At 39.4% G+C, this 62,960-nt stretch overlaps 2 protein-coding genes across 2 annotated transcripts; both read left to right on the top strand.

The window, feature by feature from the left end:
* Positions 1-2,582: 2,582 nt before the first annotated feature.
* LOC129691521 (zinc finger protein 160-like) lies at positions 2,583-33,418 on the top strand. The gene is given in 3 exon segments (XM_055627687.1): positions 2,583-2,751; positions 31,910-33,026; positions 33,028-33,418. Coding segments are annotated over 3 exon segments (1,677 nt in total).
* Positions 33,419-49,374: 15,956 nt separating this feature from the next.
* LOC129691487 (vomeronasal type-1 receptor 4-like) lies at positions 49,375-50,340 on the top strand. The gene has a single exon (XM_055627645.1). It carries the CDS (start codon positions 49,396-49,398, stop codon positions 50,338-50,340), a length of 945 nt encoding a protein of 314 aa, XP_055483620.1. The 5' UTR covers positions 49,375-49,395.
* Positions 50,341-62,960: the final 12,620 nt, after the last annotated feature.

The raw sequence follows: 62,960 nt of genomic DNA, 5'->3' as shown, positions 1-62,960 counted from the left end.
CTCCTTGGATACCATATGCAATGTGAGCATATACATGAATGCAGCCCATTGCCAAGAACAGCACCCATACAACTCATTCAACCTGGAGAAGCATCTACATGGAGTTTTCTCCCTTAACACAACAGTATTTGGTGCAGAAATGTGCTCTGTAGGCTACCAAAAGAGAAATGCCTTAGCACTTAGTAGGCTGAACAGGCAGACAAGTTCCCATGTGTTTTCAACTAGCTCCTCTATTCCAAAACTCCCAGGGCATCCTGTACTACAGAGTGAGACTTTTTCCCCCAAACCATGAATGCATGAATGAACATACAAACTAATTATTAAGTACATTTTAATATAAGTTTTGAAAAGGCCTGTGGGGATTATATTCTACAGCGGTCATTTCAAACTCAGTCAAAAGTAACAGCTCATATCATGTAACACAGCAGGTAGAAGCAAGAGGATTGCTTATAGTTGGAACTCACTATGGGCAACATATAAATTCTAGGAAAGTTAAGGTAAACTGTGGAACACCATCTCAACAACAACAACAACAACAACAACAACAACACAAACCCCAAAACTAATAGCTTAGAGTCTGAGCTTTGATCAGTGCATTCATCCCTGACCATTATTCTAAATCCTTATCCTGGGTACAGATCTGATCCTACCCACACAGACACCATCTAAATTCCTAAAGACCTAAGGGAGTAGAGTCTCAGTCATTCAGTCAGCCTGCAGGTTTTGACTGGGAGGTGTGTGACTACAAAGGGAGTGTACTGTGGAAAGGCATTTAAAGAGTCAGAGCAGTCCAAGACCCTCAGAGGCTTGGAGCTTGGGGTCACTATCTGCTTCTGTTGGGACCCGGAGACCCGTCACTAGTGTCCCTATTATATAAGTCTCTCAGCTTCCTCAGGTACCCTATTTAACCCAGTCTAGCCTTTCTTTTTTTTCAATCATCAGTGTGTGTGTATATATATATATATATTTTTTTTTCTTCGCTAATTTTTTTTTTTTGATGCAAGCTCTTCCAATCTAATACTGCCTCACCTGAAAGTTACAAGTTATCCTACTTCAGCCACCTGAGGGCTGGGTAACTAGAATGTTTTGTTTACATTAGATAATTATTTGAATCTGTTTGTGGTTTCTGTGCTTATTTTTCGATACAAAGTCTCACTCAAAATGTCATGGAGACCTTGAACTCAAGGCAATTCTGGTTGAATGACAGATGAGAGTCACTCAAATGTTCCAACTCTGCTGATTTTAATCTTTATTTGAGCAAGGTGTGGTTGTGAAATTCTTTAAGCCTGTACTCAGGAAGTAATGGCAGGCCCATCTCTGTGAGTTCTGGGCAAAATGGTTTATATATTGAGTTCCAATACAGCCAGAGCTGAAACCCTGCCTCTAAAAAAACCTTATTTTTTTTTCTCCTAATTGATACATAGTCTCTTCATGGAAACCATGATGTCCTCAAACTTGAAGAAAGCGGCCTGTTTCTTTTTGTTCAGCATTCAAATTAAAATATGAATTATTGTCAAAGACAATTTGAAATTTCATGTACTTTTTTCCCATTATGTCTTAGAGACTTCAAGTAGTTGTTCTACAACCCTAGAAGTAACCAAGGATATTACTGATCTAGTGAGATTGTGCTTCTAACATGTGAATTTCTTCTCTGTGTTATAGTGTGTCTTTTCCAGGGCTTTATAAACAGTTTATGGACTTTGGTAATTGCTATTGAAGGTTTCCTGAAGCTATTTAATGGTTGATTCCCAACCAGGCCATCTCTGCATCATAGACTGTGTTCTTTTTGTCCTCCTACTTCCTTTCCCTAAACACCTGTACAGGCAACAACCAATGTTCAAAGTCAGCAACTTACAGCGCTCATTTCACCGACTCCCTCAGATTGGAGACAGTGGGAAGCTTGGGAACAGGGTCTGCTCTTTGCTTTATTTGAGAGCCTGGAGAGCTGGCCAACTTCATTCAGCATCAAATATGGACCTCTTGTTAACCTCTTTCAGTGAGAATGGATACGCTAGGGCCTTGGTTGCAGTGTATTTGCAAATAATGTTGCTTTTGTGAAGCTTCACACACCAGAGAGGAAAATTTTGACGTCAAATGCAACAGTGGAAAGTTTAAGTGGGTGAACTGAGGTTTCAGTCATCGCCAAAGCAGTGATCTTGCTCTTCAAACTTCTTGAGAGTGAAGAAGAAAGGCTTCCTAAATTTTCTAGTAATTAATGGTGTATTTGTTTCTATGCTTCGCCAGGGTCATTCTCCCCAAAAACCAATCACAATCATATCCTGGCCCCACTGCCACACCTGCAGCTGGCAAGACAAGCTCCTGAAGAGGAGGAACTGACCATTTGTGCAACGGAGGATCTGCAATGGAGCTCTTCTTCACAGTGTCACCAAAAGACATACCAAGATCCTGAGGTTGCCTGCCTGGCCCTTGCCTTCCTGTATGAGTCCTGATAGATTTTCTGCACCTGGAGACACTGAAGGATCTGCTTGGTGGAATGGATGTGCTGATTAGACAGAAGGTTCAACCCAGGTAAAAAAGATCATTAGGGTGAAGGAAGGCTTTGAGAGTGCAGAAAAGGAACAATGGTGATCAGGGATTATTTGCTCAAAGGTGTATCAAAGGCTTCTGATAGCACCAGCTTAGATTTTCGTAGATTGTGCCCTATGACAGCCATCTGTGAAAATAATGCCAAATGTAGAGGACACAGCAGAGTACCCACATTCTACTGGTATAAGTGGAATGAGCCTACAAGTAAGGGAAATGGAATAGAGGAAAGAGAGATAGGGATGCAAGTATTTCACTGCATAGATGTCTTTTTACTGGGCATGTGAACCTGGGCTTGATCATTGGCTTAAGAAAAAAGCAAAGATTTTTGAAAAGAAGGGTGATATGTAAGATGTGGATGAGAAGCAGACTTCAAGATGTGTCTTATTTATCTTCTGAGCATTGTAGTCATTTCAACTGCAGGAGGCTGAAGCTCTGCATGTCTGATTTGAAGCATTTGTACCATGACTTTTGGAACCTATGGGCTGAAATCCATGAAGGAGACTGATTACCACTGGTCATGAGGCAGTGAAGTTTTGTCTACACTGTGGAGTGAAGAAATGTTTGAAGGTGTTAGCTGATATCAAACTAACTGAGGGCAAGTTCAATGCATGTGCCACATACTTGTTGCAGTGGGCCCAGCAGAGAAAATATTTCACTTATTTTGCTGTAAGAAGCTGCAGATTTGGGCATCATCTGTCCTCCTATCTCTATGAAGATGTCATTGACATCTTCAAATTGTGAGATCTAGGCTATTTTCTGGGTACAGCTGAAATGGTGGTGGCTGGAAGATATGGCACTCCTTGGACCTTATCTGTGGCAGATGATAAATCTTTATACATCCATGTTTGAGGGAGTCAGGAAGCTCTTCAGTTTTGCTGTTTCTGCAGAGCTGGAAGAGAAGATGATAAACACATTGTTATCTCAGTTCCCCAAACTCCACTGTCTCTGGCATCTCTCTGTAAATAATATCTACTTTCTAAAAGGACATCTGAAAATATGGCTGAGGTAAGGAAGGATGGAGAAGGTCTGCCAGACCATAGAAAACCCATATCTTGCATTGAAGGTTAGGAGTCCTTGATGGTCTGGCTACTGCGACCCTAGCAGTGGTAGACGAAGAGCATATCTAAGAAGTTGACATCTGTGCTTAGATATGTGTGAACAGGAACTAGTATGCCTCTAATTACTCACATAAGAAAGGTTGTTTTGAGTCCAGAAAGGAGCTGATTAGATGGGGAATGTGTGACACACTGGGTTGAAGTTGGGCAAATGGGGCATGAAAGTGTTGAGTAACAGAGGTCAGGGAACTCTCCAAGGACAGCCCTGAAAGGTTACAGAATCTAGTTTGGGGTAAGTAATTAGTTCTTACATGCACCATGATGGCCTGATATGACAATAGCTATGATTTTCTGCCATTCACTGGGTCAGGCCCATAGTGATACTGACAATCCTCAGACTAGAATGCCATGAATTGTGTAAGCAGATCACAAAAGTCATTTTCCTGGGGGTTAATCCTAATCATATGAATAGAGTAAATTTGGCATGAGTGTCATCTGCCTAGCTGTCATTTCCAGCAATCCTCTTCAACACCATTTTAATGAACTAATATCTTGGTCTCTCCCTAGGTGCCTAAAGAACTTTTTGAAGAACCTGTTCAGCACTCATTGCCAGCCCTCACTGTCAGAATTATCTGTATCATTGCCGGAATATTTGATCTGTACCTTATTTTTATGTGATCTGTACCTCAAGCCTATTGGGGTTCTTCTTGAGAGAGTCACAGGTACTCGGCAAACCCTGGAATTGGAGTAGTGTTGCACGCACGATTCTCAGTTCATTGCCCTGCTACTTGTCCAGAGCTATGCTCTCAGCTCATCAAGGTCAGTTTAAATGATGATGAACTCCCTTATCTCTGCAAGTCCTAAAGCAACCTCTGCACCACAAAGCCAACCTGAGCCGCAGAAGGTATACTTTATCCCTCTGGAGCGCTATGAACAACATGGACAGCACACTTATAGACAGATTTGACCCACTTTCTCTGGAGCTTCTGGATATTCTCATGGCCAAAAGTAGCCCAAGAAAAAAATCTTTTGCTACAGGCATCTGCTATAATTGCCAGTGCTGTGTCTTTGGCCTGGAGAAAAAGCTTTGCCTTTGCTGGTAGTAATTTGGGAAATGTTGCTTCTTGATACTGAGAAATGGAAGCCTTGTGTGGAGAGTGTGCAGTCTTGACATTTCTGATAGGAGGATGGACATATCAAGTACCTCAATCTATGAGACTCACAGGAAAGGCCAGGTGTTAGAGGTTGGTCTGATGCGTGTTACTGGCCCTCAAGGTCTGGGTTAAACCTATCCTTGTTGTATAAAACTGCCTAAGTCATTATATCTGACTGGTTGATTAAACAGCCTGTACCTGGGCAGGGCAGAATGGAGTAGGTGTGGCTAAGGTTCCTGGGCTTTTGAGGACAGGGGAATCAGAGGAGACAGATGGATGGAAAGTGAAGAGTAAGGAGGACACCATGATGGGTTAGTGTGGAGAAGGAACCACATGGGCCAGGAGAAAGGACTCCAATAATGGCATGAGAAGGCCCAGATGAAGAATAGAAACAAGTATATTGGCATTGTGGATGGAAGGTAGTCCAGATGAGGATGATTAAGGTGCATGGCATTGGATTGGGGCTGGGAGATGGATGGTGAGGTTATTGAGACAGGTAATAAGGCAATTATAAAATCTAACAGGTGTCTGTGTCTTATTATTTGTGATAGTAGGTTAGGTAATATCACTGAAATAATCATAGGGCTAATAATAAACTTTATATAGCCCAACACACTTTTTAAAATTTACTACAATAGCCAGATCTCTAACTAGTCCAAGGACGGATATTGACTCTGTGCAAATGTTTCAACCATTGCTTTTTTCTCTAGGGTGATTGTAGCTTGAGACTATTCTCCACAGAAACACCCTACCATGCTTAACTATATCCTCTATCCTGAGTGAAGCTTCAAAATGTTTCCCATAGAGACACACTACCTCCGATCCTGAGCCTGGGGGTGACTGGCTCTGGAGGAGTAGAAGGAGAGTTGTGGAACTTCTGTCAGCCTACTTGTTTTCCTGGGAGGACTGGCCCTTGGATTAGGAGGGACTGCCTGCTTGGTTTGGTGGCTGGGACAAAGCAAAGAATGGAGAAAAGGAGGTTAGAAGGAAATATCTGTTCGGTCCACACAGGATGGGAAGAGTTGTGCATGGAAGTCTGTCACATGTGTTCTGTTACAGAGCTGGGGCTGAGACTGGGGGATTGGATCTCGGGGAATGGATAGAGAATCCCATGTCTTCTGGTTCCACCACCATTTTCCATTACTAATCCCAACTCCCCTTTATTAATGCCAGCACATGCCCACATACCCACACTATGAACATAGTCTTTTTTTTTGCTGATAAATTTCGTCAGATTGCAGTTAGATAATCCATACACAGTCTTGAAGAAGGATGGTGACCTAGCTTCTCTATGGTTACTGGAGGAGGCAGCCAGCTACTGAGATACGGTCTGTGACCTCACCTCCCTTGAGACCTCCAATTACATTTTCACTTGCTGTAACAATGGTCTTGCAGGTGACAATTATTAAAAAAAAACAATTAGAAGTTTCATGCTAGTGTCTTATGAGAATACTAGACCATTTAAGAGACTCTCACAAATGGATTATTTCTGGACGTGAGTATATCTCACAGGGTGGGAACATGAAATACAGAGGTCTGACTGGCAGTGAACCATGTACTTTCCATCACATTTCATGAAGTAATATGTACTCCCCATTGTGTGTGTAATTATTATTTATTTCTAATGAATTTCATCTTCACCAAGGCTGTTAGAAACACAATGAAAAGGGACAAAACACGTTGGAAGGGTGTTCAAAGATAAATAACAGAAGGGAGAGCGTTGTGTTAAACCTCAACACTGGAAATTATTCAGTTCTTCTGCATGAATGCAAACCGGTTTACCTGGTCCTACCTGAATAATTTGGTGGGCCAATTCATAGCGAAATTCTGTAGTTGATGAGGTGGCTAAATGTTTGAAGAAGCTTGTCACCAAGCCCAGGTGAGTTCCATTCACATTCCATTGCAGTAGAAGGAGAGAATTTAATCCTCCACATTGTGATTTAACCACCTCAACATAATCATGCACAAACTAACCAAGCTCTAGTTTTTTTTTAAATAATAAAAATTAGTGTACAAATATACTTTACCAATATTGGTTTTTCCATAGTGACCAGAGTCATACAAATATGTCCATAGGAGAAATAGAAGATTCCTGGAGTCGCTCACAAAAATCACAGAATCCTATGGTTTACAGGTGAACCCTTGCACTTTGGGATGCATCAGATAATCTATTACCAGCCCTTAAGAGTAGCATGTGTTTGCTGCAGGTCTTTGGATCAGTTTTATAGATTTATATTTTTGACAGGGCAGGTGATGATCCTTATATTTGCAGTGATTATTTATTATTTATTTTTCTTTTAGTAATGAGTTTCATTATGGCTTCCGTCATGATTTTGTACTCTCTTTTCTAATCACCTTGTTTCTGACCTCTCTCCATTCCTCCCCCTCTCTCTCCCCCAAGGCTTGCTCTGAATTCACTGCGTACAATAGCTCAACTTGAACTACTGAGTCCCCTGCATTCACTGCCTTAGTGCTCAGAGCAAAATCATCTACTAATATACCTGATTTATGTAGTGAGGGAGATCAGAGTTCAACCACATTACAGTTAGGCAAGCATTTTACATCCCTAGATCCTTTTTATAATATTTTCATTAATATATATCATTTTATTCTATCATATTTGATCTCAGCTGTTTTTCTCACCCTTCTGTGGGTCTCTTCCTCTCCCTAAATAGTCTAAAACTAAAAATAATGAAAAATATGAAAAAAAAACCTACCACAAGACTCACACCTGTGCATATGCCAAAAAGATTTTCTGCTTTACAGCAGAGACAACTGTTTACTAAGTCATTGCTATTCTATTCACAATAGTTATAAAATAAAATAAAAGTAAGTGGGGATGGGGTCAGGGAGATAAGGCTGAAACGTTAGTCAGAAAGAGGGAATTATGAAAAAGCTATATTCAAGACTATCTCTTTAATGAAAACCACAATTGTATCATTGTGCTGGCAATTCCAGAAGCCATAGGTAACTAAACAAAACACTAGTCCTGGGCATGAGCTATGTTTCTAGCAATGTTGGTAACAGAGTACCCAACAGCTCTCTCAATATGGTTGATTGCCACAGCTGTTGCTGTCCACCAAATTTACATGGAAAGACATTCTTCAAGAAACCTCATGCCTTTACTACAGGATAAAAAATAAATTAACCTAGAATCGAGATGACATTGCTCACTGCTGGGTGTTTTCATATGACAAAAGGTGCTATGGAGGCTTCTGAGGGAGAAAATCTTCAACAATCATATCCAGCTGAGTAGGCTGAAAGCTATAATACTGACCTACCAACCAATTTGTTCCCATTGGTTCCATAGTTGCATGCCCCTTTGGGGATTAGCCAGCCATTTTCTCATAGGATTTATGAGAAATTAAATCTCATAGGATTTATGAGAAAATAAATCCGCTCAGATCTATAGTATGGAACTCATGCCTTTCACAGTAAACCTGCTTATAAGTTTATGTTTGAGCAGCACACAGCAAGTAACAGATTGATGGGAGGTGCAAGTAGATACAAAAATACTGTTTTGGAGAGAACATAGAGAAGTCACATCATCAAATCAGGTGCTTATAGCATCCAGCAGAAGGTACTGTAGAAGCCTTTCTTTTTTTTTTGAATTTTATTTTTTTCTTATCAGTTACATTTTATTAACTCTGTATCCCAGCCGTGTCCCGATCCCTCATTCTCTCCCAGTCCCTCCCTCCCTCCCTCATCTTCACCGTGCCCCTTTCCAAGTCCACTGATAGGGGGGACCTCCTCCCCATTCATCTGATCCTGTTTTATCAGGTATCTTCAGGACTGGCTGCAAAGCTCTCCTCTGTGGCCTAACAGGACTGCTCCTCCCTTGGGGGGGGGGAGGCCAAAGAGCCAGTCATTGAGTTCCTGTTAGAAATAGTCCTTGTTCCCCTCACTATGGGAAACCAATTGGTTACTGAGATACCACAGGCTACACTGAGCAGAGGTTCTAGGTTATATCCATACATGGTCCTTGGTTGAATGTCAGTCTCAGAAAAGACCCTGTGCCCAGATATATTTGGTCCTTGTGGAGCTCCTATCCTTTCCCCATCAGACTAACTCCCCTTCTTTCTTATGATTCCCTGTACTCTGCCAAAGGTTTGGTCATGAGTCTTTGCTTTGAAAACACTGCTAGTTAGAGTCTTTCAAATGCGCTCAGTAGACTCCTGTCATATGTTCAATGCACATCCCATCTGTCTTTCTAAACGAGGATTGATAATCTTACCCCATGTCCGCTCTCTTGATTATCTTTTTTAGGTGTACAGATTTCATTATGTTTATCTCATCTTATAGGTCTATATAAGTGAGTATATACCGTGTTTGTCTTTCTCCTTCTGGGATATTTCACTCAGGATGATCTTTTCTAGATCCCACCATTTGCCTGCAAATTTCATGATTTCCTCCTTTTGATTGCTGAGTAGTATTCCATTCTGTAAAAATACCACAATTTCTGTACCCATTCCTCCGTTGATGGACATCTGGGTTGTTTCCAGGTTCTGGCTATTACAAATAAAGCTGCTATAAACATGGTTGAGCAAATATCCCTTTTGTGTACTTGAGCAAACTTTGGGTATATACCTAGCAGTGGTATAGCTGGGTCTTGAGGAAGCACTATTCCTAATTGTCTTAGAAAGCGCCAGATAGATTTCCAGAGTGGTTGTACCAGTTTACATTCCCACCAGCAGTGGAGGAGGGTTCCCCTTTCTCCACAACCTCTCCAGCATGTGTTGTCCCTTGAGGTTTTCATCTTGGCCATTCTGATGGGTGTAAGGTGATATCTCAGGGTCGTTTTGATTTGCATTTCCCTGATGGCTAATGAGGATGAGCATTTCTTTAAGTGTTTCTCTGCCATTCGATATTCCTCTGTCGAGAATTCTCTGTTTAGCTCTGTTCCCCATTTTTTAATTGGATTACTTGGTTTGCTGCTTTTCAGCTTCTTTAGTTCTTTGTATATACTCGATATTTTTTGATTTATTTTTTTTATAATCAATTGAGCTATTAAATCAGCATAAGATGTTAAAATTTTTGTTTGAGTATGGGGTAAATGTAACCATTTTAATATCTCAGACTGTCATAAACATCTTGTTGGAGTATAAGATGTTTTAATAATGAGAAGAGACCAAGGCAAGGTATAAGTTATTTGGTGTAATCTTGTTTTATTTAATTTTTTTTTATTAATTGTAAAGCCTCTATAGCTTTTTTATTTAGGACTCTTTTTGATTTAGGATGTGAGTCACCATGTAATAAATTAAAGAGAGGACTTAACTCTCTTGTGGTAATTTTTAAGTATGGCCTAATCTAATTAATATTTTTTAGCAGTTTTTGAAAATCATTTAATGTATATAAATTATCTCTCTTAATCTGTATATGTTGGGATGTTAAATGTTGATCATGAATTTTATGTCTTAAATATCTAATTGGCCTTTCTTTTTGAATCTTATCAGGGGCAATGATCAGTCTAAAGTCTTTTAAAGACTTTATCAAGTCTATAAGTATTTTTTTTATTATTTTTTATCTTTATGTCTCATTAGTATATCATCTATATAATGAATAATATATGTATTTATATATATTTTTTTAATAGGGCTTATTGTCATATTTATAAATTTTTGGCATAAAGTAGGGCTATTTTTTATTTCTTGTGGAAGTATTTGTCATTTATAGCGTTTGTAGGGTTTTTTGTGATTAATAGAAGGGATAGTAAAAGCAAATTTTTTGTAATCTTTAGGATGTAGTTTTATTGTAAAGAAGCAATCTTGTAAGTCAATTATTATAAGATGACATTTTTTTTGAGATTGTTATCGGAGATGGTAATCCTAATTGTAATGTTCTCATGTCTTTTATGGCCGCATTAACCGCCCTTAGGTCTTGTAATAATCTCTATTTTTTAGATTTTTTTTTTTAACCACAAAGATTGGAGTATTTTATGGACTATTGTTTTTTTTTAAATGTCTTTTATTTAATTGTTTTTTAACTATTTTCTGAATGGCCTTAATTTTTTCTTCAGTAAGGGGCCATTGATTTTGTCAAACAGGATTTTTATCTTTTTAAGGTGTTTTGTTTGTATATAAATTTTTATCAATGGCCCCTAAGAAAAATATTGTTCATCAATAGGAACAGTAGTTAGGCTTAAATTTAAATTTTGTATCAAATCTCTTCCCCATAAAGTAAAAGGTAGAGAAGGTATCACATAAGGCTGAATATATCCCTGATTATTTTTAAATGTCTAAGGAATAAATTTTGTGTTTTTTGTCACATTGGAAGCCATTTTTAGTCTTATTAAGGTAGACTCTGTTTTAATGACAGGCCACGTAGATGGCCAGTCTTTGTCTGTTATGTAAGTTTTGTCAGCACCAGTATCTAGGAGTCCCTTAATAGCTTTTTTTTGTATTAATACGGTCAGGAAAGGCCTATCAGAAGTAATTTTCTGAGTTTAAGCTATCACATCTGAGGATCCCAATTGTCTAGTCTTTTTTTTTATTAAAATTGGATTAGGAGTATAATAATAAGGTATCAGGATTATTTGAGCTATTTTTTGACCTTTTTTTATTATAATTGTTTTTTTTATTAGCTTTGTAAAGTATCTTAATGGTCTCTTTAGTATCAGAGTCTATAATTTTAGGGATTATTTTTATTTCCTTGTTAAAATTAGAACTTTTTTCTATTATAAGTCTAAAGATTCCCATAGGAAGCTTTTTTTTAACACTTGTATCTAAAACATTTACCCCATCTAAGGATGAGATCACATAGTCTTTTTGAGCTATTAAGTCTAGCCCTGTACTTTTCGGTGTCGCACGGGGTAAATTTTTTATATTAAAACAAGGAGCATCTGGATTAAGTAAACTCTTATCTGTTAAAGAGTTTTTTTTTTTTTTTTTTCTTGGAGTGGGGCTAAGAGGTTGCCCCTCTCCTAGTTTTTTGATTTCTTTTTAGTCAGAGGAGTTTTATCTTTGTGGAACTTGGATTTACATTTGTTTTTTTAATGTTTCCCTTTTTCACATCTAGGACATATTTCTGGGGCTGTAGTTTCTTTTTTTGTTCTCTTATTTTGGTCATCTTTAGGGCAAGCGTTTTTTTTATGACCTGGTTTTTTGTAATTATAGCAGGTAAAACTCTTTTTATTTTTTCTACCCCCATAGGTGGCCTTGATAAATTTAGAAATAGGGGTTTGATGTATGGCAGCTGTATATGTCATTTCTTGTATTACTGTTGGTGTGGCATCAGCACAAGCCTTGATATAATCCTGAAGGTTCCCCGTTTTCCTAATGGGCCTAATCAAGTCTTTACACAGAGCATTTGCATTTTCCCATGTCAGTTGTTTTAAAAGGAGGGAAGTCCCTTCGCTAGGAGGCAACATCCTATTAATAGCTTCTTTAAGCCTAGCTATAAAGGCCTGATATGGTTCTTCCAACGTTTGTTTAATTTTTGTCAGCACAGTACCTGATCCTTCAGCAGGAGGAATAGCTCTCCATGCCGAAACAGCATTGGCCATAACCTCCTTAAGAACTTCCTTGGATAGTTTAGTCTGGCTTTTGGGAGTAATATATATTTCAGTTTCTAATAACATATCTAGGTTAGCTGTTTTTTTTTTTTTTCCCTAATGGTGTCAAGGTAGTAGCCATAGATCTTCTGTATCTATCCTCATAATCCGTTCTCCACAATACATAATCTCTGGGAGACAGTACTGACTAAGCCGTCTGATGTCAGTCACTAGGAGTTAACCATTGACTTGCAATCAGGTCCAATACCTGAAGAGTAAAAGGAGCCGATGGTCCAGCAGTCTTAACTGCCGCTTGTAATTCTTTCAAAGTTTTTAGAGATAAAGGCTCCCATTTTGGTTTATCATCATCTTGCCCTGTATTAATAACTGGGAAGCCAAATGTTATATCTCTAGTTTGTTTAGCTTCTTGTAATACGGCTTGAAAACCAATTGGAGGAAGAGGCTTTCTCCTTGGTTTAGGAACAGGAGGAGCAAATGGAGATGCTTTAGGCGAAGCAGCCATGGCTGTAGAAAAGTCATGATCTCTGTCCTCTGGATACATCTCATCCTTATAAGCTTGCTCTTCATCAAACAAATCATCAGAATCTCCCAATTTTAGACCTAGAGGCTCTTTAATAGGCAGCTTTATTGTAGCTCCATATTTATAATCTTTCTCAGTCAAAATTAAAGGTTGTTCTTCAGAATTAGAGCATATTTCCTCTGCTAATAATTTTAAATCAGATTTTTTTGTTAATGCATCTCTGATCTGTAACCAGATAGGAAACATTTGCCTAGGTATTGGTTCCTCAGGATGATCAACAGCATACTTTTTCAAATCTTTACCTAACCTTTTTCAATCTGGTAGAGTCAGGGAACCTTCCAGGGGATACCAAGGTGCTGCCTTCAACATATACTCATAAAACTGAGAAGCAGTTTCATCTGAAATTTGTAACCCCTTTTCTGAGAGCATATGCCTCAGAATGGACAGGAACATACGCTTGCCCTTTGAGCCAGAAATCCCCATGATATTCTTGATTCCCTGCCCTTAACCACAAGCTTATCTGTGGCGGGTCTGCAGCACCCTGAGGCAGGATCCGATCCTTCCCTGATTGCCTTTTTGTGCTTACCTGTCTTCAAGTCCCTGTTCGGGCGCCACCTGTCACCGACCGGCCCGGGAGGTCAGGGCAAAGTCCGATTTAGGGTCCTTGGAAGATCTCAGGAGGGAAGGATTTGGCGCGACAGACAACATAGACTCAGTGAGTTTTTATGTTGTTGTAAAACTTTATTGTTTTAGTAGTTAATTTATATAGTCAGAAAAAACCATTAAGAGGAATTTGTAAGAGTGCCAAGATAGGTGGCCACGTAGTACAGATAGTCATCAAACATAACTTTTAAGAAAAGACCATAAGAAGGTTAAAGGTTCAACTAAAAAAGGCTGATATTATCATAACAAGCGTAATCAATTAATCTTGCTTAACCCCTGATCAAGACCATAGCGGGACAAGTTTTAGATCGTTAGGCTCAGTATAGACATTTTTATGTTAATCTTGTCTTTGATTTTAAACGTTTTTAAAATGTTCTTTTTAGGCTTTATAACTTTTATAGACATCTGTCTCTGTTTTCTATCCCCTGTTTTTTTTACGCCATGTACTATCATAAGGTTTACTAACTGTATCAGCTATTTGGAACAGAATATGTTCCTATCTTGGGAAGATAAAGTAAAGCTAAATTTAGTGGTAAACTAGAATTATTTTGTAACTGATTATTTGAAAATATTATCAGAATTGTTATATATAGCATTTTTAAGAGTTGATTCAAGCCCAGTCTCAATGAATTGAATTTCCTCTATTGAGACATAATTTCTGGGAAAACAGGGCTTTCAAAGATGCCCCCATTTCTTTCCAAGAAGGGTGTGTAATCGCTATGAGACAAAGCAGAAATTTAAAAGTGAAACCAAGCCATCCGAGTTACCCCAGCCATTTCCTCATCCCAGGAGGCCCGAGTCTTCGCCTAAACAAATGTCCAGGCTTCAGAGCCTTATCCATCCCCTTGGAGAACTTCATGCTCCTACAGGTTTCACCAAGCTTGTCACAGGGCTGTTGCAGCCTGCGCAGCTGGCGAAACGGACGTGGCAATTAGTCCTCTGTCAGATAAAGGGTTAGTGAAGATTCTTTCCCAATCTGTAGGCAGTCGTTTTGTTTTGATGACAGTGTCCTTTGCTTTACAGAAGCTTTTCAGTTTCATGAGGTCCCATTTATTGATTGTTGCTCTTAGAGCCTGTGCTGTTGGTGTTCTGTTCAGGAAGTTGTCTCCTGTGCCAATGAGTTCTAGGCTGTTCCCCACTTTTTCTTCTAACAGATTTAGAGTATCTGGTTTTATGTTGAGGTCTTTGATCCACTTGGACTTTAGTTTTGTGCAGGGTGATAAATATGGATCTATTTTCATTTTTCTGCATGTGGACATCCAGTTGGACCAGCACCATTTGTTGAAGATGCTGTCTTTTTTCCATTGAATGGTTTTGGCTTCTTTGTCAAAAATCGAGTATTCATAGGTGTGTGGGTTTATTTCTGGGTCTTCTATGCTGTTCCATTGATTCTCCTTTCTCTTTTTATGCCAATACCATGCAGTTTTTATTATTATTGCTCTGTAGTACAACTTGAGATCGGGGATGGAGATACCTCCAGATGATCTGTTGTTGTACAGGATCGTTTTGGAGATTCTGGGTTTTTTGTTTCTCCATATGAAGCTGAGAATCTTTTTTTTTTAAGGTCTGTAAAGAATTGAGTTGGTATTTTGATGGGAATTGCATTGAATCTGTAGACTGCTTTTGGCAGGATGGCCATTTTCACAATGTTAATCTTACCAATCCATGAGCACAGGAGATCTTTCCATCTTCTGAGATCTTCTTCAATTTCTTTCTTCAGAGACTTGAAGTTTTTCTCAAACAGGTCTTTCACTTGCTTGGTTAGTGTCACCCCAAGGTACTTTATGTTATTAGTGGCTATTGTGAAGGGTGTTGTTTCTCTAATTTCTTTCTCGGCCCTTTTGTCTTTGGTATACAGGAGGGCTTCTGATTTTTTTGAGTTGATTTTGTATCCTGCCACTTTGCTGAAGGTGTTTATCAACTGGAGGAGTTCTCTGGTTGAATTTTTGGGGTCGCTCATATATACTATCATATCATCTGCAAATAGTGACACTTTGACCTCTTCCTTTTTGTATCCCCTTGATCGCCTTTAGTTGTCTTATTGCTCTGGCTAGGACTTCAAGTACTATGTTGAAGAGATATGGAGACAGTGGGCAGCTTTGTCTTGTCCCTGATTTCAGTGGGATTGATTTAAGTTTCTCTCCATTGAGTTTGATGTTGGCTATAGGCTTGCTGTATATTGCCTTTACTATGTTTATATATGTACCCTGTATTCCTGATCTCTCCAAGACTTTAAACATAAATGGGTGTTGGACTTTGTCAAATGCTTTTTCAGCATCTAAGGAGATGATCATGTGGTTTTTCTCCTTCAGTTTGTTTATGTGGCGGATTACATTGATGGATTTCCGTATGTTGAACTACCCTTGCATGCTTGGGATGAAGCCTACTTGGTCGTGGTGGATGATATCTTTGATGTGTTCTTGGATTCGGTTTGCAAGTATTTTATTGAGTATTTTTGCGTCAATGTTCATAAGAGAGATAGGTCTGAAGTTCTCTTTTTTTTGTTGGGTCTTTGTGTGGTTTACGTACCAGGGTGACTGTTGCTTCATAGAATGAGTTTGGTAATGTTCCTTCTGTTTCTATTTTGTGGAATAGTTTGAGGAGAATTGGTGTGAGCACTTCTTTGAAGGTCTGGTAGAATTCCGCGCTGAAACCATCTGGCCCAGGGCTTTTTTTGGAGGGGAGACTGTGAATGACTGCTTCAATTTCCTTGGGGCATATAGGGCTGTTCAGTCTTTCTACCTGATCTCGACTTAATGTTGCAAGATGGAATCTATCAAGAAAATTGTCCATTTCATTTAGGTTTTCAAATTTTGTGGCATATAGGCTTTTGTAGTATGACCTAATGATTGTTTGAATTTCCTCAGTGTCTGTAGTTATATCACCCTTTTCATCTCTGATTTTGTTGATTTGGATAGATTCTCTCTGCTTTTTAGTTAGTTTGGCTAAGGGTTTGTCTATTTTGTTGATTTTTCTCAAAGAACCAGCTTTCTGTTTCATTGATTCTTTGAATAGTTTTATTTGTTTCTAATTGATTGATTTCAGCCCTGAGTTTGATTCTTTCCAGCCATCTGCTCCTCTTGGGTATATCTGCTTCTTTTTTTTTTCTAGGGTTTTCAGTTGGGCCATTAAGTTGTTTGTATGTGCTGTTACGAATTTCTTCTTGCAGGCACTTAGTGCTATAAATTTTCCCCTGAGCACTGCTTTCAATGTGTCCCATAAATTTGGGTATGTTGTGCCTTCATTTTCATTGAATTCTAGGAAGTCTTTAATTTCTTTATTTCTTCCTTAACCCAGCTGTCATTGAGTAACAAGTTGTTCAGTTTCCATGTGCGTGTAGGCTGTTTGTTATTTCTGTTGTTGTTGAGGTCCAGCTTAAGTCCATGGTGGTCAGATAGAATACAAGGGATTATTTCAATCTTTTTGTATCTGTTGAGGCTTGCTTTATGACCAACTATGTGGTCTATTTTGGAGAAGGTTCCATGCGGTGCTGAAAAGAAGGTATACTCTTTTGAGTTTGGATGAAAAGATCTGTAGATGTCTATTAGGTCCATTTGATTTAGGGTCTCTGTAAGTGTTTTTATTTCCCTATTTGTTTTCTGTCTAGTTGATCTGTCCCTTGGTGAGAGTGGAGTGTTGAAGTCTCCCACTATTAGGGTTTTAGGATCAATGTGTGATTTAAGCTTTAATATTGTTTCATTTACGAATGTAGGTGCTCTTGTATTTGGGGCATAGATATTCAAAATTGTGATGTCCTCTTGGTGGATTTTTCCTTTGATGAGAATATAGTGGCCGTCCTTATCTTTTTTGATTAACTTGGGTTGAAAGTCTATTTTATTAGATATTAGGATGGCTACTCTCGCTTGTTTTCTGGAACCATTTGCTTGAAAGACATTTTTCCAGCCTTTTACTCTGAGGTAGTGTTTATCTTTGTTGCATAGGTGTGTTTCTTGGATGCAACAGAATGATGGATCCTGTTTCTGCAACCATTCTGTTAGTCTGTGTCATTTAATTGGGGAGTTGAGTCCATTGATGTTGATAGAAACTAGTGACCAACAATTGTTACTTATTTTAGATGTGGGGTTGGTGGTGTCACTGAGTTTCATTGCTTGTATTCTTTTGCATTTTTTTTGTTGTGTAGTTATCTATTTCCTCTGTTTCCTTAGATGTAGTTGTTTTCTTTGGTTTGGAGTTTCCCTTCTAGTAACTTCTGTAGAGCTGGGTTACTATGTAGATATTGTTTAAATTTGGTTTTGTCTTGGAATATCTTGAATTCTCTGTCTATGTTGATTGAAAGTTTTGCTGGGTATAGTAGTCTGGGTTGGAATCTGTGGTCCCTTAAGGACGGTATGATTTCTGTCCAGGTCCTTCTGGCTTTCATAGTTTCTGTTGAGAAATCTGGTGTGATTCTGGTAGGTCTACCTTCATATGTTACTTGGCCTTTTTCCCTTGCTGCTTTTAGGATTTTTTCTTTGTTTTGTAGGTTCAGTGTTTTGACTATGATGTGACGTGAAGAATTTCTTTTCTGGTCTAGTCTACTTGGTGTTCTGTAGGCCTCTTGTATGTTTATGGCCATCTCCTTCTTTAAGTTGGGAAATTTTTCTTCTATAATTTTCTTGAAAATATTTTCTGGACCTTTGAGCCCGATGTCTTCTTTTTCTTCTACTCCTGTTATTCTTAGGTTTTGTCTTTTCATGGTGTCCTTGATTTCTTGGATGTTTTGTGTTTGGAACTTTTCTGATTTTATTTTTTCTTTGAGAGACGCGTCAATTTCCGCAAGTGTATCTTCGGCTCCTGAGATTCTTTCTTCCATCTCTTGTATTCTGTTGGTGATGCTTACCTTTGTAGTTCCTGATCTTTTCTCTATGTTCTCCAGCTCCTGGTTTTTCTCTATTTGTGTTTTCTTTATTGATTCTAATTCTGTTTTCATGTCTTGCACCATTTCCTTCATCTGTTTGAATGTGGACTCCTGCTTTTCAATGATAGCTTCTATTTTTTTGTCCATTTCCTCTCTATGTATCACTAATTGTGCCTCTACTTCTTTGGGTATAATTGCCTGTATTTCTATGAGAGCTTTGTTTATTTCTTCTTTATTTGCCTTCATTTGGGTGGACATTTCTTTGAGAGCTTTGTGCATTTCTTTGTTTGCCTCAATTTTCGTGGTCATTTCTCTGAGAGCACGATTTGTTTCCTCTTGGTTAGTCTCAATTTCTCTGAGGGCTTTGTTCATTTCATCTTTATGGGCCTCTACTAGCTGGAGAAACATAGTTTTGAGGTCGTTTTCTTGTATATCTAGTGAATTGAAGTGTCCATTGTTTTGTGGGGTTGCTGGTGAGGTCATTATGTCCTGATTTTTGTTGGGAGTGTTCTTACATCTGCCTCTAGCCATCTGGTTATTTATAATCCTCACTGTTTGTTCCTCGAGATTGTAGTTCAGGCTATGATCCTCTCTTTCTGTTTTCTGGACTGTTTTTTCAGGAAGATGAGAGAGGTTCACTGGTTTGGGAGTGTACACTGTGGTTTCAGTTTTGCCTAAGTAAGGAATGTGACGCTGGCGCTATTCACATGCGCTTTTAGCGGGCGCAGTGTGCATGCACGGATTCTCTGACTATTGCAGTGGCCTGCAAGCCACTATTACAAGGTTCTGACTGAGATCCAGGGATTGTTTGCCTGGATTACACTGGTGGACCCGCAAGGCAGAGACTTCAATGTTGGGGTCGCTATCCCAAGAATCCCTATGATGCCCACACTAGGGGTATGGGTGGCAGGGATCTCGTCTGGTTGCTTCTGTGGAGAGGCCCTGGGTCTGGGGCAAACTCTGCCTAGAAGGCTCACTCACTCTCTTGCAGGACCCGTTGGAATGCACAGGGGTTCCCCTTGCTCACTACTCTCTGATTTGGTCCTGCTGCGAAAGTGCACGGGTAGGCTAACAGTCAGCTCTGTGACACTGTGGCCGCAGGACTTGGTGTCCACCTTTCCTGTGTGCTGCCTCTTTGTCCTTTCCCTCTGCCGGGATGGGTTATGTTGACTGGTCCCTGGGTGGCGCGGGAAAGAGTTAGGTTGAGTGTACTCAATCCCAGATCCCAGGCCCAGATCTCTCTGCCAGAAGCAGCCTGGCAGTAGAATCTATGTTTGCTGATCCCGAGAGAGTACCAGGTAGGGTCGAGTGTCCTCAGATCCAGAGCTTGGGTTTCTCTGCTAGGGGCTGCTGGGTGAGCTGGAGAGAGGGTGCTGTGTCCTTGGCAGGCTGCCTCTCTGTCCTTCCCCTCTGACCTTCCCCTCTGCTAGGGCAAGCTTATGGAGGTGCTCTCAGGGGAGTGCTAGCAGGGGTTGGGGCTTCTCAGTCGGATCCTGAGCCGGCGATTCTCTGCCAGGGGTCGGGGGGTGGGGCGCCGGTGATAGAACTTGCTGCTAGACCTTATTGCGCTGGACCCAGGAGAATCTCAGGACGTGTAGAATGACCACAGTCCCAGATCTCAAGCTGTAGTTTGTTTGCTAGGAGCAGCCGGCAGCACTGGAGTTCTGGCACTGTGAAGCCGCTGTGTGCCTCTTTATCCTTCTGCTCAGCTGCAGCAGGGTTATGGCGGCGTTTGGGAGAGTGCCCGAAAGGATTGGATTTTCTCAGCCCCGATCTCGGGTTGGGGTACAGACAATGTGGTATGTGGCAGATTCTGCTGGCCGCCTCCTGCCTCCTCCCAAGAGGGAGTAGGGATTTTGAGCTGGGTGCGCAGCTGCTCTCCGTGCACGGCAGGAGCTCAGTTGTGAATGCGGCGGGTACCCGAGGTCAGCGAGACCTTCCAGGGAAAGAGTGGGTGACCCGTGAGCAGTCTGGCAACTTTCCTTCCCTGTGGGTTTTTTTGCGACTGGAACTCCCAGCCTCAGGCCCCCTTGTGCCCACCGATCAGCCTGGGAAAGTGATTGGGACACACAGGCTTGCGGCACCAGCCCGGAGACCCAAAGTCCGCGTTAGCCGGGTTCTCTTCCTGGTTCTGGCTGGGCAGCCGAGAGTGGACCCGACCGATTCCCACGCCGTGGGAGCCTCCCCTCACCTGGGAAACATGATAGCTGTTGTTTTAGGGCCCAGAGTTCAGTCTCCTGGTCGCTGCACAAAGTGTGTTGTCCCGCTTCTCAGACATGGTGTTCTCCCGGCGCCGCCATCTTGGCCCCTCCTCGTAGAAGTCTTTCTAAAAGCGTCACTGGAGTTCACAAACAAGAAGGTGCCAAGTCAAGCAGATCTGCTCTACGGATGTGCTTCGAGTTTCGGGTTCCGACCACCCCAGGCACTTAAATACCATAACAGTAGCCTTGTGGGAAGAGTTCACCTTCTAGGTGTTCTCAAGAACATTACAGTGTTTTCAGTATCCTTGGCTGTCTGCTATCCTTTTTCCTCAGCTTCAGAGTGAGGGGGTCAGCCTACCCTTAGACATGTTTTGAAGGTCACTTGAGATAAATCTCTTTTATTTTATATGAGGGAGGGTGTACAGGCTATCAGAGACTGCTTTCAACAGGATGAACGGAAAGAAGACTGTCTACCAACATATGCATATATTCAAAGGTTCAGCAGGAGGAGGTGGGGTACAAGGGACAGCAGCAGAGGGTGAAAAGGACCACGTTTATCATATACTTAAAAGTGAATTATGCATCTGGAAATAATTTGAAATTGTGAAACACCAGGAAAGCTTAGTGCATTTCATTATTCTGTACAGGCGACAGCTTGTTGTTAGTCTTTGGCCCCAACTAGTTTCCTGAAACTGACCCAGATAGCAGAGCATGCACTTCCGCAGCGACCCGGAAATAGTTCTGCGCAGCTTAAATCGCGTAGCTGGAAGAGTCTTCCCAGAGCTTGTAGACCCGTTACCTGTCTAAAGCTGCAGTGGCAGCACGTTCCTCTGCCTTGGAACGCTCCTCCTGCACGCACAGCTCCACCTAGGGAGATGTGGAGAGCTGAGAGACTGAGGAAGTAGGAACGTGGGAGAGAGAAGGCAGCGGAGCCAGGCTAGGGGCGTCCAGAGAGGAAGCAGCCAGGAAAGAGCAGAGACAGGGATTCAGATGCTTCTGCGAGGGGGAGGAGACATGACTGGCGTTTGTGCGGGCCTTGCTAGGTGATGTAGTGGCAGAGGAGCAGCGTGCGGCGGGATAACCGGCCAAATTCGAAGGAAAAGAGAAAGCAGGGTTTGGAAATGCGGGCTGCAAGAGGGGAGCAGAAAGGAGCCTGGCTGAAAGAATGTTGAGGGGAGTGGGAGAAAGAGAAAAGCTGGAGATGGAAGGCCACAGGAAAAGCCTCCGCTCAGGACCCCTGAAACCAAGTTCTCAGCACAGAGATTTATTTGCCCCAGAGGTCAGAAGGCAGAGATAAGGGATCAAGACCTGAGATAGAGGAAGAAGCAAAAGGAAAAGGGAACAAAGGAGATGGGAGAAAGGGGGCAAAGGAGAGAGGTAAGGGTTATTTGTTGTAGAGTGGGACAAGGGATTGCCAGTGGATACAGAGGAGACGCGTGGCCCATAGGCAAATGGTGGCTTATAAAGATAAAATGAAAACCCACGTGTTAGGACAAGGCATTTAATTTTAATTAGGCATGTTAGATAGTCAGAGGAGGCTTTTGACTACTGGACTTCAATACTTTGGTAGCTGGACCTTGCTAGTCAGCCTCAGGAGGAGGAATTGTCTAAATAAGGGATTAGACTTTGGAGGCTAGCTTTAGCAATGTAATCCAACAGTTTTTAGTCAGGCAGAGGGAATCCGGGAGAAGGGCAGGCCTACCCAAGCCATGGTCACCACGAGCTGGCAGAGCTCCTTCAGAAGGTATGAATGAGATGGTACAGAATGAGGGAGGGGCAGGCTGGATAAGGGAGGAGTTGATGGGATACAAAGGTTATTACTACTGAGCTTGTCTTTGATAGTCAAGAAACTTAACTTTTGTTTAAGAGAATTGCAAATACCCTGTGTATTTGAAGGGCACACAGGGTTCAAAGTTAACTGGGATTGTGTTGGGCATAGAGGCACAGCGGTAATCCCAGCACGTGGGAAGAAAGCTGAGGATGGAAGATGGAACTTTGAAGGCAGGCTGGAACAGATAACTAAGACGCTTTCTAAATGAGTAAATACTGTGGAGGTTAGAGGTTTACTGGATAGTTCTTATACAGCCAGAACACGGTGGGGTGATGCCTTTAGACAGAGTCGTCTTTCTGTGACGGGTGTGGTGTGGAGGAGTTGTGGGATTGTTTTCCCCTAACACTTAACATTTAGCACAGAATGAATTGGCCCTGGCCATCCTAAATGGGTTGTGTTTTTCTTCTTCAGGCAGCTCTTTGTCAGACACCAAATTAGTGTCGTGTGATTTAACTCATAACTGTTTCACTACCTGAAGATAGTATCAGATGCCACAATCCCACACCACTGTCCCCTTTTCATTCCAAGTCTCTTGTCCTGGATAGAACCTGCTATCACAGGTGCCACTAATCTGCTTGCTGGGCTCTAGATTCTCAGGGAAACTCTTTGGTTAGTTTTACCCATTATACAGAACAGGAAACGAGAGAACATTCCGGAAGAACCTCCTGTAAACTTCAGCATGTCAAGGAGGGCAGCTGCGCTCTTCTGAAGTGTTAGCTGAATAACTGCTTATCTTTACTTCTTTTGTGTCTGTGTGGTTCTTTGTGTTTGTGTGTATACATGTGTGCATTCTGGGGTGTGTTCAGTGATAGCCTTGTATGCGTGATCTTTCTGAGATGGGATCAAGTTCTGCAGAGAAGCATCAAGTCTCCTGTTGTCCCTCTTATAGTGGTTTATTGTTTCTCCACCCCCTAGGTGTAATGGGGCGTAGACACCTGAATTTCTGCTTGGTGAAGTCCTCCCAGTTGCTGTGGTTACGCCACAGGAAGTGGGTGTCATGCTGAGCTGGTTCACAAACACCTGTAATCCCAGCGTTCAGAAAACTGAGGCAGGAGGGTCATGTGTTCAAGGCTAGCCTGGGCTGTATAGTAGGTCCTCATCTCCAAAGGGGACAGGAAGTGGTTGTGTTAATTCTTAACATTATATTTTTTACCATTTTGAGAGACAGTTCTACTAGTTCCATGTGGCCTAGAAATCAGTATGTTGTCTAGGGATTGGGCGCTAGGATTGTATGTGTATGCCGCTATGCACATGCTTTATTTATTTATTACCAGAATAGGGGTTTTTATTATATCCTTGCAAGTATGTGATATATTTAATTGTGTGCTTTTGATATTCAGGACTGACTTCTAAACACTCATGTTACACAAGGAAGAACCTGGGAGAAGGAGAAGAGAAGGAGAAGAAAGAGGAAACAGAAAGAGCCAGGGATGGCTGTCACTCAGGTACGTTTAGCTACTCTCTCCCCCTCCATTACCACAGTCCCCATCCCTGCCCCACTTCCCCGTCAATTTTGTGCTTCCTGAAGTGTTAGGCATGGAAGCTGCTGTCGTACACTGCGTGTAGACAAGTCACGTGCTCTTGCTCTTATGTTTTCTCTTACCACTGTTTTACCCACTAGATTTTATCTCACAATTATCTTGTCATATAGAACATGGAAGAAGCTACTACTGAGTGTATCCTAGGAGCAGCCTTTGTGTTGTTGGGTAGGAAGGATGGCCTAGGATCATATCTGAGTGAACTGTTAGCTCTCGTATAAGTTAAAGAAGCTGCACATGGAAGTCGTATGTTAATGTGCACAGATACCCTCTGAGGGAGACCTTCATGGGAAATCACATTCTGCCTAGTCATTATTTCCAAGAGAACATCTCAACAACTAGAAAAAAAAAGAGGGTTAAAGGGTGTTTTGTTTCACCATTAAGATATCATGTTTTTGTTTGGTTAAAAAGCATATCTTCCTGTGTGGTTCAGGGTGTCTTCCTGAGTGCTGATGTGATGGTGCAAACCGGACTTTCATCTCTGTGTGTGTGTGCAATGTGTACATTGTTCATGTGAATTGTGTACTTGTGTGTAGGTGTGTTTAGAGGCCAGAGGTCAAATCAGACATCTTCCTCAGTGTCTTACCTCTTCTATTTTGATACAGTATTTCTCATGGAATCTGTAGTTCATGAATTGCTTAAAGTCCATGGAATTGTCTGTCTCCATCCATATAGCACTGAGTTTGCAAACACATTCAGCTTTTCCATGATGCTGGGGATGTGAACTCCGGCCCTCATACTTTCTCAGTGAATAAGTCTTGATCGCTGTGAACCTATATTTTGGTCGAATGTGGATGCTGATAAACAGGTGCTATGAATTACTTGGTGTAAGAATTCTGCCTTCTTCGGTGGTTCCAGTGTTGTCATACCATCTCAAATTTCACTGCTAAAATCCAAAAGGTATTTGGATTTCTTATGGTCCACGTGTTGTTAAATCTGTGTATCCCTGAGGGAGATTCCATTGGCAGGGGGTAACTGTTCATTTGCCTAGTAGACATTGCTTCAGTATCATTTTATAGTTCCTTTTTATTTTCCAAGGATTTATTTATGTGTCTGTGTGTGTTTGCATGTTCGTCTGCAGCACAGGTATGCCTGCAGACAACACAAGGGGGGGCAAATTAGGTACCCCAGAACTGGAAGTTACCTACCCAGTGTAAGTGTGGGGAACAAGTACCCTTGACCGCTGAGCTCTGTTTTTAGCCCACTCTCAGAGTCGAGTGCTGTTGTACATTTCCAAAAGAGAAGCAGAATGTCCTTTGTTGGAGTCCATACTTCTTGAGACTCTGATGATGGACTACAGTACGGTTATCCATGCCCAAGTTTACCTTGTTCTGTGTTTTAATCATATCACATGCTGGTTTTACGCAAACCTCCTTATGTGCCGTCCGTCCCACCGCCTTGTTTTCCATCTGTACCTCTCACTGTGTAGTGCTGATTGCCTCACACCTGGCTGGGATCCTCCCCCAACCCCAACCCTCTAAAGAAAACGATGTTCTTGATAATTGCAAATGTTGGGTAAAATGGGTTTGTTTCATGTTTTGTTTTTCTGCGTATTTTTATTGGTAAGGAGTGATCATGGGACCTTGTGGATTCTAGGCATAAACTCTACCATTGAGCTGTACTTTCAGCTTTTTTGTTTGTTTGCCCATTTGTAAAATGATTTTTACTGGACTAGAGAGATGACTCGGCAGTTCAAAGCACTGATACTCCTCTAGAAGATCTCTGTTGGATTCCTAGCATCTACTTGATGGTTCACCACCATCTGTAACTCCAGTGTCAGGAGATCTGGCACTCTCTTCTGGTCTCCTTACGTGCCAAGCACACATATGGTACCCAGTCATACATGCTAGCAAACACATAAACACGTAAAATAGTAAAGTATAACATAATCCACTCCAGCGCTGACTTCAGTGGATAGTCTGGCCTCAAACATGTAGAGATCCTCCTGTTTCAGCCTTTAAAATGTTGAGATTATAAATGCCTGTGCCATGGCACTAAGCTTACTTCTATCTCTCTTTTTTTCTTTTTTGTATTACTTTATTTTTTTACATCTCTACTGCAGTTTCCACTCCCTCCCCGCTCCCCAGCCTTCCCCCTCAACCCCTACCTCCCCTCTACATCAGATTCACAGCTCTCTCCCTCCTCTCAGAAAAGAGCAGGTCTACCAAGGATATCAACCAAACACAGCATAACAAGCTACAAAAAGACCCAGCACATACAATCACATTAAGGCTGGGCAAGGCAACCCAGGAGGAGGAAAAACATCCCACAAGTAGGCAAAAGAGTCAGGGACAGCCTCTGCTCCTATAGGATTTCTACAAGAACACCAAGCTACTTAGCCATACATATATCCAGAGGACCTAGGTCGGAACCGTACTGGTTCCCTGATCTCTGTAAGTGTCCCAGGCAATTGATTTTGTGGACCATGTTCTTCTGGTGTGTCCCTGACACTTCTGGTTCCCCCATTTCTTTCCCCTCCTCTACAGGACTCCCTAAGTTCTTCCTAATGTTTGGCTGTGGGATTCTGCATCCATTTCTATTAGTTGCTGGATGAAGTCTTTCTGGTGTTTTTGGTGATGATTGTGCTAGGTTCCAGTCCCAGCATACTTTGGAGGCAGGACAAACTATAGGCTAAAGGTTTTGTGACTGGGTTGCCATCTCAAACCTTCCACTTGAGGCCTTATAGAAGATGGCCAGTTCAGGCCCCTTGCTCCCCATTAGGAGGGGGTCTTTTCTAGGGTTACTCTCAAATTCCATGGAGTTTCCATTCCACTAGGTTTCCCGTTTGCCCCACAAATACCCCCCAGGTTCAGTTGTTTCTCCTTCCCATCCTGTTGTGGTAAATTTAAAAGGTATGGCCTAATTAATGTTTGTTTTAGGCTAGAATGATTACAGCAATATTATACAATCTGCTATCAATCAAATAAAGACACAGGCACTTGTTGTATTTTATAAAATAGTCTTTACCTGGGGCATTGCAGGTATCAACCCTTTAAACTAACTTTACTTCCAGCCCTCTCAAGCTGCCTTCCATCCATGGTCCCAAAATACTTATTAATGTTCTCCATCTTCCCCATCCACGCTGTTCCTGCCACAGTGCCGTTCTGCCTTCGCCTCTGATCCTGTCTCCTCCTTTCCTTGTGGTCTCTGGACCCCAGTCTGTGAACTCCAAACTCCACCTCCCTTTCTTCTGCCAAATCCTGCGTTGGCTTATTTCCTGCTGTCTATTCCTCTTGTGCTTTTTTGCTTCCTTTTGTTCTAGAGGTGTGCTGTTAAGTTGCTAGTATGAGATCTCTCTATTTTCTATATGAAGGTACTCGGTGCTATGAACTTTCCTCTTACTACCAGTTTCTTTGTGTTCCATAAGTTTGGGTATGTTGTGATTTCATTTTCATAAAATTCTCAGTGTCTTTCTTTCTTTATTTCTGCCTTGACCCTTAGATCGTTCAGTAGAGAATTGTTCAGTGGCCATGGGTTTGTAGGCTTTCTGTTGTTTCTGTTGTTGAAATCCAGCTTTAATCCATGGTGGTCTGGTAAGACACAGGCGGTTATTTCAGTTTTCCTGTATTGGTTGAGAATTGCTTTGTGACCAAGTATGTAGTCAGCTTTTGAGGTGTTCCATGGGGTGCTTTTGTGTTTGGGGGAAATGTTCTATAGATATGTTAGGTCCATTGATTTCATAATGTTTGTTAGCTCCATTTAATTTTTGTCTAAATGACCTGTCCAGTGGTGAGAGTGGGGTATTGAAGTCTCTCACACAGTGTTTTGTTCGATGGTGTGATTGAAGCTGTAGTAATGTTTCTTTCACAAATATAGTTGCCTTTGTGTCTGGGACGTAGATGCTAAGAATTGAAATGTCATTTTGGTGGATTTTTCTTTGATGAGTATGGTAATGTTCTTCTCCAAGTCTTTTGATTGTTTTTCTCTTGAAGTTTATTTTGTTAGATTTAGAATTGCTACAGCAGTCTGTTTCTTGGGTCCGTTTGGTTAGAAAATCTTTTTTTCCAATCCTTTATTCTGAGGTAATGTTTGTCTTTGATATATGGTAGAAAGCAGAAGGATGGCTCTTGTGTTTGTTCCCATTCTGTTAGCATGTGTCTTTTTATTGAGGAATTAACCTCTGTTGACACTGAGAGATATTTATTACCAGTGATTGTCAAGTCTTGTTATTTTATAGTTGTTGGTAGAGGTGGTGGCGTGTGTGTGTGTGTGTGTGTGTGTGTGTGTGTGTGTTTTGTTTGTTTGTTTGGTTCTATGTGAATTTTCAGGTCTTAAACAGTTTCCTTCACCTCTTTGCTTCCCCCACCCTCACCCCCTCCTTGGCTTTCTGGCCATTTTTTAAGGAATTTATTGGTTTCTTCCCAATTTTTTGTTTGTCAGTTCTTCGATTTCTTTAAGAGATTTTTTTTCTATTTTTTTTCTTTAAGAACCTCTATCATCTTCATAAAGTTGACTTTAAGGTCATTTTCTTCTGTGTTTCAGCTACATTGAAATATTCCAGTCTTGCTGTCATAGGATAGCTGCTCTGGTGGTGTCAAATTTGCCTGGTTGTTTTTGATTGTATACTTATACTAGAGTTTAGTATATGGGCTTAAGATGATTATAGGTAATAATTCCCTATACTTGATTCATTTTGTCCGCTAAAATATTCTTCAGGCTGATAGACATTGTTGCAATTAGAACTTCTTTTTCTGAAAGACATACAATACACACGCAGAGTCAACTGGTTGTGAACACACACAGGTTAATTAAATAATTTATATACTAAGAATAACACTGAGAATTGTACAAACATCCCATGGGCATGGCATCTTCAGTCTTCAAGATATACACTCAAAAGCTGAGTTGCTAGGTGATACAGTAACAGCGTCCTTTTTGGTTCCTCTGTCTCAGTATGATACTTCTTCCACACTGATTTCATTATAATAAAACTTCCAGTGATTAACTGAGAAGAACCTTTGGTGCTATGAGCTAAATGAACAGGCTTTTCTTGCTTAGCATCAGGAATTTTCTTTGAATTTGAGAATTTCTCTGAATTTGGAGAAGGACTTTGCATGTCATATATCCATTAGGGGATTAATAGCCAAAATGTGAAACCTGAAACAAGGTAGCATGAAAACAGCACACTTGAAAATGGGCGTGTTTGCATGTGTGTGCATGTGTGGCGGGCAGTGGGGTGGCGGTTAAATGCAGGGCCTAGCTGAGGTAGGACTCTGCCATCTTCCACTGCCCATTAGAGATGTGGGTATTTTCATTCTTCTTTTTCTTTATTCTTTTTTGAAATGAGTACCGCACAGGCTTCTCAGCCCCCTCAGTAGATGGATTAGAGGTGCGCATCACCATGCCCAACTTTAGTAGGTATTTTTTTTTAAAGAAATGATATATAATATAGAAGATACTGTTATCACAGAAATGTCAATTTTCATCCAAATAAGATATCACCTTCATTTGCAGAAACTGCTACTTTGAGTGTAGATCCTTAAGACTCACAATAATGTTTCCTTGGGATGTATGTATTGTTCTTGTGGTAGTATTCTTAGTAGCCAAGTTATATAATAGACCATCACCAGCACTTCCTATATGTTTATGTGTGTGCGTGTGTATGTGCATTTTATATGAATTGTATTTGATATTTATTTAATTTTAAGAGAACGGCTTTCTGTTTGTTACAACATCTGTTAGCCTGGAGGATATCTTACTGAACAAAATGAACCAAGCAGGTAACTGTTGCATGAGGTTTTCAGGGACACACACTCCAGTTCTGTCCAGTTTGATGTGAATGACAGGAATTTGGGATCAGAGCTTTCATTGTATATCTCTACATACATTCTTTATCTATTCATCTCTTATCATACATATAGGCAAATGCCATATCTGCATTTCCCTATCCATATATTCGAGTTTTCACTTTTGTATAAAATTTAACTCAATTAAACTAGAAGCAGAGAGCAGAAATATGGTCAGTGAGACCAGAGTTTTAATAAAACAACAGGGGCAGTAGCCAAATTTTTTAAATTTATGGGTATGATCATATCTTTCAGTATTGTTATCACTTTGTTTTACACACACATACACACTGAAATATGTTTAAATATGTGTTTGTGTATTATTTTATAGTGTAGTCATTAACGTTACTTGTTTAAATTAGTGAGATACAGTAGACATTCCATAATGTGTACTTTTTGCCTTGATCATGTTTACCTTCCGATGATTTTACTAAACCCTCTTATTCTCCTTGCTCTTTTCTGATAGACCATCTTCTACTTTATAATATTTTTGTTAAAACATTTTAGAAAATACTTTCACATGTAAGAGAAATGTGCCATATTTTTATTTGTGTTTATTTTATTTTGCCTAATACAACACCCTTTATTTCTGTCAGTTTTTCTAATGAATGACAGGATTCCATGTATTCTTTCTGACAGAATAATACTCTAATATATAGGTGAATGCATATTTTTTTTTTTTTTTTTTTTTTTTTTTTTTTTTTTTTTTTTTTCGAGACAGGATTTTTCTGTGTAGCCCTAGCTGTCCTGGAACTCACTCTGTAGACCAAGTTGAATGCTAGAATTAATGGTGTGTGCCACCATTTCTCAGCATCTCATTTTCTTTTTTCCTTTGTTGACATATGTGAAGACTGATTCCAAATCTAGGCTATTGTGAGCCTTATTGTCATAATAATGGTTCTGTAGTTACATCTTCTTTATTGTGATGTCATTGCATACATATACAAACATGGGAGTATAATGTCTAAATATTATGTTTTTTTTAATTTTTTATTTTGTGCTGTTTCTGCAATAGAAAGTCCTAGGAAAAACTGTTTATCATTTAATAACAAAAGGCATTCTATTTCCGGTCTATCTTATTTTTTTAAATTATGTGTGTGAGTTTATGTGTATGAATACAGGTGCGTGCAGAGCCCAGAAAAAAAGTGTTGGATCTTCGTGAGCTAGAGCTACAGGTGGTTGTTAGTTGTCCAGTGTTGGTGTTGGGAAATGAACTCAGCTCCTCTACAAGAGTAATACATGTTTTTAACGACTGAGCCATCTCTCCAGTTCCCACATTTAGCAGTTTACAAATGTATGTACTTGTTATTTGCCTGATTGCTTTTTCATAGAATTCTAGAATTGTTTTGTAATATTTACGAGGATCTACAAGTGAATGATTTCTGTGCTTGCTATGGAGTATTATGACTTGCACTACTTGTTAATGTTAAAAATGTCTTTCATGAGTGGGTCTAGGTAAGTTTTTAGAGGTTATTGCATTGTTTTTTTTTCTGAGTTTTTTATCTCATATTGCTATTGTTCTGTATTTCAAAATTGCCACTTACTTAAGTCATTGTATAAATTAACTATTATTAAGTTCTATTATATATTTTATGGTATTTTAATATGTGTTTATACAGAATATGTGGCTAATATCTTTTTTTTCCCTTCATTTTTGGTACAGCCAAATTTTTTTTGGCAATTAATATACACTTTTAGGATATGATGGAAAAATGTTCTTTTCTTGGTTTATGTAACTTTATCCATTATGAATAAATCTCTTGATTTAAATTGCATGTAATTTCATGCTCTTAATTACAGAATCACTCATTTTATGATAATTAAAAAATGCCTTTTATGGTTCTAAAAGTCGCTAAGTCAACTTAGTAAACGTTTTACTGTAAATTTTTTCAGTGTGGAATATCTGTCTGTACTTTATCAGAAACCTGTTATATTTTCTAGTCAACGCTCCTGAACATATAATAAAAGACTTACTACCAAAAGGGAGTGGAGATTCAGGAGAGGTTGTCCAGGCAGTGATTTCAGAAGGATACAAAAGCACTGGTGCTGAGGATTTTTTCTTCAGAGAAATCCAGAAGGACATTCAGGATTTTGAGTTTCAGTGGAAAGACAGTGAAAGGACTTCTAAACCCACCTGTAGAAGAGATCAAGGTAGTAGAAAAGAGACAGGAACAAACCTTAGGAAACCTGGGCTTCTGTTAAGCTCACTTCCCATCTACCCGAGCTGCAGCCATTTCCATCTGTAGAGAATATTGGTGGTGATGAAGCTGAGTCTATCAGCAATGGCTCTTCAGTTTTATCATCTCACAGAAATTCTCCTAGTGATGACAAAGCACAGCTTGTTCATAAATATAAAGATGATGTTTATTCTTCACTACTTATGAAAAAACAAAAATCACACATTAGGGAAAAACCTTATCGGTGCAATGAGTGTGGCAAGCTCTTCAGTTATACTTCTCTAGCACGTCATCAGCAAATTCATATTGGAGAAAAACTTCACACATGTGTTGAATGGGGTAAGGCTTTTTCTTGGTGTTCTTATCTTTTGGTACACGAGAGGAATCATACGGGAACAAAACCTTACAAATGTAATGAATGTGTCAAGGTCTTTACTCAGAATTCACACCTTACAAGTCATCGGAGAATACATACTGGAGAGAAACCATACAACTGTAATGATTGTGGCAAAGCCTTTAGTGTTCGTTCAAACGTAACTAATCATCAAGTAGTCCATACTGGAGAAAAACCCTACAAATGTTCAGAGTGTGGCAAGGTCTTCACTCAGAATTCACACCTGGCGAATCATCGGAGAATACATACTGGAGAGAAACCATACAAGTATAAGGAGTGTGGAAAAGCCTTTAGTGTGTATTCCAGCCTCATTACCCATCAGGTAATTCATACTGGAGAAAAACCTTACAGTAAGTGTGATGAGTGTGGCAAAGTCTTCACTCAAAATTCACATCTTGCAAGTCATCGTGGAGTCCACAGTGGGGAGAAGCCTAACAAGTGTGAAGAATGTGGCAGGGTCTTCAGTCAGACTTCAAATCTTTCAAGACATTGGAGAGTTCGTACTGGAGAGAAGCCTTACAGGTGCAGTGAATGTGGCAAAGCCTTTAGTGTGCGTTCAAGCCTAACTTCCCATCAGGTAGTCCATACTGGAGAAAAAAAATCTTACAAATGTAACGAATGTGGCAAGGTCTTCAGCCAAACCTCAAGCCTTGCAATTCATCAGAGAATTCACACTGGAGAGAAACCTTACAGGTGCAATGAGTGTGGGAAAGCCTTTAATTCCCATTCAAACCTAAATACCCATCAGATAATCCATACTGGAGAAAAACCCTACAAATGTCTGGAATGTGGCAAATTCACACCTTGCAAATCATCACAGAACCCATACAGGAGAGAAACCTTACAAGTGTGATGAATGTGGCAAAGCCTTCAGTGTGTACTCAAGTCTGACTACCCATCAGGCAATCCATACTGAAGAAAAACCTTACAAGTATGACGACCGTGGTAAGGTCTTCACTCTGAATTCACACTTAGCAAGTCACTGGAGAACTCACACTGGAGAAAAACCTTACAAGCATAATAAGTGTGGTAAAGCCTTTAGTGTACGTCCAAGCTTGAGTACCCATCAGGCAGTCCATACTGGAGAAAAACCTTACACATGTAGTTAGTGTGGCAAGCTTTTTAGTTGAAGTTCCAACCTTGCAAGTCATTGGAGACTTCATATTGGACAGAAACATAAGTGAATCTAGCAAGGTCTTCGGCACAGCTCACTTCTTGCACAATATTCAGGAATTCAGTCCTAAGAAAATATTAATATTGCAATTATGATAGACAAACACTTATCATGAATTCAAGTACATCACTGGGTGTGGTGGTATGCACGTACAATGACATGCCTGTGGGAGCATGGCCTGCCCAGGATATATAGGAAGAACTTGCCTTAAAATAAGAAGTAAATTAAGTTCTTATAGATATATATGAAGGAGATATTTCATACATGTAGAGAAGATGCTTTGTCCCATGACTCCCACCTCTACAAATATGAAAATACACATCATTGATGAAATTGTCCAGGTGTCACTTACTGAAATGTTACTTATTGACCTTTGCTGTGGAGGGGTAATGGGAGGAATAACCTAGTCTCATTTTTTCATGGCTAATCTTCATTGTTACATTCTACAGAATAATTGCTAATTTCAGGAATATTAGAAGTTGTATATACACTTAAAGGTATATTTAGTTTCAAATTTTCAAAAGAATTTTTTATTTTCAATTGAAAGATAATGCTTTTTCTATTACCAAAAAGGAAGTCTGTGGAAGAAGCGGTGGGGGCGGGGGCCGGATGGGGGGGGGAATAGAAGGACATGGAGGGTATAGGAGCTCCACAAGGAGACGTAAGAAAGCCAAAAAGTCTGAGCTCGGGGCCCAGCAGAGATTGATGCATCAATCAAGGACCATGCATGGAGAGGACCTAAAGACCCTGATCAAATGTAGCCCATAGGCAGCTCAATTTCTATGTGGGTGCCCTAGTGAGGGGAACAGGTGTTATCTCTAACATTAACTCAGTTATCTGTCCTTTGATCACTTCCTCCTGGTGGTTTGATCTTGCTAGCCCACAGAGGAAGAAGATCCATGAAGTCCTGATGAGACTTGATAGCCTAGGGTCAGATAGTAGAGGAAGAAGACTGCCCCTTTTAGTGGACTAGGAGAGGGGTATAAGGAGCAAGTATGGAGTGAGGGTAGGGCTAGGAGGAGATGAGGGGGGCTACAGTCATGAATAAATTGTAAAGTGAATAAATTCTATAAAAAATATTTAAAAATTGTTCTACATAAGATATAAGCCAAAAAAGGAAACCGCCAGATTTAGGAATGGGGTAGGGTTTTTTTTTTTTTTAATCTTTCCAGGAGTATAAAAATATACAATTAAGGAATTAGATACCACTGGAGAAGTGAGACTTCTGAAGAAAAAGGATGGATCATCAAGAGAAAATATCGTAAGGAAAAGAGTAAATTGGCCGAGTGATACCGCCCACCTCCAGCTCGTCTCTGTTGTCCTCTGCAAACATAAGTGGCAAACAGTCTTTATGTGGTCCAAATTCAACTAAAAATTTAAGCTGGCTTTGGGGTTGGAACATGACTCTCTCCTTTTCTAAAGTGATGCGTGCTTGTTAAAGGGAAATCCAAAATTTGTTTCTTATCAGAAGAGCCACCTGATATGGAACAGAGGAAAACAAACAAACAAGTGACTGTTTGATTGCCACTGAGCTCATAATCTTTTGGTTTTCATTGACTCTATAACTTTTAAAAGGTATGAATATTATCTCAAAGTCTATAAGATTACATACAAGTTTTCTGTCATGATTTTAGTAGTCATACAGAGTACTCTAGAAATAAGCTTCATCTAGCTTTCTGTATGTGTTTTCAGGTTTGAGTCTGAAGCAGGTAACTAGGAACAAAGTTTGTATACCTCAGATCATGGTCCTCAAACCTTTCCGAGATCTGCTGAATACGGCATTTAAAATGTTTAGGTTTTCTACCATTCATAACAATGACCTTTTAGGTTGCCAAGAAAATATTAGGGCCCTGCAGTCCGCCTGTATTTGTATCACTGACAACTGGGAAATCTTGTTCCATGCTTCTTCTGGTTTCATGCAAATGATAGATACTTTTGGGTTGACTGTTATTTTCTACCAAGTCAGGATTGCCACAAAAACTACCCGAAGGTCAGCTTTGGAATACAGACTGCTCAGAACATTAAATTTTCTGAGTTCATGTGAGACTAACAGGAAAATTTTCAGAACTTTGAACCCCAAAATACTTAATCCTAAGACTGCCAAATACAGCCAAGTTGGATGTTTTGGTAAGCTTGGCAAAAATAGCTTAATTACTGTAAATAATTTTACTGTGTTAGCGTTAAAATCTTATCTTTTTATTTAAACAAAAGGGGTTATAGAAATAATAGGAAAAAGATTATTGAATCTACTCTTATAGATCTTTGTATGTTGATACAAAATTAAGGTTATAATTGGATACATTGGAATAGATCTTTTGTATATTGATACAAAATAAGGTATATTTTGTTTACAACATACTATGTATCAATTCTTTTCAAGGTATTGTATCTATATAATTCCTAAAAATATAATATGAAGTTCTAGTCCTTGGAAGCTACTATTACAAACTGTTTAGAATAATTAAAAATGAAAATTAATAGTCAATCAAACTTGTGATTTTTTTTAGGTCCTAGTTTAGCTAATCATAGCTATTTTCTATGTAAAGCATATAGTATAGAGCTGCAAACAATCAGTTCAGATATACTGAGATAGATTCAAAAACCTTAAAAATCTAGAGTATGGCATTTAAATTTTTAAAATAATTTAAGATTTTCTTTTTGGACAATGAGGCATGTGAACTCCTGGCAACAACCCCATTCTTCTTCAAAGAAGATAATGGGCACTGGAGAACCTCTATATGGGGTTTGCTGCATATGTAGCAAGCTACCCACTATGCAAGAAAATGTCCTTGCTTCAGCTGCAGACAGAATACTGTCCGTACTGGACAAACTGGATGCAAACTGCTGACAAACTGCTGAGCTTTTCAAAGACAAGGTAGGCAAGTCCTTCATAATACATGCTTCACAGAAAAGTCTGTCAGATCCTCTGAGCCAGAAGGCTGAAGATGATGCTCCAATGTTATAAGAAAAATCATGGGTGACTGTCCAGGCAGCAAGCTGTGTCTGTCTTTTCTATAGTTTGGAAGCTGCTTGCTATGCACTTCCTGTTTATTCAGATAATGTTTATCCTTCTCAGGTCTTTGATTGGGTTGAAGACTAAATATTTATAGTCTTACAATTAAGCTTAATACATTTAGGATTTAATAAGCTGTTTTAGGTCTAAAAAGATATTTTTTGATTGCAAGTCGTGATAGAAATTTACTTAGGTACAGAACTTTGAACACAACAAGATAGGATAGATGGTAGAGTCCTTTCTTCAAGGTTGCTAAATACATAAGGAATATTTAGCAATATATAGTTTATTGATGTACTATATACTGGTAGTATATAGTTTATTGATATAAAAGAGAAAAAGTCTTATTTAGGCAAAAAGGGGGAAATGTTTGACCCCATTATGAACCCTGAGACTGTGAACTGTAAAAACCTGTTTCTGGTTGTGGAGTGGCTCAGCCCTAGCACACACCTTTAATCCAGGAACTTTCTGTTTATTGTAAACAGTGGATGCGATATGCCCCAACACACACCTTTAATCAAGAGCTTTCTGTATACAAGAGCTAAATAAGTAACCCTGGGTCAAGAGGCAGAGCAAGAAACCAGCTGACAGGGATTAGGTGAAAGGAGGGACCTTGAGAAAAGGGGTTTTAAGACATCTAGGAGAAGAACAAGGAACTTTTGGCTTTTAGCATTTGGCTTTTTCCATCTGGGTCGTGAGTTGAGTAAGAAAGGATTTTTCCTCTGGGTCATGAGCTGGATGCTTTCTCTTCCTTTATGAGTGAGTAGGCTTTCACTCCAGGATCTGGTGCCTGAGTCTTTATTGGTAAACTTGAACAATTGGGATTTTCTTTCTTTATAACAAGACTGTCATCCCATTCCCTCAGGTTGAGGTGCGTAGGTTTTGGTGCGTAGGTTTTCTTGAGTAATGAATGCTTATCATTATAAAGGGGTTGAGAAGAAAATGGGGGGTATAGGAATATCATATAAGATGAAAGGGTAGATTATTGAATCTACTCCTCAACTTAGCACTATTGTCATTCTCAAATAAGGTTAATTTTGATACATTGGCATATAATTCTGTATATTGATAGAGAAATAAGGTTATTTTTGATACACAGGTATAGATTATTGTATATTGAAACAAATTTAAGGTTAACTTTGATGTGCATATATGTATATATCTATACATATGTACAAACACATATACATATGTACAAACATATATCCACATACATATGAATACATATGTATATCTACATACATATGTATGTATGTATGTATGTAGATGTATGTACATCTACATACATACATACATAGTGTGTGTTATTCTACTCTGGTAGTTCCAGAATCTGAAGACCTATATGGTTACAGTGACATGTTGAAATCCAATTATTAAACATCACTCAGTAGCCTGTTGGCCCTATTGCAAAAAGCAAGTGATGTCACAGAAGAGTGTGTCCACAAGGCTGGCAAGTGATGTCACAGAGGAGTGCCTCCACAAGCCTGGCAAGTTTTGATAATCCACAGGTAGGGTTGCTAAGTTTTTCTTACTTGGTTGTTACACAGATACGTTAGCAGTAAGGCAGTTGGTGATCCTGGTGGCTACCCAGATCAATTTGTGTGCGTTACAAGGAGTCTTCTAGACTTCACAGGCAGGAGCGGGTGGTGAGGCCTGAAGCCTGGAGATGTGTGAGAAGACACTCTATGGGTAGCACTCCACCTACCAGATGGAGCTGACTGACAAGTCTTTGCTTAGTCACTTCCAAACCATCTGCTATAAAAATAAAGTCTTGCTTTGTGGAATGACAGGCAAAGAAAAATGCAATGGAAGTCTTCGGGCTCATGAAATGTTTTAAGATATTCCCAGGAGCCTGTTACTGAGAAGAATGACCTCATCGGTGCACAACCTGAGACCCTAGCCACTTCGGAGGCTAAGGCACGTGAATTGTGACCAGACTGAAATCTGGAAGCAGCTTTTTAATAAAAGAGGCTCAAACCAGATAAATAGAGCTTCATCTGGAGCAGATGTTTAGGGATGTCACTACCAGTGTGGCAGACATGTGTGACCTGGGTCCAAAGATAATCTGCATTTTTACTCTGATAGAAAAATAAAGACACATGTAATTATTATCTCAATGGTGATAGCCTTGAAATACGTCCATGGGCCCAGTCAGATTCACCAAGGTTTACCGGCATTTTACATAAGAAATAGAGCAAACAAGGAAGAAGATGAGGAGAGAGAACACACCTACATAGCTTTGGTCCACTTTCCAGAGAGTGAAGAAAAGAATTGGAGGAAACAGACACCCTGGAAAGGGTGTGGCATAAGAGTACCGCTGCCTGATAATCAGGAACGTGAGGCTACTATGAATCAAGCACCAGGTAATAAACACAGCATGAAGGCATGAGAAGCTGAAAAGCTTGAATCTGTTCAGCTGTGCAGTATGAAAGTGAAGGTTTGTGTGGGCCACTGCACAATTTCTTGTCTCTCTGTCACCTGCCAGAGAGCATGTAGGCAATCTGCCCTTTGTCCCCTGTGTTAAACTCTTACTTTTTAGCTGTGTGTGAGCGGGGTGATTTTGTTTGCATAAAACCCTAAGTACAATGTCCAGAGTAGCCCTTGATCACTGTATATTCCCCCATAGATATCCAAAAGTCTGAGATAATGTAGAATTTCTATATTACATAAGGTTATGTGAGGGATGCCTCACAGGGTATTCTCTGCCTAATGGAGTCTACGTTTGCGGATCGCTGAATATCCAACCATCAGAAACCACTAAGAGTCACCCAGACCTTAACTTTGATCTGTAATAACCCAGGCAGATTTCACTTTTCAATTTCCTTCCATCTTGTAGCCATAACTTAGACTGCCCTGGGTAGAAAACAGCCATTTACTACAGATTACTGTATATTAATATTGCTAAAACTTGTTGCCAATAAAATATTGTTATTAACAATTACAAAATGTCACAAGTTATATCCATAGATGTGGAGAATATCAATGAAGTCTTATTTCAATTCATGGAGTATTATTAGTATGACAAGTTTTTTTAAAAAAATATATTTCTTTATTTTATGTACATTGGTGTTTAGCCTGCATGTATGTCTGTGTGAGGGTGTCAGCTCTTGGAATTACAGACAGTTGTGAACTGCCACATGGGTGCTGGGAATTGAACCCGGGTCACTCTGGAAGAGCATTCAGTGCTCTTAACCACTGAGCCATCTCTCCAGCCCCTAGTATGACAAGTTAAAATGGTGTCTTTCTGTTATTCTGTAGACCACTAGAACTCTCTTATCCTACCTCCTTCTATGATCCAAAAGGCAGATTTTGTGAAAGACATTAACATCTAAGACGCAGAACCAAAACTGAAGCTCAAAGGAGAAAAACATGTTCGTTTTCTGCATTGAAACTTTTGGAACTAGTTGAATATTCTCATTTGCTTTATTATATTTTATATTACTACAATTATCTATGTGTTTGTCTGAGATAATTTCAGATATGTACAACTTACCAAGATCATATTAGGACAGTTAGCATCTTTAATCCCTTAAATATTGAATAATTTTGATTAATACATAATAATCATCTATACTCATGGTAAACAGTGTGGTATATCGCTAATGAGTACATCACAGGTGAAATCAGTAGAGCTTATAGTTCCGCCTCCTTAGCTTTGTGATCCCTAAAGCATGTTTAGAATACTTGGGGTTTCTAATGTCATGCTCTAAGTTGACTTCTAGGTCTCACACATATTAAACAAGTGCAGTACTGCTGTGCTAAAGCCCCAGTGCCGAATAACACACAATTATTAAATATTGTCACTCTGTTGTTTTTCAGAGCTCCAGAACTCTGTTAGTTGTATCTGCCTGTGTTTGGGCTACCTGTTATCCAGCCTGTGTCTAACTACCTTCTCCCTTTGGAGCCTGTAGGAATCATCTTTTTGCATTTAAAACATGTATATATCAGATAGTGCAAGAAGAGTTTGTATTTATGTGTAAATTTGTCTAACTCTTTGTACAGCATCCCAGGATTGCATTTGTTTTTCCCCAAATGTCACCGAATCGTTTCACTGCATATGTAGCAGATGTCCCTAGTCAGGTCATCTGTTATGAACTTGGGTTTATTGACTGTGTCAGGTAGTGTAATCAGTCACCCCAGGACTGCAGGGGTGTTCTCTGCTAACCTAATTTTCTGTTCTATGGAAGAGTAATCAGAAGTGGGGCAGCCAGATCCTAGCATAGGTCTATTTTTAGTTTTCAACTCCATTCAATTTTTAGTAACTTTTTAGTAATGGTTTTTGGAGATAGGGTTTCTGTGTGTAGCTGTGGGTGTCATGAAGCTGCTTTGTAGACTAGGCTGGCCTTGAACTCACAGAGATCTGCCTGCCTCTGCCTCCTTGAGTGCTGGGATTACAGGTGTGTGCCACTGTGCCCCGCTCAAAGAAGTATTTTTCTTTTACTATTACTCTTGACTGCACATGTTGAAAGTTAAAGTTCATAGGGCTGATTCTCAGACACTTGGCTGCATCTAATTGCTAGTAATACTCTCTAAAGTCTTGTAAAACAATTCCTTTGATGTTATCTTGTACAGTGTCAGAATACTAGAAGGCACTAACACTGGCAAAATTGTAGTACTAAGACATGGGCCTGTGTTGTAAATTGATAACAACCCTAGACTTGAGCCACAATGATTCTTCAGGTGATTTGTAAGTTAAGCTGTTTAGCATGTCTTTTCCCTTATTAACTCTATCTGTATTTCTCTCATGTTCTTGGTCTATTTGCCCATGCACTAAATGCTGATGATCACAAGAGGCCTGAAGTTTAGACAACAAACTAAGATCCATGAACTCTTAGAAGCACTTAATATAATAGCAAAGGAATGTGTACTGGGATGCCAGTCCACCATATGTTAGATCTCAGAGTTCCCTGCTGTTGTCTGTGGGAGAGGTGGTTTGCTTCAAACAGCCAGGGAAATGAAAGCTTCGTTCCTAAACACTACCTATTAAAAGGTTCTAACTGGTGTAATTAGCAACTTATAAAAAGTTTCCTGAAATTTCTGTGCCCCCAAGACAGCAATCTCCTGGTGTGGGAGGACTGGTGACTTTGTTCTGTGGGGAGGTAAAGTTACAAACCACAAATATATATGTCTGGTCTGACATCACTGGAAACACATATAGACTTCTGAGTCAATAGAGTTCTGGAAACTGGAACAAGGCTGTGAGTGTTCTCTCTTGACTTACTGTAGCAGAGTCTGCAGAGGATAGAGGCAAATGCAGTCTTATAAGTAGTGTAAGGGGAGTGAGGGATTAGCTCTAAAAGTAGAGACTGAGCTAATGAAAAGAGGTTGTTCCAAGCTTTACATGAATCCAGTCCCTGCTATTTCTAAGCACAGTCATTGTGACCCAACACAACACCAATTATTGGTATTAAAGTAAATGAACCAAGCAAGACTGATTTTTTTAAAATTCACTTTTCAGCCTGATCATAACCCCATCCCTCCTCTTCTTCCAGTCCTATCCTTAAACTCCCTCCCCAGCCCCCTATCCCCTTATCCTCAGAGAAGAGGCTCCCCATAGGTACCAACCCACCCTAGTACAACAAGTCACAGCAGGACTAGGAACATTCTCACTCACTGAGGCCAGACAAGGAAGCCCAGTTATGTGAAAGGGATCCAAAGGCAGGCAACAGAGTGAGAGACAGCCCCCACTCTAATTGTTAGGACACACACTTAGCCATAAGGTTATAGTATAAATCAAATGCTGATTTTGGTACCTCCAAATCTGGTTGTAATACTTGTTCTGAGAATCCTCTGTCTCAATGTTGTATAAAAACTACTCCCCAATTATCCCCTGATATGCCAATAAAGCAGCTTACAGGCAATCACTGAGTAGGGCAGAGAATAGGGCTGGACTTCCTGCCAACCAATGGAGGAGGAATTAGAGAAGGAAGTAGGCAGTTCTTTGAAGAGATTGAACCATGGACAGATCTTCAAAAGAGAGCAGGAGAGAGGGAGGGAGGAGAGAGAGAGAGAGAGAGAGAGAGAGAGAGAGAGAGAAGAGAGAGAGAACTCAGTAGGGAAAACAAAGTGTAGGAATCTTTGGGATATATGCTAGGAAGAAACCAGATTAGTTTAGAGGGGCACAAATATACTGACAGCTGCTTAGCTATTGTGTTGTGACGCTTATTATTAAACAAATATAAAAGAGTCTCAATTATTTGTGTGATAGCTGGGTTAAGAGAGAAACTGAGAAACAAATACTGTTTTATGAAAATAACTTTAACATACCCACATGAAAAACAAACTGCACATTTGCTACATATCAGTAGGTTGGTAGAGGGCTTAAATCCATGGATGTTTCAGTTTCTATAAACCCTTATGGGCCCAGGTTAGATGACTCTGTAGGCCTTTTGTGGTATCCCTGATCATTGCAGCTCCCTCAACCCTCCTCCCCACTTTTCCACAAGACTCCCCAAACTCTGTTTGCCTGTGGGTCTCAGCAGATATTTCCATCAGCTGCTGGATTAAGCCTCTCAGAAGACAGTTATGCTAGGCTCCTGTCTGCATGCACAGCATATCAATAATAGTGACAGGGTTTGGCTCTCTTTCATGGGGTAGGTCTCAAGTTGGGCCAGTGATTGGTTGGCTATTCCCTCAAGCTCTGCTTCACCTTTACTTGTAGGCAGGAGACTTTTTGGGTCCAAGTGTTTTTGGTTGGGTCAGTGTCCCCTCCCTCCACTGGAAGTTCCACAGGAGGTGTTCTCTTCAGGCTCCATATCCCTGGCTGGTTCATGAGCATAGTTTCCCAGAAGCCTCCCCAAACTCAGAGATTCCCTACCCCCAGTAAAATTTGTTCTCTCTCTGCTCCTTCCTTCTCCACTTCTGAACCCCACCCCTGCTCTCCTCTCTACCTCTTTCCTCTCCATCTACTTTAGATGCCTGTTTTATTTCCCCTTATGAGTGAGCTTTAAGCATCCCCCCTTGGGTGTTCCTTGTTTCTTGGCATCTTTGGGTCTGTGGATTGTAGCCCGATTATCCTGTACTTTATGTGTGTTTTTCTGGGTCTGGGTTACCTGACTTAAGATGATATTTTCTAGTCTATCCACTTGCCTGCAAATTTCATGATGTTTTGAGTAGCTATGTGGTATTCCATTGTATATGTATCATATTTTCCTTATCTGGTATCATATTTTCTTTATCAGTCTTCAGTTGAGGGACATGTAGGTTGTTTTCAGTTTCTGGTTGTTATGAATAAAGCTGCTATGAACAAGTGTTCTTGTGGTATAGTGGAACATCTTTTGGGTATATGCCCATGAGTGGTAGAGATGGGTCTTGAAGTAGAGCTATTCCCAAATTTCTCAGAAACCGAAAAATTGATTTCCAAAGTGGTTGAACAGTTTTGCCTCCCCCTAGAAATGGAGGAGTGTTCCCTTTGCTCCAAATCCTCACCAACATGTGCTGTCACTTGAGTTTTTGATCTTAGCTATTCTGATGGATGTAAGATGGAGTCTCAGGTTTTTGACAAAGAAGCCAAAACCATACAATGAAAAAAGAGAAAAGCATCTTCCAGTGGTGCTAGTCTAACTGGATCTCTGCATGTAGAGGAATACAAATACAGCCATATTTACCACCCTGCATAAAACTCAAGTCCAAGTATATCAAAGACCTCAACGTAAAACCAGATAAACTGAATCTAAAAGAAAAGAAAGTAGAGAAGAGCCTTGAATGAGTTGTTGCTGGAGATATATTCCTTCAGTAAGGGGCAAATGAAGTGTTGTAGTTGGTTATTAATATTTACTGTTGCTATATCTTTTAGTAAAGCTGCGGTTCATCCTAAACAGCTGTATAACCAAATCACCATACAGAGACTAGGATTTATCTAGTTAACCTAGAACAAAATGCTGGGCAATAGTTACTCCATCCTAAACCTCCAAGCCCCCATAGTTTCCTGTCATTTAGATTCACCCACTATACTTGCTTTTAGTGATTTATTAGGTCGGGTTCATTTCTCCACATCGTTCCAAGACCTCTCTCCAGCTTTTTCTCTCCCAGCTTCTGCTCCTTTTCTTCCTCCTACTCCTTCCTCTCCTCCTGCTTCCTCTCCTTTCCCCCTCCTACTCTTTCCCCTCCTCCTGTTTCCTTCCTCTCCTCCCACTCTGAACCAGGATGTCCCACCCTGTCCTCTCCATTGCTCAACATTGTGGCTGGTTGTTTTAATTGACAATTTAGAGAACAAATGGTAGCATGTTTACACAAACTTAAGGCAGGTGATGCTTAGAATAAGTATCACAATGCAATGTCCGGATTGAAACCAGATAGTGGGAGAGAGAAATTAGCATTTGGATGAATACGGGTAAGGTGTATACATTCCAAAAGAACATTATACCACCAATGAAGTATGCACTTATGTACCAGAAAGCATCAGTTTAGAACATGTAATTTATCTTTAATTTAGAACGTTAATACAGAAACATTGTTGAGTAAAATCCCAGAGTAATTATCTTGCTTTTATCCCAAATAATTGGTGCGCAAGCCTTAATCTGAGTGTCAATTTACAAAGAAGTAAGATGCAGCATGCTTGTAAAATACTAACACACCTTTGGTAATATTAAATCCAGAGTAAAAGCAATCAGCCACAAACTTACTAATTACACATATGAATGTATGAGAGAAAGAGACAGAACAATGAATCATTCTTTCAGTAAATAAGCAAATATAGGAAATGTATCTGCATATTGGTGGATTTTAAAAAATATTATATGTATATATATATTATATATATAATGTTCATGCTCATCTTCCCTTCCCAAGTAAGGGCATTTGCCTCTGAAGTCTGATTTGGTTGCTGACCAGTTAGAATTGCTTTCAAGGATTAAGCTTCATATATTTATTTCAGACTGCTTGGAATACTGGGAAATTTCTTCTTTATTGTCTGTCTTTCCTTATTTCACCAAACACAAGTCAAGACCCACAGATTTTATTCTAAACTATCTGGCCATGGCCAACTGCTTGGTCATTGTGTGTAGGATAGTATTTCAGACAGTGCTAGCCTTTAGCTTAAAAAGGCTTTTTCAGTGATTTTGGATGTCAGCTTGTTTTCTAACTTCACAGAATCAGCTGGGTCATGTCCATTATCCCCACCTACATTCTTAGTGTCTCTCCAGCTATTACCATCATTCCCATAGACTCTAGATTGGACAAGCTTAAGGCTAAAGTACCAAGTAATTCAGTGCTTTCTGCTAGCTCCTTACCATGCTGTCAATATATGTTTTCATGTACCTGGCTGACAAATGGCGCGATAAAAACACTACCCACAGAAAAATATTTGGGTGCTGATAGTGTCTACCTCAGAAAAGGGGAACACCCCCTACCCACCTCCCCCAGCTCATCAAGATGAATCAGGCCTGAACAAATCCTCTTCCCTGTGGCCTGTTAAGGATGCCCCACCAGGGTGGAGCCATCAAAAGTTAGGCAACACCGCGCATGTCAGAGATAGCCCCTACTCCACTTACTAGGGAGCCCACGTGAATCCTGAGCAGCCCATCAGGTACATCTGTGTGTAGGGGCCTATGTCCAATCTATGCATGGTCCTCAGTTGGTGCTTCAGTCCCTGCAAGCCCCTCTGGACTTGGTTAGTTGGCTTTGTGGATCTTCTTGTAGAGCTCCTGTCTTTGGAGATCAAGGAGATAGAAATTGGAGAGATCAAAGTGTTGCTATTCTCAGATGATATGATAGTACACATAAGTGACCTCAAAAATTCTGCCAGAGAATTTTTGGCAGCTGATAAACACTTTCAGCAACGTGGCTGGATATGAAATTAATTAAAAAGAAAACAGTAGCCCTCCTGTATATAAACAACAAAGAGGCTGAGAAAGAAATTAGATAAACTAGACCCTTCACAATAGCCACAAATAATATAAACTATCTTGGTGCAACAATAACTAAGGAAGCCAAAGACCTGTATGACAAGAACTTCAAGACGCTGAAGAAAGAAATTGAAGATATCAGAAGATAAAAAGATGTCCCATGCTCATGGATCAGTAGGGTTAGCAGAGTAAAAATGTCCATCTTACCAAAAGCAATCTGCAGATTCAATACAATTCCCATCAAAATATTAACACAATTATTTACAAACCTTGAAAGAACAATTCTCAACTTCATATGGAAAAACAAAAAAACCCAGAATAGCTAAAGCAATCTTATACAATAAAGGAGGTTCCTTGACTGTAAGCTATACTTCAGAGCAATAGTAATAAAACCTACATGTTACTGGCATAGAAAATGCACTGTTTAATCAGTGGAATCAAATTGAAGACCCAGAAATAAACCCATACACCTATGGAAACTTGATTTTTGACCAAGGATCCAAAACCATACAATGGAAAAAAGAGCATCTTCAACAAATTGTGATGTTTACTTTACCCTCTTCCCAGGGATAGACTCTTACCTATTATTATAGATAAGCAAAAGCAATGGCAATAGGCTGTGCTGTTTAGGTACCTGCTTATGCTTGTTGATCAATAACTCAAAAGGAGGTAACCCATGTCTAGCAATGATATTTTCATTTAATAACCCTTGTATTCTGGGAGCAGAATTGTTCACCAATGCAAGGAAGCTCTGTTTAAAATAATACTTGTTTCAATTTGGTTATTAATAGAATGATACAGGATATTTTCCTTGTTAATATAATTGGTAAACTATTTCCAGTTGTGAAAACAAATAAAAAATAAATCGACTTAGATTTCTGACATTGCATACAAAAATACTATAGTAAATTTGTAGCATCTAGCTCATTTTATTATACTCTTTGAGAATATCAATAATATTCTCAATATATTTTCATCATTGAAATTTTTTTCTTTTATATATATTCATGGTGCCCAGTAATTAATTAACACCCAGTGAAATGAGGAACTGGAAATGAGATTTCTGTACAGAACACTTCAGGGAATCAAAAAATACAATGCACATATAAGGCTCAACATTAGAACTCTGTTGGGTCATATTATTTCCTTGCCTCTAAAGATGACATCTTGTGACCTCCAGGAAATGTAGTAGATAACAACCTTTCTGAACTCTGCAATATTCCCTCAAGAGATGACAATAAGAACTTGTAATTCTTGTAATTCATTAGCGAAGGCTAATGGTCACCAGGGAGAAAAGCTCAGAGCTAAGTTACTGTCTGTTCAGGTTTACATGTCCATTGCTACTGCAAGTGAAATAATAATTGCGGCTCTGAGGGGAGATGAGGTCGCAGAAACACATACCCATATCTCAGGCATGGGTGCTCCCTCCAGCTGACCTAATCTTTGTGGCCTAGGCACTGAGATCAGCATTCTAGGAAGAATAAGGTGCAGACAGTGTAACATACTGCAACCTGAGGGCAGAGAAGAAAAGGTAAACTGTGTGAGACTTGGCAAGCTATTGTAGGACATACTATAACATTGGCCTGAACTTGGAAGAAAAGCAAAGCCACAAAGGAAACAGAGACTCCTCAGGAATGGGGTCAGGAAGAAATCTGCTCGGGAGTACTGGCAACACTGCATCCCAGTGCGAACTGAGCTTGCTCCTAGCCGTTAGTGCCTGCTGTGCCATTTCCTACTGTAAAACAAGTTTTGTTCTAAGGGGATAATAAATTGTCACTCTGAAAAAAGAAACATTTTTTCTTTACAAGAGGAGTTCATTAGGGCACCCGATAAAGAGTGATCTCTGTGACACTGCATAGCTTGGTGGGATCTATATTTGTGTGTATTAGCTTTGTCTGTTATCCATCTACGATGGTAACTGAGATTATAAGGGGCATGGTAATTAGCTGTGTACGGAGGATGCATTCACAGTCTGTTTGTCTCACTCAGTATATTGCTGTGCCATTGGATATGTACTGATTTTTCTGTGAAATATTTTAAAGTAATTTCTATAAGAAAAAAGCAATAGAGAGTAGATGTTCTTGACCTTAAGCTGAAAAGAGTAGTGACCCGTGATCCCTTCTTGTTACCATAGTAAAGGCTCAGAACTTCTAGGAGTACACTGATTATTACTTCATGCTTGTAATAAGGGAGTGAGATTCTTCCTTCACACCTGGAATTTCATGGAAGTGAAGGTCTCTTTAGAACAAAAGTTTTTCTTTACCTGAGAGTGGGAGTAAAATTAATAGAAACAGTATTCATACCAATTTAAAAATACCCATGCTGAATAAAATGTATCTTTCTTCCTTGGAAGTGGCAATGGATACTGAAATGAAAACTGTCATGAATTTTATTGCCCCTCACCTATTAGTATTAAATCTTATTTTTGCATGTGTTAAAATATCTGATAATTTGAAGTATTGTTATGCTGGCATAATTTAAAATTTGAAAGTCTGTGCTCATAAAGGGCCTCTATGGGTTATCATGTCTTCTTTCCCAAATTTATCATGATATGTAAAATATTCTAAATATTATTGTCTGTTAACATAGTAATAACAATTGCAACCATATCACTTCTCACACTGATGTGTTGCATATATAGCCTATAATTTACAAACTTCAACTCATATCATTACTCACAAATTTACTTCATTCAGCATTCAATATAGAGTCCATTGTAGGTCTTAAATTATTAATAATTGTTGTCATCTTATGCAATTTTGCATGGATTAATGTCTATTTCCCCAAATTGAATGCATCACATGTTATTTATCAATTGTTGTTATTAGTCATTGCTAGGTTTACAATAGTAGGCATTCTGTGCTTGTCACAGAAGCATTGTTTTCTCTTTCCATATTCTCCAAGCGTGTGAGTCCCGAAATACGTGAGAACTTTGTGCCTCATTCAGTTACCTTCATCTGAGTAATTTGTGCCTTGTTGGTGGCTGTCCTATAGGTTGAGTATTTCTTGTGGACTTACTCTGGATGGAGAATTTTGTGTGTCCTGTTTTTACACACTCTTTTGAGTGTGGGCAGCCTCAGCCTCATCTTCCCATCTAGGACCCTCAGCCTGAGATCAGGATCAGAAAGCATGGCAATCAGTGAGCTGGCTGTAGGATTTATCTTCTTGTCTCAGACTGTGATTGGAGTTGTGGGAAATTTCTCTTTTCTCTACCACTATTTGTTTTTTTACCTCTTAGGGTCCAGGTTAAGGTCCACAGACGTGATTCTAATCCACTTGACTGTAGCCAACATCTTAACTCTGCTGTGTAAAGGAGTTCCCCAGACAATTTCAGCTTTTGGTTCAAAAGACTTTCTCAATGATATTGGATGCAAACTGGTTTTCTCCTTTCACAGAGTGGGCAGGGGCGTGGGTGTTGGCAGCACCTCCTTCCTCAGTGTCTTCCAGGCCACCAGCATTGGGCTCAGGAACTCCAGGTATTCAGACCTTAAATTGAAAACACACAAGTGCATTTGCTATTCTGTGTACCTGAGCTGGATCCTTCACTTTCTTATAAGCAGTGTAAATTTTATTCACATGAGGGCAAAATACAGAAATGAAAGCACAACAAACCTAAAATCTTTTCTATACTGCTATTGGGACTGTCGTGACAAAACCAGGGACACGTTGTATGCAGCGTTGCTGTCAATTCCAGACATTATTTTTCTAGGGCTCATGGTCTGGGCCAGCAGCTATATGGTTCTCATCCTATATAGGCATAAACAGAAGATGCAACAGATGCCCAGAAACAAGGTATCCTCAAAATCTTCTGAGTCCAGAGCAACCAAAACCATTCTCCTTCTGGTTAGTACCTTTGTTTCTTTTTACACATTTTCATCCCTCTGTCAGCTCTTTGGGGCTTTATTGTACAAGCCCAGTTGGTCTTTGGTGAATGTGACTGCAATGGCCTCTCTGCTTTTCCCTGTTGTTTGTCCCTTTCTGCTCATGAGCCGTGACTCTCGGGTGTCCAGCTTTTGCTTACTCTCAGCAAGGAATAGAGTTTTTCCCAGAGGCTCTGATGATGAGCTTAATTGAAAGCCTATTTACAATTCTTACTTTGTTATTGAGTCTTTCTGGAAGAATCGTGAACACAATTATAGCATCATGCCATGTGAATGTGGACACTTTTGCAGATAAACCTGTAGATCACTGTGCATACAGGTGCGTTTGCATACACAAATATTTATGCACATATATAATTGTGTGTGTGTTTTTGCACAAGCATAAGAGACTGCATAGGCTGCTGTTATGTTCCTTGTGAATTAAGGCATATATGTGGATGTTCATGTAATGTACCTTTTAAAAGTCATGAAGAAATAGTAGAAACTTTAGGTTTTAGGTTAAGGTATGTGTTAAAACTTTCACAATATTCTGTTTGTGATATGCTTTCTGGCTTTTTGATTGACACTGAAATAGATGACAAAATATTTTAATTGATTCCTATTTTATATCTTGTGCATTTACTGGCTATTTTTCAGACTATTTTGTACTTCATTGTTTTAAAATGGAAGGTAAAAATATGCCCAACATTTCTGTCCCTATAGTCCATATGTAATATTGTATATTGTTTTCCTTGTCACTCTGACTGTTTAAATGCATACTCTTACCTTTAACACTTCAATTTGCAAGTCACCAAATTTGCAAGTTCAAGAATATTGCTACATTCAGTACAGCTCTGCATGGATTTCAGAAATGAAAATGAATGTGATCACACTCCGACCTCTTCCTGATGCCTGTCCTGACACCATCCTAAACGGAAGTACAGTGTGAACTCACTGCATAGATCCCCTTAGCCCATCTCTCCTTCACAGAAATAAAATATTTCTGAGTGCGTACTCTATATTTAACTTTTAGAATTTTATGTTATAATTATTTGTTTTTATGTTTCTACACATTACTAATAGAATTTAACTGTGAAAATACTAAATAATAAACATGGGCTTTGCTTTTTCAGTGTGAAGAAGATGTCTCAGGAGTTAAGAATGTGCACTGATTTCATAGAGTCTAGAGTTAAGGTCTAAGAACCTACTTCCTTCAGCTCACTGCTACCTGTAACTCCAGACCCAAGGGATCATATTTCATCTTCTGGATTCCACATGCACTAACCCACATGCACAAACCTGACACAAGTGCACATAATTTAAGTCTAACAAAATTAAAACTTAAAAGTTCTTTAAGCAGAGCAACAGAACAAGATAATTTGAACACAGGGAACTTCCCAGAGACTCATACTCCAACCAAGGACTATTTGTGGAGATGACCTGGAACCCCTGCACAGGTGTAGCCCATGGCAGTTCAGTGTCCAAGTGGGTTCCATAGTAATGGGAAGAGGGACTGCCTCTGACATAATCTGATTGGCCTGCTCGTTGATCACTTCCCCCTGAGGGGGGGAGCAGCCTTACCAGGCCACAGTAGAGGACAATGCAGCCACTTTTGATGAGAACTGATAGACTAAGATCAGAAAGAAGGAGAGGAGGACCTCCCCTATCAGTGGACTTGGGGAGTGGCATGCATGCAGAAAGGGGAGGGAGGGTGGGATCGGCAGGGGAGGAGGGAGGGGCTCATGGGGGGATACAAAATGAATAAAGTGTAATTAATAAAAAAAATAAAAGATTAAAAAAAAAGTTCTTTAAACTGTTGATCCACAACTTTTTTTTTAAATGTTGTCTCCGTGTCCCTTGGGCACTATGTGTTAGAAGACTGGTCCTGTGTCATGATGTTGAGGTGGAAGAAACATCCTATGTTCCAGCCCCATCTCACTGCCTGTATTTTTATGTAGGCTCTTTAGAACAAATTACAGAACTAGAATGATTGTATGTGCTCTGATGCTTCACTGTTGCTGGGCAAAATGATCAGCATTGTTACTTTTCTTCAGGAAATATTCACCCAAACTAATTCATTTGTTTCAGGATACAAAGAAAGTTTAAATAAGTGTTTTGTTTTCAGTATGAAGTAACATGGATAGACACTGACATGTAGGTTTTTCAACATGTTTTGTGGTAGTTGTATGAACAATTTCTGCTTATAATCCTTCTATTCATAGGTATTTCTTGGCTTAGCTACAGAATTTACACAAAGAGAGTTTCCAAGTATGGTTCTGTAATCCTCAGCTTAGTAGATGCTCTTGTTCTTTAACCAGATCATTTCTATAATAGGCTTTGTTTGGTCACAAATACATTATCGTTATAAAGCACAGCTTGTTTTCCTTGTTTCTTTTATAATATCTTAAGAAAAGAAATCATCTTTCCCAGGGACCAGCCCTTATTCAGTTTTACAATACTAACTTATTATCTTTGAAACAACCTCAAAACAACATCAAATGGACAGTATATATTTTATTTATCTATTTATACTTATATATATATGTAATAGTAAAGAAAATGATATATGAATTTAAGAAGGGGTTGGAAGGAAGAAAGTGAAGGGGAAATGATGTTCTTATAATTATGGTAAAATTAGAAAAAAGGTTATTTACATCAGAAACATGTTTAGAGTAAGAACAGCATATCTGTCAGTAGAGATTTAGTCTTCTCATTTGAAGAAAAATATACAGCTGAAAATATTTAAAAGATGCTCTCATGATCCATCTAGCATCACTTAGGCTTGCCTCACGTTGGCATCTTCCTCAAAAAAGAGATTCATCTCTCCTTATTCCATCAGTTCTGCTTCTCAGTCACATGAATGCCACAGGACCTCAAAATCATGGTTAATCACAGGACCAATATATTTTTAAAAAATTATTTATTTTTATTAATTATAGTTTATTCACTTTGTATCCCAGCTGTAGACCATCCCCTTTCCCCTCTCAATTCCACCCTCCCTTTCTCATCGTCCATGCCACTCCTTAAGTCCACTGATAGGGGAGGTCCTCCTCCCCTTCCCTCTGATCCTAGCCTATCAGGTCTCATCAGGATTGGCTGAATTGTCTTTCTCTGTGGCCTGGTAAGGCTGCTCCCCCCTCAGGAGGAGGTGATCAAAGAGCCAGCCTGAGTCCATGTCAGAGACAGTCTCTGTTCCCATTACGAGGGAATCCATTTGGAGACTGAGCTGCCATGGGCTACATCTGTGTGTTCTATGTTATCTTTATGCATGGTCCTTGTTTGAAGTATCAGTCTCAGAAAAGACCCCTGTACCCAGTTTTTTTGGTTCTGTTGCTCTCCTTGTGGAGCTCTGTCCCCTCCAGGTCTTTCTACCTCCCCAGGACCAATGTCTTTACTAGAAAAGTAAAGACAGTCTTGGTAGGACTGTGAAGTTAGAATCAGCAATAATATCTTCCGCTAGACTTCTAAGAATGTAATGTAGTAGCTTTAGGGCTGTAGAGGGCACTGCACATTTGAAATTTCTCATTAAAAGATTGGATGGATGATGATTGGTGAGGTATGCTTCTGTGCCTGCCCTGCGCTGTTTCCCAGGCCCTAGTTCTATATGAACTCCCAGAGTCCAGTAGCTTCTAGGGACTACCAGGTGAGACCCCTTACCCCAATTCTTTGCTTGCTGGGTTATTCTGAGCAAACTCAGTGGTGGTGAGGTCTGCTGCATGTACTCCATGTGATATTTCCCAGGCCTAAGCTCTACCAGAATTTCCTGGCATCCATCAGGAACTGCCAGAGGCCAGCAGCCATTAGGTACTACTGGAGGCTGTCAACCAGCATTGATCACTAGAAGCTTGTAGCCACCAGGGCCTACCAGCTCTACATGCAATTCCAGAGGCCTACTGTCATCAGTAACCACCAGGCCTTTCAATTCTATGGACAACCAAATGGCTAAAGGCTAGTATAAAAACATACTCAGTAAAACTCAGGGCAATATGGCACCACCAGAACCCAACTACCATACTATACCAAGCCTTGGATATTCTAACACACCTGAAGAGCCCCCCAAAATCATAAATCCAATCTTATAAGGATGACAGATGCCATAAAGAGGAAATAAATAAACCCCTCAAACAAATATAGTGAAATACAATCAAACAGCTGAAGGAAATAAATAAACCCCTTAAAGAAATATAAAAAATATAAGCAAACAGAAGAAGGAAATGAATAAAATTGTTCAAAACCTGAAAATGGAAATTGAAGCAATAAAGAAACCACAAACTGAGGCAATCCTTGATGTGGAAAACCTAGGAAAGAAAAGAGGAACTATAGACACAAGCATCACCAACAAAATAAAAGAGGCATAGAAGACATTGATATATGTGTTAAAGAAAATGCTAAATCTAAAAAGTTTCTAACAAAACATCCAGGGAATCTGGGACATTATGAAAAAAATCAAACTTAAGAATAATAGGAATAAAGAAGGAGAAGATTCCCAGGTCAAAGGTTCAGAAAATATCTTCAACAAAATCATAGAAGAAAAGATTCCTATAAATGTACAAGAAGCCTACGGAACACCAGCCAAATTGGACCAAAAAAAGAAAATCTTCCTGCACAGAACAAAGAAAGAATATTAAAAACCACAAGCCATAAGAGCCAAGTAACATATAAAGGCAGACCTATTAAAATTATACCAGGCTTTTCAACAGAGGGCCTGTGCAGCTATCACACCAATCCCCACAGACCACAGACGCCAGCCCAGACTACTATATCCAGAAAAACTTTCAATTACTATAGCTGGAGAAATAAGATATTCCATGACAAAACCAAATTTAAACAATATATTTCTACTAATCCAGCCCCACAGAGGATATTACAAGGAAAACTCCAACACAAGGAGTTAACTATACCCAAGAAAACACAGGAAATAAATAATTTTACCTAAGCAAAACCAAAAGAAAATCACACACATATACACACATGCACACACACTACCCACAACAACCTCAAATTATAGGAGTCAACAATTATTGATCGTTTATGTATCTCAACATCAGTGGACTAAATACCCCAATAAAAAGACACAGGCCAACACAGTGGATGTGAAACCAGAATCCACCTTTCTGCTGCATACAAGAAATCCACTTCAGCAACAAAGATAGACATTACCTCAGAGTAAAGGGCAGAAAAAAAGGTTTCCAAGCAAACAGACTCAAGAAGCAATCTGTTGTAGCATTCTAATATGTAATAAAATAGACTTTCAACCAAAATTAATCAAAGAAATCAGAAAGGACACTTCATACTCATCAAAGGAAAAATCCACCAAGATGTCTCAATTCTGAACATCTATGCCCCAAATACAAGGGCACTGGCATTCATAAAAGAAACATTATTAAAGCTTAAATCATACATTTAACCCCACAGTAATAGTGGAAGATTTTAATACCCCAGTCTTACAATGGGATGGTCAACAAGACAGAAACTAAACGAGAGAAGATGAAACTAATCGGTGCTATGAATCAAATAGACCTAACAGATATCTAAAGAACATTTCATCCAAACACACACAAAAAATATACCTTCTTCTCAGCACCACAGGAAACCTTGTCCAAAACTGATCATATACTCATTCACAAAGCAAGCCTCAACAAGATATAAGAGGATTGAAATAACCCCTCGTATCTTATCAGACCACCATTGCAACTGTTGCTACTCAACCACAAGAGAAATAACAGAAAGTCTACAAATTCATGGAAACTGTACAACTCAGGGAAGAAATAAAGAACTTAAAGACTTCCTAGAATTTAATGAAAATGGAGGCAAAACATACTGAAACTTGTGGGACACAGTGAAAGTAGTGCTAAGAGGAAATTTTATATCACTAAGAACCTTCATAAATTGGGAAAATCTCAAACAAGGAACTTAATAGCACATCTGAAAACTCTAGAACAAATAGAAGCAAACATACCCAAGAGAAATAGATGGCAGGAAATGATCAAACTCAAGGGTGAAATCAATAACATAGAAACAAAGAGAATAGTACAAAGAATTTTTAAAAACCCTGAAAGCTGGTTCTTTGAGAAAATCAAAAGATATACAAACCATTAGCCACACCAACTAAAAGTCAAAGAGATAATATGCAAATTAACAAAATCAGAAATGAAAAAGGGGGGGGGGCTAGAGAGATGGCTCGGTGGTTAAGAGCACTGTCTGCTCTTCCAAAGGTCATGAGTTCAATTCCCAGCAACCACATGGTGGCTCACAACCATCTATAATGTGAACTGATTCCCTCTTCTGGCAGGTGAAAATGCAGATAGAACACTCATGTACATAAAATAAATAAATTAAAAAACAACAGAAATGAAAAAGGGGACCTAATAACAGTGAAGAAATCCGAAGAATCATTAGGACTTACTTCAAAAGCATTCTACAAAACTAAAAAATCTAAATGAAATGGATGATTTTCTTGATAGATTCCAATCATCAAAGTTAAATCAAGGCCAGTTTACCAATCTAAATAATCCTATAATCCCTAAGGAAATAGAAGAAGTCATTAAAAGTCTCCCAACCAAACACCGACAACAACAAACACACATGTGTGCGCACACACACAAAACACAAAAAAACTTTCTGTAGCCAGAAGATTTCATTGCAGAATTTTACAATACTTTCAGAGAAAGTCTAATACCAATACTACTACCAATTCTACAAAATAAAAACTGAAGGAGCACTACTAAACTCATTAAATGAAGTGACAGTCACCCTGATACTTAAACCACACAAAGACTCAACCAAGAAATAAAATTTCAGACCAGTATCCCTCATGAACATTAATGTAAAAATACTCAATAAAATATTCTCCAACAAAATCCAAGAACACATCAAAAACATCATCCACCATGATCAAGTAGGCTTCATCCCAGAGATTCAGGGATTGTCCAAAGTACAAAAATTCACAAATGTAATCTCCCACATAAACAAACTGAAAGAAAAAAAACCCCACATGATCATCATCATTAGATGCTGAAAAAGCCTTTGACAAAATCCAACATCCCTTCATGATAAAAGTCTTGGAGAGATCAGGTATACAAGCCCTATACTTTAATATAATAAAAGAAATATACAGCAAGCCAATAGCCAATATCATATTAAAAGGAGAGAAATTCAAGGCAACTCCACTGGAATCAGAGACAAGTCAAGCCTGCTCACTATCTTCATATCTATTCAACATAATACTTAAAGTTCTAGCTAGTGCAATAAGACAACAAAAGGAGATCAAGGAGATACAGATTGAAAAAGATGAAGTCAAAGTATCTCTATTCACAGATGATATAATAGCATACACAAGGGACCCTCAAAATTGAACTAGAGAACTACTAAAGGTGATAAACACCTTCAGCAAAGAGGCTGAATACAAAATGAACTAAAAAGTGAGGAATTGTCTTGAACTCATTGGTACAACTTCCTGAACAGAACACCAAAGCTTAGGCTCTAAGACCAGCAATTAATAAATTAGACCTCCTGAAACAAAGAAGCTTCTATAAGGCAAAGGACACTGTCAGTAGAGCAAAATGACAGCCTAAAGATTTGAAAAAATTTTTCATCAACTCTCCATCCAACAGAGTGGTGGTATACAAAATACATAAATAACTAAGAAATTAAATACCAGCAAACCAAATAATCCAATTAAAAATGGGGCACAGAGCTAAACAGAGAAGTCTCAACTGAGGAATCTCTAATGGCTAAGAGGTACTTAAAGAAATGCTCAATGTCCTTAGTCATCAGGAAAAGACAAATAAAAATATCTCAGAGATTCCATCTTACACCTGTCAAAATGGCTAAGATCAAAAAAAATCAAGTGACAGCATATTCTAGCAAGGATATGCAGCAAGGGTAATACTCCATTGTTAGTGGAATTTTGATGAGAATTACACTGAATCTATATAATGCTTGTGGCAAAATGTCCATTTTTTGGCTATATTAATTCTGACTGATCCATGAGTATGGGAGATCTTTCCATCTCTGATATCTTTTTTCTTCAATTTCTTTCTTCAAAGACTTGAAGTTCTTGTCATACATGTCTTTTAATTTCTAGGATAAAACACCAAAATATTTTTTTTTTATTATTTGTGGCTATTGTGAAATGTGTTCTTTCACTAATTTCTTTTCCAGCTTATTATTTCTATGCCTGTACCGTGACATTTTTATTACTGTTGCTCTATAGTACAACTTGAGATCAGGGATGGAGATACCTCCAGAAGTTCTTTTATGTACAGGATTGTTTTAGCTATTCTGGGTTTTCTTTTTTGTTTGTTTGTTTATTTTTACATTGAAGTTGAGAATTGTTCTTTCAAGGTCTGTGAAGAATTGTGTTGGTATTTTGATGAGAATTGCATTGAATCTGTATATTGCTTTTGGTAGGATGGCCATTTTTGCTATGTTAATCCTACTGATCCATGAGCATGGGAGATCTTTCCAACTTCTGATATCTTCTTCAATTTCTTTCTTCAGAGACTTGAAGTTTTTTTTATACAGGTCTTTCACTTGCTTGTGATACTTTGACTTCTTCCTTTCTGACTTATATCACCTTGATCTCCTTTAGTTGTCTTATTGCTTTAGCTAGAACTTCAAATACTATGTTGAAGAGATATGGAGAGAGTAGGCAGCCTTGCCATGTCTCTAATTTCAGTTGGATTGATTTTAAGTTTCTCTCCATTTAGTTTCATGTTGCCTACATACATCTTGCTGTATGTTGCCTTTACTATGTTTAGGTTTGTGCCATGCACCCCTGATCTCACCAAACTTGAAACATGAATGAGTGCTGGATTTTGTCAAATGCTTTTTCAGCATATAAGGAGATGATCATTGTTTTTTTTTTTTTTTTTTTTTTCAGTTTGTTTATATGGTGGATTATGTTGATGGATTTTTGTATGTTGAACCACCCCTGCATACCTGGGATGAAGCCTATTTGGTCATGGTGGATGATATCTTTGATGTGTTTTTGGATTCAGTTTGTGGGTATTTTATTGAGTATTTTTTGCGTCAATGTTCATAAGAGAAATTGATCTGAATTTTTCTTTCTTTGTTGGGTCTTTGTACAGTTTAGGTATCAATGTGACTGAGTTTGGTAATGTTCCTCCTGTTTCTATTTTGTGGAATAGTTTGAAGAGTATTGGTGTTAGCTCTTCTTTGAAGGTCTGGTAGAATTCTGCACTGAAACAGTCTTGCTCTTGCTTTTTCTTTGGATGGGAGACTTTTTATGACAGCTTCTATTTCCTTAGGGGATATAGCACTAATTAATTTACAATCTTGATTCTGCTTTGGTAAATGTAATCAATCAAGAAAATTGTCCATTTCATTTAGATTTTCAAATTTTGTTCCATATAGGCTTTTGAAGTAGGATGTAATGATTCTTTGGATTTCCTCAGTGTCTGTTGTTATGTCTCCCTTTTCATTTCTGATTTTGTTGATTTGGATAGTGTCTGTCTGCCTTTTAGTTAGTTTGGCTAAGAATTTGTTTATCTTGTCGATTTTCTCAAAGAACCAGCTCTTGGAGCCACTGGCAGAGTTGAACTGTTCCTGAGTAGGGAGTGAGGATTGAAATAATTAAAGCAAGTCACATTACACACGGGATCAACTTGAGAGGGCTGTCAGTAAGACTGCAGTGTGAGTTTATTCCACAATTCCTTTTTATAGGCAAAGCAAAAACAAGTCACATCAATACAAGAAAGAAGTTCGTGGAACTGCCAAACTTGTTTTCTAAAACTACTTCCCCAGTAGCAGATAAGGTCCAAGGTCACACAAACAAGTTTTAAGGAATTTGCTCAAACATCCTCTTTTCTTTGTCTCAAGGTGAAGCCCAGGGTGACAACATGTTTTTTTTTTTTCCTGTATAACAGAGCATCTTGGCATACGAGCAGCTCTCCACACCCATCCCTGAAAGAGCTGACAAGCATCTTGCAGCTAGACAAGAAAAAGGGCACTCTTCCTGATAGAAACTAGATTGATAGTGACTGAAATTCAAAGAGTGCCCTTTTTCTTGTCTGAAACTTAGTATTCTATCCCTTGGCTTTCTCTGTGCTTTCTCCTTGAATTCTGGAGCCCACCAGCAGAGTTGAACATTTCTTGATTGGGGAGTGAGGATTGAAAGAAAATAATAATGATAAAAAATCCCAAGACACTACACATGGAATCTCTTCCAGAGGGCTTCTAGTAGAAGACTGGGCAGTGGTTTATTCCACAGTCCCTTTTTATAGTCAGAACAAAGCACCTTGATACATTGAAGGCGTTCATATAGAAGTAAAACTTGTTTACCTTGACCACCTATCTGTGTGATCCTCACACAAACAAAAGGAAGTGAACTTGGACACAACCTGTCTATCCCTGTCTCCAGGTGAAGGTCAGGGTGAAAACATGTTTTTCACTGAGAGCTCAATAATAAAGCATCCTGACAAATAAGCAGCTCTCCACACTTGAACTTTCTTGGAGAAGGCATGGAGAAGAGCCATCATCATTAAACATGTTGTAACCAGGTCCATGACTATGACAAACAAAGCAAAGCCAAAAGGGATCCAAACACTCTCTGTCATGGCATTTTTTATTTTAGATGCATTTCCAGGCCTAGCTCTGTCTAGAGGTCTGTCTGCCTCCCATTTTGCTTCTCCATAGCCATGACCATTTTTGTTGCTGTGTGAGAACTGAACCATCTGCAGCAGTGAACAATGCTTGTGTATCCCAGAGGTAGATAGTAGCAGCACCCAATTTTGTGCCATTTGTTGTAGTAAATAAAAAAAGAGGAGTGTTGGGATATGTAATGTTTATTATTAGCCCTATGATTATCATGGCAGTTTTATCTAATATGTTACCAAAAATAATAAGACACAGACACCTGTAGATTTTATGATTGCCTTATTTACCTCGGGCTAGGCAAATATTTAACTTACATTGTCTCAATAACCTCACTATCCATCTCCCAGTCCCCATCCAATGCCATATACCTTAATCCTCCTCATTTATCTGGTCTTCCTTCCATCCATAATCCCATGGTAATTGTTTGTATTATTCATCTGGGCCTATTATGCCCAGTTTGTGAGACCCCAAAGACCACCAGGAATCGACTCTGCTGCAAATACATGAGGGTTTATTTAATACAAGCTCGAGCCCAGGTCACAGCAACCTCCTTGGTGAAGAGGAGTGTGGCAGGGCCATCTAGGGGAACAAGGTTTTTTAAAGAGCAAAACCACAAGCGGTGGGTTACATGCCTTAGCATTATATGATTGGGTAAGGGAAATTGACTTTTGAAATGATTTGTTTACTTTAGGCAGCAAGACCATAACTGGTTCTGGCCTGGCCATCTGGGCTGGTTTCCTAGCAACTGTATCTCTAGTGGGCAGGAAAAGAATGCGGTAAAGGTAGTTCCTCTCCTGCAGGTGGCTGGACATGGCTCCACCTGGTTGGCCTTTGTCCAGGCTTATGTTTTAAACTTTAATTAAATAACTAAAACAAACAAACAAACAAAATCCTAGTATTTAATTCTTTGTTCTCTCAGGCCTTTTCATGCCATTATTGGTGTCCTTCCTCCAGACCACGTGGTTTCTTCTCCATGCTAACCCATAGTGGCATCCTCCTTCTTTCTCTCTTTCTGTCCACCTGTTTCTCATGATTCCCTGTCCTCAAAACTCAGGAACTTTAGCCATGCCTACCCCATTCTGTCCTGCCCCCATATAGGCCTTTAATCAACCAATCAGGTATGATGATTTAGGCCGGTTTATACAACAAGGATAGGTTTATACAAATAGCCCAAGACTCTCTCTCTTTTATTGACAAAGATAGGTTTAAGTGAGAATGTGCTCTTCTGAACAGGGACAAGATCTTGGGGCCAGTAATTAACAGTATAATACATAGTACCAGGCCAATATCCAACAAACAAACGTACTTTATTCAGAGTTCTTAAACACTTCTACCTCCCTTCTAACCCAATGACCAGAGGAAGGGAAGAAAGAAGATTATTAGAAAAAGGGGCTTGTAGACCTTTTAAGAAGTAGTTCCTTGGGGTGAGTCCATTCTTTGTTGTCTGAATACCAGCTGTCCAGTCCAAATGTCAACACTGAACAGCAACATGAATCAGCACAATTCAGGAGATTGGGACAAGTTAGCAAAAGCCACAAGACTCAGTTGGATTGTCCTGAGAAGTTCTCTGGAACGTTCTGACTGCGAAGTGAAATGTCAAAGAACAAAGACCAACTCAGCTATTTAAAAAAGCATGGCCTTCTATATATCTCTTCTCCTCAAAGTCCATCCACGGATGTTTTTCAGCTGGCCAAAGTCACACCCTAACATATGACAGCTTGAAGGAAAAGATGACATAGCCTCTCACAAGACAGCTTCCAGCAAAATATCACATGATACAACTGAGTCTTCAGAGAAACCAGAAACTTCTACTTCATATCCCACTTTCTGTTTTAAAACATTTGTTGTTCCTCTAGCATTAACAATCTACACACAATGAAAATAATTATGGGAACCATAAAAGTAGAACTTTACATAATTTTTTAAAATGAGCTGCTTATCTGCAATACATCAAACAACAGTAAAAAAAATAACATTAAATTTCCATCAATATACAGTAATTAAGCAAAATAACTTTAAATTCCCATCAATATACAATAGTTACACAAAGTTACACTAAATTTCTATCAATATGCAATTGTTATACAAAATAACCTTAAATTTCTATCAGTACATATTAATCCATACCAAAGTAAAATAACACATCAGATGACCAAAAACAAAACATCTACTCCACCTTTGGGGAATGGAGGAGTTGTATTCTTAAAATTAGTT

This window comes from Psammomys obesus, unplaced genomic scaffold (assembly GCF_907164565.1).
Source record: "Psammomys obesus unplaced genomic scaffold, mPsaObe1.curated_primary_1811, whole genome shotgun sequence".
Classification (NCBI taxonomy): domain Eukaryota; kingdom Metazoa; phylum Chordata; class Mammalia; order Rodentia; family Muridae; genus Psammomys; species Psammomys obesus.
The sequence above is the reverse complement of the archived record's forward strand: the minus strand, read 5'-3'. Positions and strand labels throughout refer to the sequence as shown.

Bases quoted from the DNA above. Each gene is read 5' to 3' on its own strand.
- LOC129691487 (XM_055627645.1), top strand. From the start codon at position 49,396: ATGGCAATCAGTGAGCTGGCTGTAGGATTTATCTTCTTGTCTCAGACT.